We start from the raw sequence: 72,089 nt of genomic DNA, 5'->3' as shown, positions 1-72,089 counted from the left end.
TAAAACCCATATTACCCAATTCGATTTATATCGTATACTTATCAAAACCAATCGAAACCGCAGTACGGTTATTGTGGAAAAGTGATTGTACGACCTTTACGGAGGACTAAAGTGGTGAGCTTGCGACAATCAAAATTTGATCGGGACCGGATATAGCGCTCTGAAAATACGAATTCCGAGGGACTACGATACTATGTAACAATAACATAAACCGTATAGTGGCGCGATAAACGAATACGAGAATAGAAGCAAAAAGAAGATCTGGGTGCAATCCACTATACGTAATCATCCGATCTGTTTCAGATCAATACTGTCAAAATTCTAACGATACATTGGTCGTGAAGAAACGGTTGGATGGGTTCTTACCTTGAAACGTGAATCCGTTGTAATGCGCAGAGTACATGTTTGGCGAAAATATTGTTACGATGTTAAAGGCACTGCAGGGTGCGTCGTCGCAGGTCGGCGAACAGCCAGGTTACATTACTGCACCATTCGCCTAACACATCATCATCATCATCATCATCATCATATAATCGTCGAGCGCACGCGCCACCGCGGGGCTATTGTTCCGGCCCCGCGCGGGAAACGGTGTCCAGCAAACGTTGACGGTGTTCCGCGCGTGCACACACCTCGACCGCGTCCGCGACACTACGACCGTCGTGCGCGATAACCGTTAGCAGCGCGGGTTCAAACAAACGAAATTTGCAAAAAAAAATTAAAATCGACGACGACGACGAAGCAGTAGTTGCGACGACGGTGGCGATGTAATAACGCATAATACCGTGTGGATAATTATCGCGATGGTACGTACGCGCAAACGGCCATGTTTTCGTACTAGGTTCCGTTCGCAAGGGGCACCTAGGGGACCCCTCGCGCAAAAGGCCGCGGCGAGCTATTGGCTGCCGGTCGCGGAATGGGTGTCAACCCACGTGGTCCCCTCGCGCGCGCGCGCGCGCGGACAACGCTCGTACGCGCGCGCCCACCGCCCGAACAATACGGACGCGCCGGCAAACGATGTACGTTCACAATTACGTGCCTTTTGTGACTCTTTCCCTCCGCTCTTCTCGTCACCGCACGCGCACAGTTCCTCTGTCGGCTTAGGCGTGATCGTTTGAAAAAAAAAAAAATAAAATAAATATATATATATTAAAATAAAACATTCAATAATTACCTCCTCGACTCGTAAACGCACGCGCATCATTTACAACGACCCGGCACGGCGGTACCCGGGTTTAGCATTTCTAATGGGTTCGAGTTCAAAGAACGCACCGCGCGCACATTGTCTACACCACCGCCGCCGTCCGTGTTCGTTATGGAAATTCGTCTCGAAGCGTTGGCGGCAGCGCGCAGCTTACACACGCGCACGGATACGGCCGTGACGTCACACGTCGTCGCCGGTTGTCGTAAAAACAATGGGAGAAATCAAACGAACCTGCGACACCGGTCGCACGGGACTCGAGACCGACGGACGGACATCAATAAACGGGCACGTACCCGCGCGGCTGGCCCACAATACCCGATCGATAAATGTGATGCGCGTACGCGTGCACACCAATATATCTCACCCGTGTGCCCGTCGTCCGCGACGATTACCGACCCGAAGGCCGTTCGGGTAACAAAAACGCGTCGTAAATAAGAGACGCGCTCGATAACCACCTCAAATCCGTTTCGTTATTAACGGCTGTGCGTATCACGCGCGGTCCGTGCAACGGTAGGGATGTGCGGTGGTGGTGACATATCGAATCCTGATATATGTGTACCCCGGGCAGCGGACGTCATAATCGAAAAGCCAAAGTGTACCCGGGCCACCCTGTGCGAATCGAATAAAAAATAATGAAAAAAAAAAAAAACCAAATACAAACCAAGTCGATTTCGGGATTGTTCCGCGTTGCACGCGGTTCCGGATTTAACGCGCGGCATTACTATTATTGAAAAATACGGATACGACCACGTGTCGAACGTTCGTGTGTTATTATTGCAGTCATCGTGCGTTCATTTCACGTTTACGACGTTAAAACAAACTGTTGTACTCGGATGTGTATCACAGTATATTGAGTCGTTCAAAACTATAAATGTACCATATTTTTATACGTAATATAATAAATTATGTTCCGAAATAGTTATTTTAAACCGTGTATTATACCGGTCGATTCGAATAACAATATCGTTGAAATCTAATCGATCGTTGATTATATTAGTGTACACTCATTGTACACGTTCGTACCTCGCGGTTTGAATATAAAATATAGCCATTGTCGTACGCGTATATTGCAAAATTCACATCGCTTTATCCACTATGAAAGACCATCTGCTTAGGCGCATGCCTTATATAAGGACTTGGGCGGAATCATCGACGGTTATACAGCATATTAAATGCACAAGTATGTATACGTATACATGTGGTCTTTGCTTTCGTCGGTGAGTAGACAACATTTAACGTCGTGCACGTGCACGTCTTTGAGAGAAGACGAAATGGTCAAGGCGGTCATTGTTGTCGACACTTCGACAGCTATTTAATGCTATACTAATAATGAACAACAATAAATACGAGTACTAATTTGATTACCATGGGAGAGAACGAAATAAAATTTAATAAACGATCCGTCGTAAAATTGCGAGCGATTGCACGTCACTATAAGCTTGTGTAATACTATTCTATCTTTATACGACTTGTGTAAATCATAAACATCGGGAAATTCTATTTCTCGGAAGAAGTTAAAAACTATCCGGCAGAACTTTCATTCCATGAAGTTGTCCTTGCAGCGAGCTTCGATAGATTGAGTGCGAGAATAGCAAATAATTGTTAAAAGTTGGCATGTGTATTTCCGAAATCCGTAAACCCGAATCACGGGCAGTTATCGTTGATTTAAAAAAAAAATAATTTCACGCAGCCTCGAAAAATTGTCGCAGATTGTGCAGCCCGATCTCGAACCATTCCTTACGGTTAGCAATTAATTGCCGACAACTCGTGAACCCTGGACGCATTAATTTTCGACTACACCAAAGTAATACTTAAGAAAACCACGCGCATAAAAGTGACCGTAAGATATTAATATTATTACAGTCGCTAACCGATTACAGCGGCAATTATTCGATTTCTCAGTGAAATGTGCGTGAAATATGCGTCTATACCTATTACAACATTACCGTCGGTAATTAATCTTGGTCCGATCGAGCAATGCGAGCGATACTGACGTACGGCAGACGAATAACAATTGTAGTACAATCCATACGGGTTTTTTATGTATAAAGTTTTGGCAACGTATGGCATTTACGCGATGATTAATGGAGTCGGGGACGAATTTCTCGTCCGGGGCGACCGTGATTGAAAATTCGAGACCCTTGTTCGTACAAATGATAAACACGCGTTTACAACGCACAACTGTACGAATCGAACACGGAATCGCCGTACGGGCGGTGCGGTGAACGCGGTATACGTGCAGGTAACGCCGACGCCGTACGGCTGCAAAGGGAAATCGGATAGAAGAAAAACCGAGGAGGAGAAGAGCGCGAAGTGAAATATTGTAATAAAAAGAAAGAAGAAGAAAAAAGCCGTCGTCGTCGTCGTTGTCGTCGTCGTCACGGTGCGTCCGCGGTGACGGCGGATTTCGCGCGGTGTCGGGGGGTCGCGTGTCTCGGACGCGCAGCTGTACCCCAGGTCACGGACGTTAAGGGTTTAACTTAACACGCCGTTGTAGGAGGTCCGAATTCGATATGGACACATTGCACGCGATGCATAAGGCCGAAAACGCGTTTTGTGCGCCGTTCATTATTACGGTAATGTTCGTACGCGTACCACCGCGTATTGTAACGTGTATACGTGTGCGATATACATTATCATTCGTCTCGCGGGGTAGGTGCGCGCTGTATCTGCGATTTTCTTTCATTCTTTTTCTCTTTTTTTCCCCTTTTTTTTTTTTTTTTTTCTCGCCCGAAACGCAATTGCTACGACGCTGACGTGTTTATTATTTACGCGCGGCCGGAATGCCAAAACACGCCGGGGGCACGTGCAACTGCAGTGTACGCAATGCGCTGCTGCTACGACCAAAAATATCTCCGACAAAATCTAATTATCCGTTATTTTTTTTTTTTTTCTTATAATTTTCTGTTTTTTTTTTCTTCGTCAAACAGCTCGTGCGCGATCAAAAAAAAAAAAAAACAATAATTTATACTCGCGGTGTTGTACTATCAATCATAACAGCCGCCCGCAGTAAATCCCGCAGCGCAGCGTAAACGACTGCGATCGCGTACGATAAAATAATAATATAACACTCACCGCGCGTACCGATATTATGCAAATCGTGTGTAAAAAAATACACTATTCGCCGACTAGTGTCAACGAAACGACCACGCTGATATAACGGTGTGCGAATACGCTATGATTGTAAATATTTATTAATTAATCAATTGCCGAGTCAAAGAAACAAATGTAATACTTTATGGATAAACTTAACTTTAACTGGCTGAATTACTCGCCCGGGAGGTATTTTTAATATTATTTGAGATTAGAGCAATTAGGTACTGATATTTAATTTAAAAATTGTTGGTTGAAAAAATGCACAATCTTCTTATCTAAATTATAATGTTTATTGTTATCTATTCGTACTTGTATTTTAATTTATATAACGATGTACGTACAATCTCGATCGGTAGTTATTAAGAATTTTAATTTAAAATCAACACATTTAAAACGCAACTGGTGTAGAGATTTGTTAATAATATATAAAAAAAAATATATAATAATAATAATATAAATATAGATATATGTATAAATTAATATAATCTCAATTAAAAGTGTCATCACTGGTTGGCTGCTTTTATCAAGCTTATTCATGTATTTAATCTAACTTAGTAAATACTTTTATTGTACCCTTAGGTATAAATTGTGTATGTAATAATAATAAATAAAAAAAAAAAAATCAACACATTAATCAAAAAGTAAATTATTTCCTAAGCGACCAAAAAGTGAAAAATGTATTCATCCAGCTCAAAACTTTTTGAACCCTCAAAAATGCGATTTTCAAAAAATTCCTCCCAATCGCACATCTAGATAATGTAAAAGAATCGCTATTTCAAATTTCAAGTTCGTGAGTATTGTCATCGTTGACATCAACGAGTGATCGAGTAGTATTTGAATTTTATGTTTGTGTATTTATATATGTGCGATATGTATTACGATATTACTACCTGGAAGACCGATTCTATAACATTTAACGATTAAGTATGAACTGCGTTGTCGTGTCCCATATATAGGTACACGGTGCACACGGCCGATGTGCTGTACAACAATAAGTGTAACTGCAGCAGCGGCACCGCAAACGTGCACGATGACGCGAACACGACCGAGGACAACGTGTTCGTGAAAAATTACAGGGCCCCGGAGGATTTCGTATATTATTTTACGTACGCGAGGAAATTATAATGATAATAGTAACGCGGCTAAAAGCGCTGCGTTATTATTTTTTTTTCCTACACTTTTAAATAATTGCGTTGAGGATATTTACGTACACATGTATTTACATATTATACGCCGGTCGTAAAACTCGCGCCCGCCGGGCCTCGACACCCGCGGAATATCAATTTAACAACAACGCCGTGCGGTCGTTTCGCGTACAATATCTCGTGTAATGTGTACGCGTAGGAATACCTAAGATATGTATACTCGTATAATATGTGTACACGAACGAGCGCTAAAATAATATGATTGATAAGTGTCATTAAACGCTGGAAAATTAAAAAAAAAAAAAAAAATTAAATTAAAAAAATCAACCGGCACGTGTTTGCAGCCCGATGTACCTGTATATACGTTATTATGTACGATATAGTTGGTTGGCGTAGTGATTTTTTTTTTTTTTACCTCCCAAAAGTAATTCATCAAACGATTTAATGGCTCAGGTGGTTGCGTCATCGACGACCGACAAACCGGAGAGAAGACGCGCTAACAACCTATACACATAGGCACTGAACACGTATCTACGTTGTGCCTACACAGCGCGCGTTCAATTTTATGGTGCATTATAATACCCACTCGGCTCGTACGGTAACGGTTGCGTGAGGTTCGAAACTGGCTTCTGGTCACGCCGGACCGTTCGGTTAAACAAACATTTTTTCCAATAATATCGGTAACGGCGTAAATAGCGTGTGTGCGCGCGTGCGTGTAACACATAGTTTTAATAACATAACTAACTTGTGCGTACGTCTAATAATATACATATTGACACGGTGATTTGTAAGGGAAAAAATAATGTTGGCCGATTAGACGTCACGGTAATATTATTTCGAAGCGACCATTAATACAGTTGGTACGAAACGTATCGAACGAGAAAAAGAAACTAGATTTATTTTCCAAATGTACGTATGGCGCCGCAGAACGAAATACGTTTGGCTTGTGAGCCTCGCGAACCCGAGTCCGCTTCGGGGTACGCGTACAACACCGACACGAATAATTTAAAACCGCTTCGAAAACCGTGCATAATTCGAAAAATCTGTAACCATCAATTGGACAAATAACACTCGTTTTTCAACGGGTTTGATAGTTATGCTGCGAATAATAAAGTGTAATTGTACGTGTTCGGGTCTCGATCGTAGCGCACCATGCGCTGCGTTACTACACTGGCACGCGTTTTATCTATCCGTCGAACGCGATGTTTTCCGTATCGTTTTATATTGCATTCGTCATCGTTAATCTGGAGGGATGCACGTCTTACTGGACCATTCTTAATTCGCAACGTGATTATCGTGTACACAACTAGTTACCGTCAACATAAATACGGTATAATATTTATTGTCCCGTTTCGTTCTGATATAGAACTGTTCAGTTATAATTAGGACCCGGATATAAATACACTTAAAACCGTACAAATATGTTCTAAAAAATAGCCGAAAATGTCCTTAAAAAATGCATTTTACCACAAAAAAAGAACTTAAAAATGAAATATTTTTTTTTTTGTTTTGGGCATTATTCAACACACTATTTAATACATTAAAATCACATTCACACGTAATACGAGCAAAGTCTGCGAAGTAATACGAACAAAAGTTGATTTGTTATTTGACCTAATACTGGTGACGTTTCATAGTCAATAATAAATTAACCCTACAATGCATGATTTTTTATTTATTATTAAAAAAATTGTTTTTGGATAGTACTAAAGCTATAGAATACGTAAAAAATAATTTAAAAAATCTATTTTGATTTCAAGTGTTGAAAAAGTCGAAAAAGTTGGTTGTTGCTGTAGAGCAACATTATGCATTTGTAACTACGAAAAATAAAAACTTTTTTTTTTTTCATTTATTATATTTACAATGTGTCAACATATTACATATTTTTACAAGTTTATTAATACAATTTTGAAATTTTGAAAACTTTAATTTTTCTAAAATGTTGTCTTATTATAATAGATATACCTAAAATTTGTCAAATTTATACACATTTAAATTATTACATAGTTAAATCACTCAATATTATTAGGTAGTATGATATTTTTTAAAGCAAGTTTTTCCTTTTCCAGTACATAATCCAACTTAACATTTTTCACACGCTTGCCATGTATATCCCTTGCAACTTGGCATTTTACGACTCCTCGTTGGTGCATCGATCGGCCAGTGATCAATGCGATCCATGCGTAGATCTTGATTTGGTGGTTTCGAAGCATTCGGCTTCTTGGATTTTTGTATTAGTGCATTCTCTATAGTATTTGATGGCCTTCCTCTAGTAAAAGTTGACTGACCAACTTTGTTCGTCCTTGTACCTTGTTCGTCGCTAGATTCCAAGTCGTCTTCAGAATCAGATGGAGGTTCATTTTCCAGCAATTATACAATTTCTCTATCAAACAAATGTCTTCTACACATAATGAAAAAATGTACGAATTTGTGATGCAAAAAGTAAAATAATAAAACGCGCAAAAAATACGGCACTGAAAAACGTCGAAAAAAATATACGTCCAGTGTAGTGCTAAATGCATAATGTTGCGTATGAGCAACAACCGTTCATTATTGATTTACAAATAAAATATTTGACTTATCTGTATAATCTTGGAAATTATCTAAAGTTTAGATATATATGAACACGGGTATATTTTTATTGTTATCCATAGTCATAAGATAAAAACTGAATCGAAAAATAAAGATTGACAATGTGTATGGAAAAACCTGGATAAACCTACTTAAATATCAAGAAAATAATTTTTCTTTTAATTTTATTTTGAATGGGCTAAATTTGTTTAGTAAATCGAACAAATATGCATTAAAAACCAACAAGATGAACCAAAAATACTAAAAATGCTCTAAAAACGAAAAAACATCGAAATATGCAAAAAAATGGAAAATAAAATTTGTAGATTTGAAGCCCTCGTTACATGAAACGAATTATGTTCTTAGAGAACATTGTGTATGATCAAAGAAAAAAATATGCACTTTGCATATTATAATCCGGGCCCTAGTTATAAGCAAAGGCGTACTTTGTAGCGTTTCGGGTTCATAATACAGCTGAAATCGCATATGGACTATTTAATTTTAATTTTTGTACAGCAGGATCGCCAGCCAAGGCGCGTAACACTCGACGACGTTTATTAATTTTCTATACCTAAATTAATTAAACCGTACCCAGAAATGCGGTTATGTGGTTCACAGAGGTCGAAGTCCAATTCGGGTTTCCAACGAGCAGCAACTTTTATTCTTCAATAATCGCAACAATCGAATTGAAACAGTGCGATTATAATTTTCTCGAACAGAAAAATAAAAATTTTACTAATAGATATCTTAACACGTCTCTACGATACATTTTTCTGTATTTTTCATATTCACGTGACAAAACCGTCGTCAGACGAAATTCCGATTATCCCTGCGTGTATAATGGTCACGACGTGTATTCACACTTAACGTGCATTACACGCACATACGTTACGTACATATACATATATGTAGATACATGTTTTTAAAAAAAATAATATAATATAATTAGACATAAAGCGTGAGCCTGTACACACGGAACGTAAAACCGACAAACGTCGATCAGCAGCTGACTGCAATATGTACACATAATATTATATTGAATCGTAAAAAAGTCACATCGACTCGATGAGTGGTGATGGTGATTGTGCCGGGGTAGGTCGTACCACCGTCGACGACGATAAATGGCGAGTCTAACAAAAACGCTTTTTCCGCCACTTTGTATTTCATTTTTTCTCTCTCTCTCCTCCTCCACGTCCTCCTCTCGCGGCTGCCGTTACGGGAAAATCGTATTTCTGACGATAGTCCTGCCGGGGCCGCGTGCACGTACACACACACACACACGTATTCTATATATTATTATATATGTATACGAGCATACACAACGGACCAGCAGCACAATAGACTAAAAGCCCAAATTCGTCTCGGTGCCAGCCAGCCGCCGGTGAATTCTCCGGGACAGATGTGTGCGCAGCGCTTCACCGGGGAGGACTGCGGAGACCGGGTTCGGGATATGACGAGGGGGACCTCGATTATAACACCCGGCGGCCATTATTATTATTATTATTATTAGTACTTCTATTTTTTCCACTACAGTATACTATTGCACTATTGGTAATCTCCTGCTCCCTCATTCTCTCTCACTCCCTCTCGCTGGTAAAATAATATATAGTATCATAACGTCGTTTTTGAATTATTTTTATGATCATTTTTATTGCGCGTATTCGGATGAATATATTATTTAACGACAAAAATGCGACGCACGCCGCTGCACGAAACTCGGTCCGCAGAACCCGAGGAACTATATTCCACTGTAATCACCGTGTTCCTTGTATTGTGTTCCGTGTTTAGCTGATACATACATATTATATTAGGCCTATGCAAAAAAAAAAAAAAAAAATTAAGAAAAACAACACGCATTTATAATTACTAATTTATTCCGAGTTACCGATCGTATCGCACTTATCGTGTGGTTAGTAACCATTAGATAACCATCAGTAACATACGATTAAATAATTAGATGTTTTCAACCACCGTGTAAAGCGACCAATCCTAACCGGTGAAAAGAACCGTACGAATCAATTTAAATTTGTACTCCAACGATTGTAAACTCCGCTGAACTGAGTAACTAACTCGCTAAGCACGCGTATACTTACATCAGTGCGTGTACCCGTACGTGCGAAAAAGCATTAAACGTAATGCGATTCGTTATTATGACGATCAAGTACAATTAAATCGCAGACGTAAACGGGCGTTTGATATCGTATGCATCCATAAAAATTGCTGTTCACGACTTTTCTGTTTGAAATGTTTACACACACGTTGCAGAGGGCCGCGACGAAAGCGTTTCAACAGAGTACGTTTTCCGTTTAACAGCGTTCGAATAAAACATAGTCGTAGTATTAAAACAGCATACACGTGATTAAAGACGAAAACAATTTGTAGGTTTCCTTATTAAACATTTCACCGTTTTATGGAAAAATACGATATAACTAGTTGCGATTTATTGTTGTACACGTGACAACCACGAACGGCTCTGACGTTTATGCGATAGTTACGATACAATGTATATATATCGTTGGGTTGTAAACGAAAAAAAAAACGTTTTTATAGAAATAAATTAACCATTAATATTAGGGGAATAGGAAAAAAAAATACACGAGAAATTTACATTTTCGTCGTACATAAAACAAAATTAATGGTTTCTTCTTGAGCTGAGGTAGGAGAGTGATAAAAAAACACGTTGACGCAGTCCATTGCGAAAATGCAAATAAATGGATATCATCAACCTCTCGAACGTAACCTATCGTTAAGATCGGACGTCGCCGCGATCGTTCGCGTCGAACGGAAGAAAACCACCGACGGTTGCGTTCCGTCCGCCGAGGACGCGTTTGATCCCACTATGCAGTATTACATATCCTTTATGTTCCTAGGACATTTCCTTGAGACCAGTAACATCCCGATGTGAGGTACTAGGGCGTTACGACAACATCGCTGGGCCTGTTAATGGCCGTTATTTTTAAACATGCAATAGCGGTCGCAGCTTATCTCAACGCTTAACCGATTTCCACGACGGATCGTCGTCGACGGTGGTGGGAAAGAAAAACTTCGGTTGACAACGCGCGTTTCTCGGCGAAACGACGACGATTACACGTGAACACGGGGTCGAGTGTTCCGTGTGGCGCTTAAGGATGCCACAGGACGAGACAAAAGGACGCGCGCGTCGCATTTCTCACGGGCTCGGTGCGCGTTTCGGGACGGTCGATTTGCAGCCGTGCCATTATTTCGTGTCTAACCGCTTTTTAGACACGGCCGGTAAACGCGTGCGCCGGATCGAAACGCGCGATTTGAACGCGCCACGCGGTGACGGCGGCGCGCGCTTGAAATCTCAATTATCGACGCGACCTGGCCGCAACACCGTAAACGACGGATCAACAACATGTTGTTACATTGGTCCGATTGAAACCCCAACAAACACCCATCGAAGCGTCACGCTTAACGTTACCGCGTTTAATTCGATCTAACCGCTCGCGTTCGCACGTTTCCGGTGTCCAAACGCTCTTGTCGATCATTTATTTCTTTCACATCGTCTGAATGTACAAAAATGAAATACCACTCATACACCTCAATAATGACAATACTTGTGAACTTAACATTTGGAATAAATGTTCCTTTAACACTATGTAGATGTGCGATGAGACACTTTTAAGGGTCCAAACCGTTTTGAAATAGATGAATAAATGTTTTCACTTTTCGGTCGCCTAGGAAATAATTCACTTTCTGTTGCACAAATTCGCGCTGCAATACATACACATATCCGTACACGAAAAGAACATAGACTTTTGACGGTTTCACAAATGTTCAGCATTCACACGTGCATGCGGCCATGTTTATAACCATGGTTATATAAAACAAGAAACAGCCTCCGATCATTTATTCTTCTCAACAACGAACATAATCAACTACGTACACAAGTATATTTTACGTAGCTACGTGTACAACGTGTACAACGTCAATCTTTGATTGCAAAAACATCGCTGTTGCATGTGTTTATTCATTTGTTCAGGATGTTTTGTAGGTACTCGTGTGCGTTCGGTTGTAGTTTATTAGTGCGTTATCGGTCGGTGACGAGACGTATTATTTTCGTCGTTGGGAACATTGATCGGCAAACCCGGTGCGCTTTCAATTATTATTGAGATTTACCCGTGATTTATAACGCATGCACGTCGCATTACGCACGTATACGTATCATTAATATTATTATGTTTTTAAATTTTGTTCTACCCCTTTTCTGCTCGTACGCCGCGTCATTGTCTACCGATAGGAGTACGGAAAAGCACACCCCATTTACCCCTATTTACAGATAATTTATATATATATATATATTATTGTGATGCATATACTGCACAATATGGATGATATGTAAGTATAATAATAAATGGTATACATGCACTGTACAACGGATAGACAGCAGTATGTCGTTTCGCTATAGTTAAAACGGGGTCAACGGGGGAGCCATTTTGTCGGCGTGGCCCGTTGTGGGTCTATGCATAAAATCCGTAGCCAATCCTATGATTAATATTTGTTCGACTAAACAAAGACGCGCTCGCTTACGCGCACACGCGCACCGACACACTTAATGTTACTCACACACGCACGCATATATACATATACTCGTGTATAGAAATCGATGATCATCTATCGTTAATGGAGTCACAAGTATCAACGAATTCGGCGTCGTGGAAAAATAATAATTAAACAGTGGGGGGATGAGCGATTTCGAAACGCCTTTTTAACAAAATGATCGATCGCCCAGTATTACGCATACTGTTATATGTGCGCGTATATACGTTATATTATTGTTATTCCGCAAATTTAATACATACGCGTATCCAGTAATAACGAACCGTGGCCGCGTGTGGGGCCCTCGCGCAGGCAGCAGTAGAATACGTTGTTTGATTTGTAACCGATTTTATTGATTTTAAGAAAATTCACACATCTAGTTATAGCAACTATATGTTACACACACACACACACACATTTATACTGCTAACGACTACATGTGCATACAGGGGACTCGCGGTCGCAACGAGATATCTCATTGGTCGGCAGCCGGTTCGCGACGGACTACCTACGGCCGATGATTATAAATCGTTTATTTTTTGAACACGCATCGTCACAACGATATTCACGGACTATTACCGCGTGTATTTACTCGTGCATTTATTTCCCTGCAACAGAGTAAGTATTCGAGTAAAACGAGATTCTACCTGGCAGAAACGCATAATGATATCGACGCTCGATCAGTACGATACGTCAGGATTCGATGGTACGGAGAAAAAGTAATCATTTTTCTCACTAACATAAGCTTAACACTTTTTACTCTATTCTAAGGATTGGAATGCATTTAATTATTTTCCTCTTACTGTTCACAATCACAGGTCATAAAGACTTAAACGCGCGCTACAAATATTTATATTAAGATACATACGAAAAATATAATGTTCTTACCAATTTCAGTTCAAGTTTTCTAATTTTTTCTGTAAAGCAGTTGTTGTTGAACTACTGATCATTGAAGTAATTTCGTAATGTAGTAAGTGCCATTAAAAATCTGAAAAATATGTAGGTATAAGTAAATTTCGTGATGAAATACGACCATGAAAAGTTGATCATGCAACTACAAATTATGAATTTCTAAAAAAGGTCTACATTAAAATGAATCGATTAATATTTCATCAATGTCGTTTATATTTAACTCCTTAAAAACGCGTAATATTTTCACATTTCCCTGTAAGTAAGTGTTATTTCTTACATATGATTTTTAGATTATTTTGAATCTATACAAGATATTAATTTATGTGTATGCACCACATAAATACAGGGTTTTTTATTCTGTATACATGATTTCAGTTTAAGTATACATCTTTATTTTTTTATTGTTAGATATAGGTAATGATGCATATTTAATCAATTAAAATAATTGATTAGTTATAATCGTTTTATTATTCTGGTATTATCGATATCATTAAATTTTATAGTAAAAATCTTGAAGTAGATTCTTTTTATAATAAATTTGTCGAAATAAAATTATTTTTATTAAAATATTATTTATTAAAATTTACTATGCATGCATTTATAATCAAATAAATTATTCCTTACATATTTTTTTTTTTTTTTTTTTGTATAATAGGTACCTATTATTATTTTTTATAATTATCCTACATTCTCCGAATCATTATTATTATTTTTCAGATTCATTATAATGAATTATAATTCGATAAATGAAAATATCCTAGTTATGTATAATTTACACTCTTAAACCGATATTTTTTAGTGCTTACTCAAATTTAAATATTCATATTATACAACAATTTCTTTTAAAGATTGTTTTTATATTTAATTATAATAATTATCACGATACACGTGACTATTATATTATTATTATGTAGTATTATGTTACTCAACCGATAAAGACACGATACTATAAAATATACAATCGTAACGAAAGGTGGGTCAACACTCGAAGGATGATCAAATTGCATGAACGTCCTACACATGAATATGTCTATGTTGTAATTATTATCATCCCATACAAAATACTACAACATTTTCCCCTTAAGTTAAGCGTTCTAATAAAATACGTTTTCCATTGGCCGTTTATGATAATGTGTAATACGATTATTAGTGAATTATGTATTTTATTTTGTAAAGTCGAATAAATGCAGTAATTCAGCTCTACAGTTCACATATAATTACAAAAATAAAACCCACTAATGAAATGTTTATATTTAAAATAATTTGAAAACGAATTTTTATTTGTTTTATTATTCTTTTAATGTTTTGCACAAAAGCTGACATTGTTTTTTATTTAAAAAGAAAAATGTGTACATTGTAATAAATATAAAATTGTTAAATCGTTTTAAAATTATCAAAGTGGATTATCACCTAACCAGGTAGACCAAAAACTCATACAAATGTCAACTGAAAAAATGTGCAGTGATATATACTTACACCGGATTAAAAAGGTTAGCTAAGAATCGTGGGCGGTACTCTTTTCACCCAAAAATGACCTTTTACTTTTCGCCCAAGAATATTATATAGCTCTCTTCATCCATATTTTTATAACAAACACTTTGGGAAACACTATATCTATATCATATATTTACAATATCTTAATCTTATTTTTCTAATATTTGTAAATTATATTCATTTCTACAATGGTCCACCGTCTAAATATATCTATCTCAGTGTGGACCGCTTATTATTTTATAAAGATAAGATAATAATTGTATACTAGCTGTAATAATATTTAACAATTGGACAACTGCTCCAGTGCAATTTCGTTTTACTTTCAAGTCGAAGTTTTCGAGTGCGTTTTTCGGCAGTAATTTTGTTTTAAATATTGTTGAAGATTTTACTATTTTTGTAAATTTAAGAAAAATCATGGAATTCAAAATCATAGAAAGTAAACGAGGATCTCGTATGACAGTGTATAATAATTTTAAATATAACTTTTGATCGACAAGTAAAAAATACGGCTCTACCGTTAGAGATACGTTACGAGGACTTGTAGTGCTCAGACAAGAATGATTTTTTTCATTCAACAACTGGAAAACATAATCACATATCTTGTGATCTAACAAATATTCATCGCCAAATTAAAAATGTTAGATGTAAACGTAAAGCTGTAGAAGATATGCCTATATAACCGAAAAAAGTAGTATTAAAGGAAATTGCTCATAATGACCAGGAAGCATCAACATTTACTGTAAATGTTTCTAATAGGCTGAGAAAAAAAAAATATATAAAGCTCATAAAAGTATCCTCCCTCCTAATCCCACTAATATTAATTAAGTGCATACACTTATTATTATATGGGAAAAATGATTACTACTAATGGAGAGTCGTTTTTATTAATTTATGATAAAAATAAAAATGTATTGATTTTTTTATGTGAAAATTTATTATTCTTGAGCCAAATCGAAAATATATACGTAGATAGTACTTTTAAATATGTATCAAGATTTTTTAATCAAATGTTCATTTTACATGAATTTAAAAATGGAAATTATATTCCACTAGTATTTTGTTTGCTCATTGATAAATCGGTCAAAACTTATGATTTTGTGTTTACTATAATTGTTCAAAAATGTAATACACTTTTTTTTTATGTTCTCACCAGTAAAATTTACCGTTGATTTTGAATTAGCAATTCATAAAGCTACAGATTATGTCTGGTCAAATACAACAATAATTGGATGCCGATTTCACTTAACTCAATCATGGTGAAGAAATATTCAAAAGTGTGGTTTATCTTCTTTCTATAAAGATGAATCTTCAGAAATTGGTAAATGGAACAGTATACATTTGGTTTGGTATTTTTAAATCCAAATGAATTATCAAATTGTTTTGTTGAAGACCTATTATCTGATTGTCCAGTAAATGATAAATGTACAAACTTCTATGACTATTTAACTGATACTTACATATCTGAAGATTATTTATTTCCAATGAGTATTTGGGCATCTAATACGTCGGAATTAATAATAACAACCAACGCGTGTGAATCTTTTCATTCTTTTTTTAACAAAAGTTTTAATCATTCTCCACCAATAAGTGCCTGGTTAAGTGTTATAAATGAAATTCAAACCAAGGTCTACATAAAATTAAATAGTATTCATTTACAAATGTGTCTCAAAGATAAAAAAATTATAGATCGACAGCAAAAAAATTAGGAAAAAATACAACAATATAAAGCAGGATCAATTAATCGGTATGATTTTATTAAATCAATGTCATTTAACTGTTCTATTTAATACTACAATACTAACAAATAATAATAATAATATTTTGACGATTTATATTTTTGATAAAAACTTACATATATTATATAAAAATTACATTAATGTATAAAAACATATTACATTTTTGGAGAGTTATAGAAACCACCTTCTCGTGTTATTCTCTGGGTAATGCTAAATGGCTTTATAAAACTAATTTATACAAATAAATAATTTAAATATGACAAATGTATTATTGTTAGACATAAATAATTTAAAGTAAGTGTTACCCAAAGTGTGTATTAAAAAAATGTGGTTGAAAAATGCTATATAATATTATTGGGCAAAAAGGGAAAGTAGATTTAAAATATTTGGACGAAAAGCGAAAAGCCATTTTTGGGCGAACAGAGTGTACCCCGAGAATCGTGCAAAATGAAGAATTAAGTTAAACACTATTTTAAGGTAACTGAATGCCGGTTGATAGAAAAAAAAATTATATTTTACAAGCCATAAACACAATATACCCGTTGGCAAAGTTGCTCAACCTTTGTGCACGTTATATACGTTTGTATATAAGTTTGATTCAATGCTGTTATAAAGTTAGATCTTTGTTGTTTTTTTTTCAGTAAAATTTTACTGAAAAACGACAATTTACGCATTAACACATTACACTTGACGAGAAGTACATTTCATGAATGAAAAACGTTTGCAAAAAAACGAATACGCGTACAAAATTTAATTTTCCCCGCGTTAGTCTGTACCTCCTATATGTATCAAATCGTCAAATCGGTCTCGCAGTGCATTTACGTACACCCGGACCGAAGAATGGTTGTGCGACACACATTTTACTCCGTTGCACCACAGTACGCGTACAACGTTCCGTGTCCCGAGCGAAAAAACCAATTACCGAAACATATTATGCTGTCGACATCGAATTGTGACGTCCGACAGCGGTTTTGACAGTTTCGGTGGACCACGCGCGCGCGTAAGGTCAGTGGAACGTGAAATCATCGCCCAACGGGTCCGGGACGTTTTCGCGTGCGTTCAATCGGCCGACGAGCACAATACACGGAGGCGCAAACCCACACATGTCGTTCGCGTCTATTATACGATCATATATCCATACATGTGTGGTGGTCGATCCGTGACAGGGACGACACTTGACACTGACGACGGAGTTCAGCGCAATACGATGGTCGCGAGACGTCAACGCAGCGGGTAGAGATGACCACCGGCAGGGTGTCAAAACAAATTCTGTAACCTCACGAGCACCGTGCGGTGGCGCGTTGGCGATGTGGCCCGTAAACGATGAAGACGTACGCGCTCACAACGTGTTCTACTACGATCGGACGAAGGGCGGTCGACATGGACACGAGCAAACGATGCCGTTAATCAAACGGCGACAATACTCGTAAAATATGACGACAAAACGAGTAGAAATCACAATTAGAGAGAGAGAGAGAGACAGAGAGAAAGCGCTTTCTACAACCGCAAAGTAATATTATTACCGTATCGTCGCAGTGGACCCCAAGACGACGACGACGTGCTGCGGCCGTGAATCACACGCGTGTTTGTACACGTGCACGACCACCGGACGGACGGTTTTTCGGAGAGATTTTTGAAAGGTCTAATATCAACAGTTTAATCCGAAGAACGCACGTTGCGGCCAATACCGGAGGGGGGGGAGGTTCGCGCGCGTCACTTTCTCCGTGCCCCCCGACGGCGACAATACGACAATAACGGCCGGTCGACAACGACGACAATAAGATTCGCGCGGGGGTGGATTTCACTCGCGGAGAAAGCGGCGACGCGGTCCCGGGGTGAAAGTGTTCGGACGCGCCTGCTGGACGTCCATCGACATGCGACCCGATGACCCGTGGACGTCCGCGCTACACCAGGCGTCTACGGGGGGTGCGCAGCGTTAATTTATCGCGAACGGCAATCGTTATGTTCGCACGAGACACGAAATCCGATTGTACGCGCGCAAACGAGCTCGTCTCGCAGTAAAAAAAAATTATAAAAAAAAAAACTAAAAAAACACGATTTTTGCACGCCTCGGACGGGTGGATTGGGCGAGGAAAGCCGTGCGTTTAGACGTCGCGATATCACTTCCGGTGCACGGTGTTCGCCCACACGCCGCTCGAACGCGGTCATTGTGTTCCGTATGCATTTCGTAGTTGTCCACTGTGCGGCCCCGCAAATTGATCCCTACCGTAATTCCGAGCGTCGGGTAAAAAAACCCCCGAAGACGTAACATATAAATATTAGATCGCAACATAATGCGACGGCGGCGGCCAAATGCCGATAAGGTCGAAAAAAACCGCCCCGAGCGTACAATAATATACCAGTAGCCTGTTCCTTTTTTTTAACATTTTTTTTTTTATTGAGTCCTTTTAAAGTCACTACCAGCACACACGCTCGCACTTAGTTCATTGAATTGCGTAAATAAATTCCAGTCCACTTTTGTTCTGCTCGCATTCACGCGAATAGACGACAAGCAGAACCCTTAAAACGACCATAATGCGGTTAAAAAGTGTATTATTATACGCGTACTGAACAACCCACATATGACCGTACGCCCGCTGCGTTCGGGATAAAAATACAATATACATTTATAGCTTTTGAAAAAATTGTCGTTCACAGAGTCGCTTGTGCACTCGTAATAATAGTTATAAATGTTAAGAGAAAAAAAATCACTGCAGGAATTTGAATTTTACCCAAAAACACACGTGCGATGAACTATACAATAATAACACGACCGTCGCAACACGATAATATAACGCAATATGGAGTACAATATGGGTATTATATTTTAAAAGTTATCATTTCATCCGGATACGGAGGAAGACGGAAATCCGAATATTTCTATCAAAAGTAGACTGAATTCCTCGTGTAGTGTTAAAAATGGTTAAACGTTTTCAATAACTACACAATATTATTATAACCTAACCCAACGACGCTCTGCTGTTGTTCTACTTCATTAAATATCATTGTCTAGCCGGTGTATACTCGTTTAACTCTGTAATTATAATAATGCATGATCTATGTGTAATCTAGAAATTCGTTATTAAAAAATGTGAAATAATGAAATATAACTTAATTTAATTTATATTTATGTAACCATTTTTATTTTTTTATTGGCGCTGGTGTTCACACTATTATATTTTTATTTTTTTTTTTTTGAAAACATACAATTTAATTAAGATTGACAGATAAAATAATAACTATAATAATAATAATACATTTTTGTTGTTTTTATTTTTTCTAAAAAAGTTACCAGAGTACCAAAAATACCTATTAACCTGGTTTTTTGTAAGGGAGGGAAGTCCAAAAGACTTAGATGGCTTTAAACTTTCTTTGAACAGCGCTCTGATAATTTTTCTATAAACTACGTAAAAATCGTGTTCCACACATCTAGCAATCTAGTAATCACTCGGTTGCGTGAAAAATATTATAGAACTAACCAATATTTTGGGAAATGATATGAGAGTAAACGAAAGATTAGATTTCGTTACGCCATTTATAATTTATCATTATTTGTTTATCATTATTTAATCAAGAACAACGAGCGAGGCTGAACCTTTCCGTAAGCATATTAATAATAAATTCTACAGCATTCGTCCACATGTATTCCAAGTCATTAATTTATTTTAAAATTGAATGTGTAACGGTATTCATGAATTCTATAAAAAAAAAAAAAAATAAAGAAACAATGTTAATAATCACTATCGAAAATAAATAATACAAACAACCGATCTTATGAAAAATGTACGTACGAAATTTTCATATTCTGAAATGGATCAACTGAAGTATTTGGAATTTATGAGTAATCACTTTCAAGGCGAGCCTTGAAAGTAGACGCGAAAGTAAACCATATATTTCATAATAATTAGTTAGGATTATTTTGAATAATCATATATTTCGTTTTTAAACACAAAACGCACCAAAATTACATTTTTTACCTTACCTGTAGAGTTAATATAATCACTGACAGCCCTAAGTCTGTGTACGAACGAGAAGGAAAATGTACGTGTTTAATTTGTGCGCAATTATGTTATAATGTTGATAAATGTTTACAAACGTGCACCGCCCAAAATTCGGTTCAGTAGTTTTTGAGTTTATTAATCTCAATATATCAAAATATATTTTAATTTGTATATAAATAAACAGATAATTGAATGATTTTAGAAAAAAAGATTATAAAATACTCTTTAGCCAGCCGCACGTCTAGATTTGAGATCACGTTCTGCGTTTGAACTGCATTTGAAAAAACCTTCACAAGTAAAACAGTTTAAATAAAATGGTCAGTTGCGGGCGATAGAACGATAGAAGTCGTTTGAGTTTGAGAGGGTACAACACAACTTATTTTATTAGGTATATTTCGTACCTATTACTTTCAGTGTACGAACAATTGTTAAACAAACGTTAACGTACCAAATGTTCAGGATAAAACAACGAACGAAAAGAAAAAGAAAAATTACGTTTATTTGCCGCTTGATTATCGTTATTATTACAAATACAATAGCTGACGTGTACAGTTACATATAATTATTTCGGATACCATACCGCCGCACGGTTTTCGTTCCCACCGCGGTTTAACATGCACACATTACGTTATTACGTTCGGTAATTCGAATCAAATTCGCGGGTGCGTTTAACTCGTGTGATGTTGTCTCGGGGGAGTGATTTACGGCCGAAAGGGCTTGTCTAGTTGCCTTTTGTACGACGTACGTATGTTTAGTAGTAGTGGTAGTATTAGTGGTAGTAGTATTAGTATTGGTAGTAGTAGTAACGTGGGGCTGTGGTCGTCTATGGCTGTCCAATTAGCCGGTGATGCGCGCGTGGGCGTCTCGGGTTTTCTTTTTCCCCCGAGTGAAGGATTTACGACCGTTTTGACGCGCAACAAATGACGCTTAATTTATAAAAAAAAAAAAAAAATGAAAATCCATACGCGGCCACCATTCGGGGTATTACAATAACAATGAACGGTCAATATCAATTAAACGTGGTATGTCGGAATTTTCAACGGTGATTTATGGAGTCTCGAGATCATTCAGTCTCGCGGCGGCAACCTGGACGCACAACAGCACGCTTCTCTGTCTTTCATTATTATTATTATTTTTCTTATCCTGAGTATCCGGTTGGTGGATTTGTTTAAAACCCTTTCATAATACCCGACAACGTAAACATTATATTGCTTCGACTTCAGGTTCAAACTGAATTTCAGTATTTTCGTACGATTGTTGAAAACAAATAGGTTTATCGGTCAACTACATAATACTTATAACAGACAATTCATGTTTGAAAAAATTGAATTCCCATCGATCGTGAATAATAACTGTTATTATTTATGCAGATGTGTGCAACGGCACGCTCAAAAATGTTCCGTTGAAATTTACCCAACTCGATATACATATATTAAGTAAGTTAAGTCGTGATTAACATTGGTTGAACATCATACGGATTTCTAAAATATCTTCGGCTTTTATTTGATTCACTTCTTTTTTATTAAATGATTACGATTTTGTTCCTTAAAGGTGTACGTTACCTCAATGGCGTAGATGAGGGAGAAGACAATGGGTGGATCGCCCTTCGTTGGAATTTTTTATCGATGATGTCTTAATCACGGTTAAAGCCTATAGCTAATAGAATAATAAAGTATTTGTGCCCGTGATATTTTTAAATCACCCGCCCCTTTGATTTAGCTCCAAATACTGAATTACCTTTACATAACATATTACGTCAAAACAATGCATAACATAGTGAAACGTACGGTGTTCAGATCATACTCGTATCTTATTAAAATGATGTATGTAATAAGATGAGACTGTTTAAAATAGACACCAACTATTATAATTGTTCAACGATACAAATTAAATAAAACTAAGTAAATTTAAGATAACAATACACACTTTTAATTTTTCCCTAAACATTAAAGTACTATTGTAGTTATTTAATTTTTCATTGATTAGACAATAAACCATGATAATCCTACTTTTATTATATAAGTTTGTTATATTTGTTAGAAGAAAACATTTTATGTAGTAGAAATGTTTGTTGTGTCTATTTATCGCTGAAATGAATACATCAATTACTAAAAACCTGTTTCCGACCAAATGCCAATTTGATAGAAAATTTACAATTTACAATAAAATTAATATGTGCGTCCGACCGAGACCAATATGACCAAATTCTGCACTGTTGGAAACGCGATTCAAATTAGAAAAAAATGTTAACTGGTCTTAAATCGCAAGAAAGAACTCGTGGAAAAAAAATTCAAGTATGAAATAATTTAGGTACAATATAATCAATTTACATCGTTATTATTAGAGTTAGTAGAAAAACTGATTATAACGTAGCGGATAAGTTTGAAAATAGTTCACCGATAATTTTTGGACAGTTATTTCCATTTAAATAATTAAGTACCTTAATCACTAATAGTCATTTTAGTTAAAATTATAATAGTCATTCTATTTATATTCTTATTAGTTAAGATTTTTTACTTACATTTAAAGTGTTTTCGAATTTAGGTGATCGAAGTTGTATTGTTCAATATCCACATTGATTTAAACACATGTCATACAATTATTACCAATTTCAGAAGTTAAATATTTGCGCTTCTTCCTTTTGAATGACTTGAGGGTTCTTGATTTCTTTTAATTGATTTTTTTATCAACACCCGTTTTAAATTGTTCGACAATATCTATTGAGATCAAGGTGTCGTATTTTTTAACTTTGATGATCATACAAGATTGGTTGATCGTCATACAAGCTGCGTAAATCTAATTCATTTGACCGATGTCAGAATTAAGTACGGAGTACAACCAATAAACTGATTATATCACTCAAAAAAACATTAGGTAAATTAATATTGAATAAAACAAAAGAAGCCCAAAGCGAAAGGCTAAACGTCAACTGACCAGTTTTCTTAAAATGTCGAAAAATACAAACAATTTCTATACAATAATAGATTCAAATTATTAGTATTATTGGGCACATGGTCCACACCGATAAACCAGCAGCGTAGTCACGTAAGCGAATATGTCGTTAACTATTTTTTTAATCATTTCGTTAATACGTAATTATTAGTACTATTAAAATTGCTAAGACTGAACAATTAGATGGATTGAACCGAACAAAAAAAATAACTCATATAACCTCATAAATTAAGAAAAGAAACGATTACCCGATGTTGTTTTGTAAACTTTTCGATCGAATATTGATTTTTATTTTTTGTTTTTACGAATTCAATACTACGTGCGTGAAATAAAGTTAATCGCGTCATTATACCTATAATCGTTATGATAATCATTATAATCGGCCGAATGTGTGTTCGATTATTATAATACTGTACATTACGGAGCACTCCAACGAAGATATTATTATATTATGCATGACACGAACGAATAAAAATAACATTGCAGCCATTGGTGTACTTGAAATCACTATATGTCGGCGTCGAGTTCCTTTTTTTCCGCACATCCTGTCCAAGCCTACACTACCAACAAAAATCAACAATATAGTTCCCGACATTCGTTCACGTATCCTTCTGCCGTCCACGGGCGCTTTGGCCGTAAAGTATGAAAAAAATTAACAAAAAAGTTATTCGGATTATAGTACTGCGAAATATTAAGAACTTCAAATGCCTGTTACAAAATATTCTCCTTTATTATCTACTTGAGCATATATTTGTGATACAAAGTATGCCGGACTAGGCTTATTTTATTTATTTGTAAAAAAAAATACTCGACCTTTACAGAAAAAACTGCACAAAAAAAAAAGTTTGATAATTTAATCATTGAATCGCACACAAACGACTAATATTAAAAAAAAAAAGTGAATTCGGTTTAATACTTGAAAAATAGATCTATATAATTCTAGTTATTATATATTTAAAATTCGTAATTATTATCGAATGTGCAGATTCAATAAGTTTAGTTAGTCTCGTGAATGCACGAATTGAAAAATGTATTTGATGTGAATAGTACGTGTGTGAAGTTAGCCCCCCAACTATAAAAAATACTTTCCAAAATAATTGTAACCTTATTTTCTTAATTTGTAACTATTTGCAACCAAGTTTTTAGAATTTGTAGCTTCGGCCCTTCCGTGTAATCGTAAATTTCTCAATGAGGGTTAGTTATCTTATAATAAGTTATGAGTGCTAACAATTTATTACATATGTTCATAAATTGAATATGTTATAAAACATATTTTATTTAAGATTTTAGCCTAATCGAATAAAAATAAAAGTAAAATTCTAGTTAATTAAGACATATTTATTCAATCTAGATTTTTTTTTTTATTAAATATAGATTTCTTTTCTTCAACTTACGATATGTTCTAGGCGAATTAATTTAATTGGGTGATATTATAAATTACAATCTTAACTTTATTATAAAGATATCTATTTAGGGAAATCCATCGGGATTCAAAATTGATGAGGTTACAAATTTTAAAAACTTGATTACAAATAGTTACGAATTAAAAAAATAAAGTTACAATTATTTTGGAAAGTATTTTTATAGTGGGGGGGGGGGACAAACTACACACGTATTTAAATCATTATTAACCCTGTCTATCCATTTACCAAGATGTTTGAAATATGCTTTATTTCACATAAGCATTTGCTACTATCTCGATATTCAATATTCAAGTTAAAAAAAAAAAAAAAAAAACTATGAACAGCTAAACGGCTTTTTTTCAGGTTTAGCCGAATGATGTTTTTCCATTTTAATATACATCATAGCATACTTTGAGAAATAAAAATCCTATAAAATTTTTCATAAAATAGTAAAGGAAAATGTTGTTATCAAATTTAAATTGCAATATATGAATGTAGAATATAACGTGACCCACACATATCGAGTATTAAGATATTATCGAAATAATAATGTTAAAAAAAATTGAATTAAAATAAAGTTAGGGGGTTATTATACAGGAACTGTTCAATAATTGTAATCAAACTTATCCGAACGATCCTCAAGTCTTTCAAAGTCGATCCGGTTATTCGGTGGACGGATCAGGCGTTTGGGTACGTTCACCTGCACAGTACTCCGAACCGTTTCGTCTTTCATCGTGTTCAACGGACGTTTCCGAAGCCGTTCGATAGTATCGTTTGCTGTACGAATATTCGGCTCTTGCGACCGTTTCTTGTCCGCCACTCGTAAGGTACTTGCGGCCAGAATACGCTGGATGGAAACGCTTGTTTTCCGGGTCGAACATTTCCGAACGCCGCAAAGGTATAGTCATACCCGACGATTCACTGGACACACTAGCATCATCACCGTTGTCACTTTCGTTTACTTCAGATATTTCTGACGCCGAACGGTAATCTCTCGATTCCTGATTTTCATCGGCGATTGACGATGGTGCCGTTGACGACGCGTTACTCCATTCGTCGAATTCGACAGACGATTCCGAAGCCGTTGGATAGAAATGGTTCCCGTACGAGTATTGGCGCGAAGGTATGGTCATTGCTGATGTTCCGCTGGACACTGATGGGTCACTTTCACATCTGTAAATGTCACAAAAATCTTCGTTTTCTCTCGCTTGTTCGGATGTCGGTAGATAACGTTTGTTTTCGGTGAATATCTGATCGGTTCTCGATTCTGTAGTCTCGACGCCAACGGATGCTTCGAATGAATTGAGACTTTCTTCGCCACGTTTGACTAAGTCTGGTTGATAAAATTCTCCGCGTTTTTCCGATTGTTCGGATGTTGGTAGATAACGATTGTGTTCAGAGGTCGTCGGACAATCGACTCTTGATGGTTCTTCCGCCTCAACGGCAATGCGTAGTTCAGTTGAACTGGGATTATCTTCACTGTGTTCGACTAGGTCATTTAAAGCCGGTTGATGAACGTCCATACGGGTTTTTTTTCGTAATCGTACCGCTCGCACCCTTTTGACGACGGCACGTACTTTTGTGTTGATGGATCGAGCTAATCTTCTGAAAATTTTCATTTTGCAAAATTTTAATCGAAATCGTAAAAGTGCAAATAAATACTCAAGTCACAAAATGTAATGATTTAAAGTTCGCCTTTATTAATCTCTAAGCAACAGTTATAATAGATAATGTCCAAATATTGAAAGGTATTCTAATTTTTTTTGTTTGAAACCAGCTATTTTTTTTCGTATTGCCAAAATTATACTAATAATATTCAAATTTATATGCATCCAATAGAATTTATATTATAAATTAAATTGATGTGATTAACTTTTTAATTTTTCTCGATAAAGTGAAATCACATTATAAATTAAAATTAATAAATACTGATTGGAAAAAAAATTGATTAGGTAACATTACGGGTACTCACGAAATGTGTAAAATTTTATAGTTGTAAGAATCTAGTTTTTAATATAGAAAATCTCGAATTACTCGAGTGTAATGACTAAAACTAGTGTGTTCAAGGTATTTTAATTTTAATTTTAAACATTCATAAAAAATAATTACGTCTATGTGATTAATGCTATTCAAGCGCCACATAATGACATACAATTTTTAAAAAAATAATAAAAATATAAATTACATAGTAAAAAAATAACAGACGCAGTATTATAAATCGAATTGGTATCATATTATAATTGTTTTTATAAAATATAGATTTTTTTTCTTCAACTTACGATATGTTCTAGGTGAATTAATTTAATTGCGTAATATTATAAATTACAATTTTAACTTTTTTATAAAGATATCTTCTTAGGGAAATCCATCGGGATTCAAAATTGATGAGGTTACAAAGTTGTTCTAAAAATTTGGTTACAAATAGTCAGCAATTGAGTTTTATAAGTCACAACTTGTTTTAGAGGATTTCGTTGAATTGGGGGGGGGGGGGGGGGGCTTAAGAGTTGCCCCTCTTGGAAAGGAATCCGGGGTTGAAAAATTCTAAAAATTTTGTTACAAATATTTACAAATTAAGAAAATAAGGTTACAATTATTTTGGAAAGTATTTTTTATAGTTGGGGGCTAAGTTCACACACGTGTGAATAGTGAACTTTTAACGTAATGCCATCGATTTAGTTGCAAGAAATGTCAGAGGAAAACAGCACGATATACGCACCTATTATCCTGTACATATATTTTTACCGGTTTATTTTTTCTGTGAAATAAACATTATATAATGTTATTGCTTTAAACGTATAAGCGAACATTAAAATTTATTTAAAAAAAACTTATTGTTGACATGGCCGCAAAGAAATAATACAATATTATTGTTATTTTATGTTGTAAAATCATAATAACGCAATACTTTGTTCGGACGTTTTTACGACTAAATATAAAAATAACATATTTATTATGCAAACGAATGGACATGTTTAGCGGTATTTTAGAGAATTTTTAAATCAAATCGCGCGTAAGACGTTTATGTGCCATGTATAACGAGGTACCATACGGTCATGTACACGTTGTTTCCAATATATTTTATATGATTAAACCAATCGACATAATATTGTATTATTTGTATCATTTTTGATTCCATCGGCTATCGGAAACGCACCTGTGGAAGTTGCTCTACCGTCATTTAGTATTTAATCCAAGTACTATCACTTCGAAATAAATGCAACATAATACGTATCATTAACACGATTGAATAGTTGAGTGCACAATATTATTAAACTAGCCTTTATTTTTTTTCCCCTTCAAGTTTGTTAATTCGAAGTTAGTTCGTCCGTCAGCGAGACAATCGTACAACTGCGTCTGAAATATCGATCTCGTGTACTGCACTTACTCACGTGCACCGCATTAAAACTCGTAATAATAATCGAATTATGCTCGCGTCGTACATATTATAATATATAGGTACTCGGTCGTCGTTTTTTTAACGCTATTAGCTGATTATATATTATATATATAAACAAGTAAAAAACTATAAAACTTCCAATTTTATTTCACTTTAGGGAACGACGCCGCTGCCGGCGTCAAACCGCATCTCCGTTGATCAATATTAATATTATCGTATTTCGTAGCCAGTTACCTGACCATGGTTAGATTACCAATTTGTTTGGCTGAAAAATGTACTCGTCGCTCACTTTTTTACAGAGACAGCAAACAATATGCGTTACCCACAAACACATATACAATATGTATTACATATGTACTAAGTGATTTTTTAAACATTCATACCAATTTTTAATTCTCTTTTTTTTCGAATCCTGATTTATACGGGAAATGTGTAAATAACGAATGTGTACTTACTGTAATAATATATTACATTTGGTTTTTTTCTTAACTTCTCGAGTCATCCTGTCGTAGTATCAACTTTTGTTTTTCGAATGAGAACACCAACTCTTACGCAAATAATTATTCAGTTAGGTAACTATCCTGGAATTCTTAATGCGACGTAGTCGAAATTCGGTCCAGTGTTTTTTGGAAGTAATTCAAATTTATTTATGTAGAACTTGGTATAATTTTTCATAATCCATAGAAAAAAAAAATATTATCAGTTTATGATAATATGATGTAATTTGTCATTTAATTTTAATTGCTATTCGCTACTGTTTGGAAATAAGTGGGGTCTAAAAAAAATATTTATCAGACAACCGTTATCAGTTATCATAATACGCTAATTATACAAAAGGATAAATAAAATAATTCTTTAATAATGTTCATATACTAATTTAAATTCGAATAATTCTAAAAGTACTACAGTCAAATGTTGACTGTATTGGACTATAATTTCTTGAATAATAATTTGGGTGAAAAATGGATGCTTCTATTTGAAAAACAAAATTCAATATTAATACAAGATAGGTACAGTAGGTATAAGATACAAAATGTATGTATCCTACTGGATATCACGTTTTCATTAATCAGAATTGGAAAAACTTAGTAATAACGTAAGCATTCTCGTATCGTACGTGCAGATACAAACACACAACTTGAATTAACGCATTTGTTTGGAATATATTATTTTCATTAGTTTCCTGTAGCGGTCGAGTCATATGGCCACCACAGGAGACCTTTCACGCACCTTCTGTCTTATAAATGCACAATTAAACATATTATTTATTGCTTACACGATAAATGACAGTATTGGTAATATGATTGTTGTACAGTTGTTTCCTTATGTTCTAAAATGTTATTCTAATCTATTTCCCAGCGCGAAATGAGTATATTCTGTTTTTATTACGCGTCTCGTGATTTTCGTGACGTGCATTTATTGCTATTGGTACTGGTTAATGATACATAGCAGCATAGAAAACGCACGAAAGACAGTCTTAAAAAAAACACTTTGCATATCACGTACGTTTTATGCCATTGAAAATACGCGACATTTTCATGCACACGCGCACGCGCACAAAGTATACGACGCATATACGGTCTTTATAATAATACGATAATATTATATTATACACCATAATAAATTACTTACACGTAACAATGTGTACAGGCACTGGGCTGTGCGTTGTCGGGTGTTGCCCCGTCGATTTACGATGGCCACAAATCGCGCACGTTACGAGCGCGATTCGACCGTGTTTGACTTGTGGTCGGGAGTAAAATAATAATAATAACAACAACAACGATAATAATGATAATAAATAAATATCACCGGTAATGGGAGCGCGTGCGTTTGTCGGATTGATTTGTGCTAAACGACCGGCGGTGGGCGGGACGGAAAGCGAGAGAGGGTACCGCGCGCGCGTGCGCGTTCGTCGCTCGTAAAAAAAAAAAAAATGAGAAGAAAAAAAATTCTCGATCTTCGCAATACGCGGTGGAAGTGTCGACCGCCGATTCTTCGGCTTTGTTTATGCGTCGGAAAGCGACAAAAAAAAAAAAAAAAAAAACAATAAATTTATACGTATAAAAAAAAAAAAAGAGAATTATAAAACCACGACGGATTTTACGATCGTAATAATTGCGCGTTTTGGAACGGTTTATTAACAAGACGACAAAATATATTTAGGAATCGTAAAACTACGTGTTTATTGCGGTCGGGTGTCCGTAGCGGTTCGCGTGGTATCGCGTTCCGCACACGAGTGTGTAGGGTGACCTGCGTGCGTGTTGCGTACACCGAACATCGAAAAACGGTTTTCGCGTTAACGACCGAAGGTTAGGACGCGACTTTCCGTAAACCATTCGTAAAACGAGTCTTGGCGCGTGTGCAAATCTTCGATAATTTATCGTCCGCCACCCCCCCCCCCCCCCCCCCTACCTACCAAACCATCCAATATCGTTGTAGTGTACACGTGAACAGCGTGCGTAGGGTTTTAAGATTTCGTGAAATTTATTTCCTTGAAATATTTCCTTTTCGATGAAGAATAAAAAATAAAAATATCGTATCTAAAACTTAATAGTTTCATTAACTTGCAAGCCAACGTTCTTATAATCTGGTTTATTGTATGAAACATAGAAAATATTTACCTACCATGTTTACATACAATGCGGAAAATATTTTACAAATCCATGATGTACACAGTTAAAATGTATAATCTCTTCAACAATATGCATATCAAAATCTACTGCAAAAATCCGTCACACAATGACGGACAGTACTTGCTATAGCAGTTATATGAAACTGTTGTGTGGGGTGGCGTTACTTCAATAGCAGTACTTAATATGAAACATTTTAAATCGTGGTAGCAATACCAGCAACAGCAGTAGTACTTTCAACGGTATCAAATTGTAGAGGACACTAAACTGCCCGATTGCATCGCTTTAGATATTGGTACCCTGACATATATATCAGGGGAAAAACTGTAAGCGTCCGTCAATCCCTTTGATCAGTAATTACTTAGTAGGTCGAACGGTAATTAATTTTGCAAAACTTATGTTTTATGGCAACTTTGCTGGTACGGTCTAATCGGGCGAAGTTGACCGCAAAAGAGAGAGGATACCGAATAACAACGAAGTCTTCTGCGGTGTGGTCGTGCGATGCGAACACTAGAGTACAATTTGCGTAGTTTCAAGTTTCACGATTATTTCATTATTTCCTGCGTCTGCTTACGTTGAAATGATCGGCAGGACCTACACAACGATCACGGGCTAGGGAAATCGCTCGAGAAATACGTACGCGTCCGTCAGTCGTGAAATTTATCGTTCGGAGGTCAACAGCGCCATGCTAAGATTTGTACGAAAACGGCGTAATACAATACCGAGATCCGTCCCGCGTAGATGTACACACGCCGGGGCGTGCGAGAATAAATCAGCGAAATCCACATACGTGTCGGAATCGTCTACAATATTGTTATGTACGTCGTGCGACGATCGCGTAGTACATTATTATTGTACATCTATACGTTATATCAATATACGGTCACGACGAAGAGCGCAAGACGTCCTTTTCGCTCTGTCGCGTAACACACACGCGCACGCACACGTGTGACACGTACAATATGTAAACCGTACGATAATAATATAATTTCATAATGTACACACACGTTGCGACTGACCTAACCTATCCGCTGTATGTGCCCTGCACAGGTATCTGCGGCGTATACACGTACCGTACCGGGCCCTGACAGCGGGACGGCAATCGTACCTATATACATCCGTTTCGCGTGTACACACGAATAATAACGCGCACATGTACATAACTGTGTGTGTGTGTGTGTGTGTGTGTGTGTGTGTGTGTTTGTGCACCGCAGGGGCGAATCGGTAACATTTTTCGCGTCCGGAAAATATAAATCGAATCGATTCAAAATAACATTTTAATTGATAAACGCAAAAAGAAGTTAAACGTATGAATAAAGTAGCTCGCCGCACGAAGATCGCGGTCCGACGAGAAATTTGCCGATTTCCCGACATGTCAATCCACCCGTGTAGTTTACGCGTTTTATACGATGTGGTTGGAGGTTATGATTTGGATTAAAAAATTATTGTTAAGTTTAGGCGATAGTGATTTGGTTGAGTGAAATGATTTTTACCAGCGTAAAAACCTAGTGACTATGATGCTCAAATGACGACTCAAATATTGTTTTTGACAATCATTCTTTCCGCCAGACAAAGTACACGAAGGAGATTTAATGCAGGAAATGGACTTACTGAACTGTTATCAATTTCACCATCCGAAAATGTATGTATACAATTTACCTACTACTACTTGATATTCAGTGTTTCTTCCTTCTCATCAATATTTAACTATCCGATGTATCTAACGTTCGACGAAAGGAAATCACAGAATAAAGAAAGTCTGTACAAGAAACTTGAGATACATAAAAGTAGAGGTGATATTGGCCATTTACAATATACATCGAATGCCTAGGTATTAAATATCAGGCCAATAGGTAAATTTAAAATTTATTAATTTTATTTAATTCCATTTATTATTTGTTATATATATTATGAGTTTTTATTACACTATTTTTACCAATATATTTAAAAAAATAAGTTTCACAATGAATTATTAATTATGTTATATTGTATATGACTTTTACGTTAAAATATTACCATACTATTATCTTTTTAAAGTCCGAGAGTACGTCATTAATTATGTATATTTCGTGTGACATAATTTGGCTATAAATCCGTTCATAAAAAAAAAAAAAACACGTTTCGGGTCGATTCACCGAAAACCGACGACGTACCGCGTTTGCGCCGTCGGTCGTTCTTTTACGATGTTTTCATCTCATCGACGTAGCACATAGACCTACAGCGGTTGAATTCGATATAGTAAACGGACATGTTTGAGATATTCGTACACTGTCATCCGATCGCACTCGGGGCACAACGTAGCCATTAGGTTAACGTCGTCGCGTTACATTGCACATCGCATGCGCTCGCGCACAACACCGACGATAGTAATAATAAGCGCATTGAAAACCACCACGCCGCGGGTATTAGGTGGTATTATTATTGTTATTATTATCATCTGACGGCTACGGGACGTGTCACACACCGTCCGCGTTGTGGGCACTGCGCGCGCGGAGACGTCGAAAACGTTGTCCAAACAATGCACCCGTCTCCCTTCGCCCCGTACCCACGTACATAATGGAGTTAATTATGTGCGAAGACGAGGGGTGAGAGAGACAGAGAGACAGAGAGAAGAAATAATGGAACAACGTCCACCCGAATCACGGTCGAGTCTGACATGGTCACAACGGTAGGCCCACCCGTACCCCCCACGCAACACGCGCGTTGCAGTGTCGCGTCGCGTCGTAACGTTTTACCGGGTAATATCTGTTGCGAATATTTATTATTCCGACGTCGGACTGTTATTATCACGATACGCACAAACACGACAAGATCGCGACATCCAATCAGTCGGCAACAATAGCGTTACACGCGCACAACAATAAGTATTGTATTGACATCATCTCGTCGCATACCGACCCCCGACGGTTGAAAACGTCCCTGGAACACGGGTCTTCCGGCGAACACCTATGAGATGTGCAGTGATCGGAATATTTCTAATGCTAGAACTCGTCTTAAACTATGAATACTACATTACAGTCATAGCACGAATCCGGCTCGCGTATTTTCGGTGCCCAAAAAAACTTATGAGCGGACGTGATGCACTAAAGTTTGCCCTGAGCGTAACCATGCTAAACCGCGATCGAGTCCGTGGATCTACGAAATGATCATTTATTTTCGATGGTATATTGCGCACCGTAAGCTCGTGCTAGATAATCTTTTTAGAAAAACCTAAACACTACAACATCACTCGTAATGTTTTCCTCTTCGGAAAAAAAAAAAAAACAATAACAACGAACGATTTTGTCCCGTGGAAAACGAATTTTCACGCTTAAACATTATCGGTGTACCACGTTCTATCGGACACCGCGTTGATCTGGAGCGCACATAGTACGGACGTGATGGTTTCACCGCTGCCCACCCCCCCCCATGGTAATTTTCCAACAAAGTCTGAAAAAAAAGTTCAGAGACCGACGCACGCGCTCGCCGCCGCCTATAAACACAATGGTTTATTACGGTTTCGGTCTTTTGACAGCCGACCGTCGTATACATTTATATACAAACGCGTGTCGCGTACGTGGTCGACATTATGACCGTGTCCGCAGTCTGAGCACGAGTCGTCGTCCCGGTCGTCGGACGCACGCGAAAGACCTACCACCAGACGACGTACGCGTTCATTCCGCCGATTGTTTATTATTTATTTTCGTACTTAATATTTTATTTTCTCTCCGTGTTTGTGCGCGCGTGTGTGTGTGTATGTGCGTGTATTTGAACGACGAACTCGCGTACGTCCGCAAAACGTTATTTCGCTCGAGTCCAGTGCCTCGCAAAGTACCTACTCGATGCTTTACGCGTGCTATGCATAAATATTTATTAGTAATATACGACACGATACGTGTATCGAAACGGGTTTTGTTGCAGCTCCGCGCGGGGTGACTTTTGTTTCGCGGCCGGTCGCACCTCCGACGCACACCACCAATATTATTGTATCGTAATAAATATAAGAAACGAAAAAACAAAAAAAAACGTACACGCTCCGCATTTACAATCGCAACGCGCTCGCCGTAGACGACTACTTGACAGGTGCACTCGCAATGCAATCGTTACACGTCTATGTAACGAGTATTTACCGATGAACGTACAATACACGTTTACTGAACCGCAACCGTAGTGGGCATATCGATCCTAGTACGTGTGGTACAAGTATAAACATGTCGTAAGCTGTTTAAAAAAAATTGGTGTTAAAATGTGACAGGGACTACATCAACTTATTTGATTGTTATCCTCGTTACTCGCTGTCGGATCATTTTCAGGCTTAATTCGGACAGAAATTAATGTATATGAATAATGCAAAACGATAGGTGTATGACCTTTTGAAAATAATCATAAATCACTTAAATCGTTATTATAAAAAAATCAACCGGGACCGATATAGGTATAATACGCAGTGGGTGGATTATAAATATTCGCGGCAATGAACCTGAAATCGCACGAACCGGCGGCTAACGATAGGTTTCAAAAACTGGTCCTTTTGTAAGTACATAATACAGTTTCGGCGGATGATTGAAATCTAACGATCTCGTTTCTACGTGGTACGAATCTATAGATTATGTAGAAAATATTTTGCCTATCTACACAAATGGTGGTTGGTGTGTTTGAGATTGACAGACTCAAAAACAACTAAAACCATTTGTACGCGGTTTTTCATGCAACATGGACTGTATCGTCAAAAACAAGTTAGAAACTGTCAAAACCGTAGAAACCCTACTATACCGTACTCATTACTTGTTTTAAGTATTTTGGTACCTTGATAACATTGATGAAAAAATAGAAAAATTATTACTGTAGTAGTTATGCAAACATAGTTTCTAGATTACATACGGATTATTTATTTTATATTTACATATGTAAATAAATATATAACGAAATATGACAATAGGAAAGTATTCCGACGGATGCTAATAAATTAAATTGTTCTATTTAATTTTAATTGATAATTTATGATCATAATGCTATTCGAGAATATTAACATAAATGAAAAATTTTTATTTTGTTTCTAAAATGTATTTACCTCTCGTTAAAATCTCTACGGATGGAGCATAGCGAGTGCAAACCATATGTTTTAGGGAACTAAAAATATAATAAACTACAAACATACGCTATAATACCTATTAATTTATAAGAATTTAGTTTTTTCCTAGATATTCAATTTTCCAAACAAAGTAAAAATTACACATAAAATATACATGTGGTATTAACCATATGTGTGTGTACGAGCGCACAGCTGTTTAGAGGAGATTAATTATTCATTATTGCACTGCTAGCTAGAGCATTATCACTTATATCTATATTTTTGTTGTTGTTATTTGCGTACATTTGATAGTCATAACTGTAAGCAGTTGGCTACGAGGTTTTACTGTAAAATACAGAACACACGCGGCGTCCGATGTAATAATTTATGAACGATGATCAATGTAATAACGAATAATCGTATTATCAGTATTTTGTTCCGCATCCGGGGTATGATCGTAACGATATCGGATGACGAAAATCTCAACGACAAACCTATAATCTATATACTTAATGGGTTTAGTTTTCTGTCGACGTACCACAATAATATAATGTAGCGAATTAGGGTCAACGACGTCTTGTAGTCTTATTGAACGAAGAGACCAGATAACCTTTTGCAGCTTCTTTGCTCTCCGCGAAATATGATCTTATTCGATTTCCCGAAAAAAAAAAAATTGTTTCAATATTGAATTATTGAAAAAATCGAAAGGCCAATATATTTAATATATATTTAACGTTTCTCCACGACGGTTCATAAATGAAATATAATGTTCTAAATTGTTACCGTATTATTAATTTATATGACCTATGTATTGTATCGAAATAAAAAATCCATAACAGTTCCTTATCCCATAAAATCAAGTTTATAATCCAACTCTTGAAGCGTATTATACATACTATATGTATACTAACTTAACGACCGATCCTTAGACCGCTGTTGTTTGCAGTTTATTTTTGTAAGGACATTGTGGAACGTGAGAAGTGAAATCGATAAACGTTTTCTTATTGCGTCTAAATGACCACCGAGTTTTGTAAGAAAAACATATATTGAACAGACGGTTCACAACAGGATCTGTGTCGACAACGGCTGCAGTTATAGCTGTCTGACGCCATACATTATGGCTTTATAATATCGATATAGGAAATGGTCAATTTAGTTGTGCGAAATTTCAACAAAAAAAAAAAAAAAAAAAAAATAAAGGTCATCTTTACGTAATAGTTTATTATATCACATTTGAAATGATTTGAAAAAAAACCCAAATTAGACTGCACATTTTTTTCTTTACTCTTGCAATGGAATACAAGAAATAAGTCAATTTTAATTTATATTCAGGTTAAATGTATATTTAAAACGATATCCATCCGGTTGTGTTAAAACCGTTAAACAATCATCCTATTGCCAGTAGTTGCGAGTACAATAATTATGTCAACGGATAGATATTATGATAATTATTTCGAAACTGTGCAATTTATAAGTCCTTTATCGTTACAATATTTAAGAGAACCAATATTACAGTCAAATCGTAATTTTGTAAATACGTACTATACAAGTGTGTACGGACATAATAATATAAATAGACATCTGCAGGCCGAGAGGTATAGACTTTTCGTTTACCTGTTTGATCCTTTATCGTACCTATACAACATACCTGCGTTAGGCACATCGCGTCCAGTTTTCATACGTCACGAACCTGCAGCGCACACGCATTCTCTTTCATTGTGTAACACGTGTATTTTGGCCGCATATTATAGTATATTTTATAGGCGTTTACAAATTAAATTTTTGGACCACGTCGTACAATGGTATTTGAAATAAAAAAATATCTGTCAAATATTTTATACAAACACACACCGGCGTGGGTGCTGCTTGGGTTGTGCACAACACGAGTGGGAAATAAAAAGTTATACCCATGTATATTATACTCGTGTAGCCTAAATGAGACGTCCGCGCTGCGTACGATCCGTTATTATTATATTATGCGTGAACGCAAAGAAAAAAAATCATAAACGATGGCGTTATTATACTTACATTATTATGTGCGTATACAACAATCGCTGTGATCGGACGGAACTGCACGTAATGCACGGTGTATACGTATATGTATACCACGTAGCACGCGTAGAAAATCGAAAAGGTCAGTTGGAAAGAAAACGATGACTTCGCCACACGTCCAGTGAAATCTGCGACGCAGCGGAGCACGATCGCCGCGCCGAGGATCGAATCTGTAATAATACGCACGCGGTGTACATCGACCAGTGAATGGGACTCGGCGGAAACCGCTTGAAATACGCAGAAATCCCACGAGGAGCACACGTCGTGCGCCCTAAACCGATTGAGATGCGCACCCGAAGGGATTAACCGCGCGGCTACATCCCTGTGGGATGATTAACGAATAAATATATACGTGTAATATGCTCGTAGGTAGGATACGGATGAGAATGAGAATCTCTTGGTGACACCTGTAGCACGCGGGAGTAGTAGGTGTACAATACGAACGACGGTGGTGCACGAAAATCGTCGATGAATACATAAAGCCGAATAAACTTTATACTATCCCGGTGGCGTATTTTCGAACCCTAGCTAAGCTGGGGCACTAGTGCTGTATCCGGTTAGGCTCCGTAGTGTGCGTCTTCACTACGTTCCCTAACTGATTTAGGACTCTCTATTAAATATTCGTGTAAAATGAATATTTTTGTACATATATAAAATAAATAAATAAATATAAATTATATTTATAGTATTTTTTTTCATAAACAACAAAATTTCTAGTTATGAATCAAAAATAAATTAATAATTTACTATTTATTAAATAACTTTATTTTATTAATTACTATGGATTACATATGTAGGTACTTACATGGACATTAGAATTTAATCCTTTCTTCATATAAGTATCCCTTAAAGTTTTTTTCGTCTTCTTTCAAATAAGAATATCAATATTATCTGTACAATATTTGCTGCGTACTCGTGTTGCATTGCATTTTATATGTATACATTTATTCTTCACGGAATGTTGACGGACATATTCCTTATGGTATTCAATTTTTTTATAATTTGGATGAGTTTTGTATACAGTTCAATTTGTTTTCGTGTGTTCAGAATATTTACGAACCCAATTGTCACAAATATCATTGTACGAATTATCATCGTCTAGATAAATTTTCGTTTTTTAAAACTACTTTATAGTTTTCATTGCTAGATAATTCAATATTTTCAATAAAAACACTTTCATCGATTGCATTAAAAACTGATTTGATATATTCCATTTTAAATATCACAAACTATAATTTCCAACAGTGTAAATTGTAAATGAGTTACAACATTTGGAATATAGCATGGCACACTGAACAGCCTTTGATTAAAAAAGATAATTGTACAAACACTTAAAGATAGCTTGGATGGGAAAAGTTTATCGATAAGACCGACAGTATACCTACCTACTTTTTATGTTGGAAATTAATATCATTAAAGTCTAAAAATACTAAAAGAAATCTACTTAGCAATATTGACGATAGTAAATCGCATTGTTATAAAAATATCCCCTCTTTTTTTTTTAATTGAGTTACTCAATATGGAATATAAATGTATTAGTTGAATTATTTATTATACTTCTTTGTTTTTATATTAGCATTATACTATTAAAGTTTAAAAATACTATATTAGGTAAGTAAAAAAAAAAAAATATTGTAAATATAATAAATATAGTTAAAAAAATATTCATTGTACACGAATACTTAATAATGTGCCCTAAATCAGTTAGGTAATTAAGTGAAGACGCGATTAAGTTATGATGGTTTTTTTAAATTTTATATTTTACATTCTCGTAACACGCTTAAAAATTAAAATATTGGAAAGACCGACCAAAAAAAAAACACAGATAATGCTCTTCCCTTAAAGTTTGATTATAGGTTAGTTTACTCTAATATTAAAGCTAACTCCACTACATTTGAATCACTGAACGCAAATTTGCTATGTTGTACGTACGTCTGGCGGAGACAACACATGCGGGTGTGACGTCCTTTTAAGCTAAATGTATACAAGACATAAGACTGACCAATAAAGAAGGTCTTCTGCGGTGGTCGTGCGACTCGATCACCATAGGAAACATATGCATTTTATTAAGTATTAACTTAATTCGAGTTGTGTATTTGTGTCTATGCGTACGATTTGATCGGTGTACACGAAAAATATTAAACACCACGCATTTGCTCGTTCAGGACGTAGGTAGTCTCGAAGACGTTCTATTAACGCGCACTGAAATTTATAATTGCCCGTGAAGTTATTGCATTTGCATACTTTTTGTCGATGCTTATTACGTTTATTGCTAAACGAGTTTAAAATGTGTTTCGTTTATGTATTGATTTAAATATAGAAAAATGCAATTTTATGTGAATAATGCAAACAAAAGTATTCGTGTTTAATTTTTTTTATTAAATTTATATTTTTTCAAGAAAACAAAAAGTGCAACATATTTAAAATACTTGAATGCAAGTATGGATTATCAACTTGGTGGATTTTTCAACGCGAGAACTTCGTAGTCCCATTAATCATACACTATAATTTATTATAGAAATTCGTATAAAAGGCAAAAACCTATCGCGTATTATAGTCCGGTTTTTTGACGACTTGTGGTGATGTTATTAGCAATTATGGTAAAATGAAAGCAGTACGTTCCAGTGGTGTATTTACGGAGGGGGATATGAGAGGGATAGGTTCTCGTTGAGATTTTTATTTCCTATTTATAATAGGAACCATGATCATTATCATGACAGCCAAAATAAAAGAAATACGTTAGTAAGAATTTGATATTTGACCGCTCGTTAAAGCACTTCCCTAATGAACGCGTATGTAACGTAATTCTTAGCAAATCCATAAGGACAACCTAAATAATCAAGATTTTTCTATTGAACATTACAACTGTGTCACACAGTATTTTTACGATACATTAATTTTTATATAACTCAACTGACTGAACAATATTTGAATGTAATAAATGATCAATACAACTCTCTGAAAATAAAATATATGATTACATACCTCATCACTTTTATGTATTTATTATTTTTAAACAATAATAATTATGGTTAAAAAATCAAAAAAAAAAAAGAAGATTTTAAAAAGCTAGTTGAGTTTTATTTACCTATAATTAATACACTGCTAATTACTACATTGAACAAGTGGTGACATAAAAAAATACGGATAACATAACTCTTTTCTTAGAATTAAACACTAGATACTTGTGATAAAGAATTTTATCACACTTTTCACAAGTTTCTCAAAATATTCTGCACATTGCCAGTGTCTACTGCAATTTCGGAATGATAATTTTTTTTTTAAAAAAGGATTAAGCCATGTCTTGGGAATAATACAACAGAAATAAATATTTTATTGTTCTTTAATATTTATTTTTATTGAATTACGCAAAAGTAATAGATATGTACATTTTGTTATTTGAGTAAACTAAATGTGTTAGCTTTATTATTGTGTCATTGTAACACTTAAGTTTCATCAGATGAGGCAATCAAAAAGAGAAAATTAGATTTTGTATAACAGTGAATATAAAATGAAAAAATATGAAGTATAAAATATCAAATTAAAAATGTGTTAATAAAATAAAAAATTTAGTAAACATTTTTTTCCCCCAGATATTATGCCATATTATTAATTTGAAAAATGAATGTAATCAATTTGTTTATGTAATGATAATAATTCATACATTTTTGAGAAATGTGGTGATGGGTAAGGGAACTAAGCCCTCTTCAATTTAATGAAATATTATCCAACACATATCTTCCCTCCCTCGCATTAACATAATCTAAATACGCCACTGGTACATTCGTTCCGGTAAAATATGATTCTTATTTTGTTTGTCTATCGATGGCAATGACTGCATGACGTCGAACAGATAATATATATATATACTCGTATATATTAACGAGTCGATCAAAATAATGTAAATGCATATTTCCACTTCGGGCGAATGTTTACACACCGACGACACGCAGAAAAGCCGCGAAGCAACACGCCTCTTTATCATTGCAAAACGAAAAAAACATATTACGCGAACGACAATAAACTGTCGTGCAGTTAATTGTTGAATAAATTGTAAAACGGTCTGACAATAGAATTATGCAACTAGAATGCAAAATCACGATTGATATATGTATTTTATAATGTGCAACGCGAAACGCGCGTATAATGTAATCATTAGGAGTGATGCAGCGATGGGTTGGGTTAGCGAGGGAAACTTTTACGATGGTAATATATTTATGCATACATAATGGCATCGCGTTTAATTTCAAAATGACTTGCTAGTTTGTCCGATCAAATTATAATAATTACTATTGCACTATCGATTGCAGTGGGCGTTATTTAATATCTCATATTGTTATAAAGACCAACTAACTGGTGCGTCAGTTTTCCATTCCATTGGTTTGAATATTATGTATTTGAAACATTTGAAGTATTCAAGATCGAAACTTATGCTCAAGATTTCATTCATTCGTTAAAAATATATATTTTTATTGCGTTTGAATAATAAAGTATTTTTTTGTTTTCCAATCCCACCGATATCGACTATTATATAATACGGAGAAATGATCACGCGTACAACAGCTACAATGATAATAATGCGACTACAGAACAATACGGAAACACGATTTGTAATGATCGGTAACTAATTATTTGAAAGAAAATTCACGATTTTTTCGCCACGACGAATAACTTTCTCTATGCCAGACGTTTACGGTAGGCACTTAAAACGTAATTTCGTTATTGTTGATTTCTCGACGGTCTACGAAAGCGTAAAAGTATGTGAAAAAAACAATATTTTCAATGATATTTAGATACACTAATAGCAGTAAATAGAACAGGTCATGTTTAGTGGAATAGACAATTTTCAATCAAATTATAAAAATGTACTTGTTCACTCACCTCTTAAAGATTAGGTTTTAAACGATCTTCGATATGGGTAGTTTTTCGAAGTCTACCATGCATTTTTATCGTGAAAAGAGAAATTAAAATCAAATGCAAAGTATTTCATGTTTCTTTGGCAAATCAATCAGAACAATAACAACGAATTTTAATCGTAATTTATCATTATATTACCCACTGCCATATAATTTTCACGTGATTCTTATGTATCTTTCGGAAACATTACATAGGATTATTATTTTTAAAAACGAAACCAGTGGAATTTCGAGCGTGCCTGTATCGAAAAATCAAACACTCGGATATGCTCTTGATATTTACGGTCGTAAATGACGCAACGCTTTGAATAATGTACTGTGTTTGATAAGAAGTATTATTTGCAATCAGTAACTTCATTAGCAATATACCATCATACTTATCGTTTAACAGGATGTACTGATACGGGATGGTTATTTATGAATAATACCGATAAAATTATGTGCTTGTATTTGCTGAAGTCGGGTATGTGTTTTGAAATAGTAAAACCTTTGCTCTGCACTCTTTCAAACTCCATTTTATAAAATTTGTATTACATAGTTTCTCGCTTTTATCGATCCAACCCAAGTACGGCCTTCAGTCTGTTATGACCGATTCTTCCCACGTGGTACATTTATCTGATTTTCGGTAAAAAAATGCATCATTATAAACGGCATACTCTAAATGGTAGTGTGCTTCGCGTTTACCGTTTTCAAAACACTTTGGCTGTTAGAACAAATCATTTATTTACTTGCGTCGTACAACTTTTACAACGCGATTGTTTTCTAAGCTATTATTACTATTGCGTGATGAAATACATAATATAATATAATCCATAAGCATAATGTTACGAAATTAAATACAATATAATTTTAAAAACAACGAAAAGGACCAATTTAAATGTTAAAATATTAATTATTTATCGACGGGCATTTTCTATTCCAGCGTATTTTTTTTAGTTTAAAATTTACAAAAGTTATTCATCAGTACACTTATCTTTTTCATATAAATCATATTAATATTTGGAATCAAAAACACGTATAAGTTACATGTAGCGATTGGCTGGAATTCAACACAACATTAAAGACAATGCATATTTTCGTGTAGTTATACTGCAGGTAACCCATAACAGTTACTATACATCGGGTATTATCAATAGTTATTGTTCTAATTTATCCGACTTATTTTTGATTTCAACACAAAATCTCCATCGAACGAAAATAAAAATTATTAAAGAATATTTACATTATTACAACGTGACAACATTTCAGAATCATCTATATAATAAAATAAGCATATATGTACATTAAACATTTCATCCAGCCATCGGGCATCAATCTATAAACACAAGTTTGTTTTTAAAACCTTCGAAATTATTACGGTATAATATTATAGCAATTTTTAAACCATTTACGGTTGACCAGAATTAATATTTTAAACTGTGGATGCCTACTAAAAAATATTATTATTTCGGATGTTCCTCACATGTGAGTAATAAATACTGTTACACGGAAAATATGAATGAGCTAACGTAACATGTATTCAATGTTATTATGATGACGACTACTGTATGCTTCCTTAGGTACCTAAAAAAAATCTATGGTAGCCGCATTGAGAATATATTACAAACGAATGGATGTTTGTATATTTAAGTTTAATAGAACCAAAAACTAATATACGATTTGTACACGGTTTTATGCAAAATGATCAGCGATTAATGAAAAAAGTTGAACTCGTCGTTAAAATCCTTCAATAGCCCCACTACACCGACCTCAAAAACCGGGTTTAAGGTTTATTTTTAGTATTTTAGTAATATGGATGAAATAAAAATAAAAAAAAACAGTTATTAATTAAAATTAAAATCTTAATTTTCAACGTCAAATATTATAAGGTTTTATTTTTTTTAGCTAAAAAAATATGGTATTGCGATAACTAACATATATTCTATATATATTTCAACCGTTTGATTTAAGCTTGAAAAACAATATAGGTACTAAAAATTGTGTTTTGAATCGAACAAAAATTAATAAAAATCCATCCGCTCCAGTAAGGGTCTCACTACGAGTTAGTATTCACTTAAATGGGCCTCGTTACTATCGTCAAGTTTAGCTCAAAAGACCTTAAGTTTTGACAAACCAAAGTTAGTTTACTTTGTCCAATTTTGTTTTTGAAAAAAAAAATTAAACTCAACAGAAAATGTTGTCAAATCTTTCGAGCTAAATTTGACGGCAGTAGCGAGGACCTTTAACACAACAATCTACAATGGAAAAGCATTTGCAACGATCAATTTATACGTATGCAATAGTGTCTTGGAAAAAGCTTTGTTAAAAATGTAGTTTATATGAAGGTTACGTGTTCGTGACGTACATAATATACAATAGAGTCGCAATCAATACATTTTATTGTCTTCGGGTACACGTAAAGTTTTCAATTTTCGACCTTCGAGCTCAGACTCATGGCTATGTTTTACATAATATTAGTTTACACGCCGAGTACGACTGCCGGAACGATTCCAGAAGTCCTTGTACGAGGTAGACACCACCCACTCACCTATACCACCCTTCGGCTCTACTGTGGAATTGATGTGTGGACGACCGAAAACACATTATTGGAAAAAAAATTAAAATATATTAGTCGTGGAAAAAATGACTTATTATATTTTAATCTGTGTTATGTACTCGTATAACGACGTTGTTAACAACAACTTTTGTCGCGTGCCACTAAAATATTATCTTCGTCGTTGGTACATTTTATAATACTATACGTGGTCCATGCGTCCATTTAGACAAGGGTGGCAGACCCTAAATAGTTGAGAAAAACGCGAAGGAGAAAAAAATAACGAAGAAGAAGAGTACATAATTTCTTGCTTTTTAATTAAATTCTATAGAATTTGAAATGTTATACAAATATTTAAATAAATCAATTATACAGTAATGATTAATATTTTATGAAATTAAAATTAAATAAAAATGTTTATATACAATAATAATGTTTTTTCTTTTTTTTTAATATATTATTCTATTTTATTTCTCTATATTATATTTATATTTGTAAATAAATGTTTAATTAGTAGGTTAGGTTTATAATAAAATATGATTATGTATCTAGATGTTCGGTCCTGTTACATATCAACCATAAGGCGTAGTTGGTAACACTACCTCGTGTCCTGGCGTGGACGAGTTGGCAACGCGTATAGTGATCGTATACGTTTTCTCCTTCTTCGCCGCCAACACAGGAGTGTAAAAACACAATCTAAACTGCGTTTTTATTTTATTCACTCTTTTTCGTGGGTCTGTGTGTTTTGTGGTTGTATTCCGGATGTACGTGCGCCTTCGTCGCCATTTTTCTATCGCCTTCGTTTTTTGAACAAGTAATACGTGCGCCTTCGTCGCCGTTAGTGAAGTGCGCCTTCGTCGCCCTTTTTGGTTTATAATACGGCGCCTCCGTCGTCGTATACTCAATACGTGCGCCTTCGTCGCCGTTAGTTTAAATGCGCCTTCGTCGTCTTTTTGTATTATAATACGACGCCTTCGTCGTCGTATACGCAATACGTGCGCCTTCGTCGCCGTACAAGTGATACATACGCCTTCGTCGTGTTAATAAGTGAACTACACTTGGTGAAACTTAGTTTTAGTGTGGACGTGGATAATTTCGGATACCAGTCATCGTGGCGCCGTTTGGAGACAGGTCAACCTTTTAATTATCTTATGAAACCAAATATATTTGTCCTGTGCGCCCATTGGGGACATTTATTTTATATTTATTTTATACATTATACGTTGCTTCTCCCCCCTTTGCCTTTAGTTAATAAGCTTATTCAATGTTTATTTAATTTAATATAATAAGATTTTGTATTTGATAAACCAATAGCTGATCATTTTATTATATCCCTCCTCCTTCATCCTTTAATTTTCCATCTATACGTGTGGCAATCGACCGGATTCTGCCGTGGCGATAAGCTCTCGTAATATACACCTGCGAGAATTTCGCGCGCACACTAGAAAAAGTATCTAGTATCTAGAAAAAAAAAATCATACTAATACATTATAGCGTGACGTTACCAATTACCAATAAATTAATATTCCTAGTGAATGAAAAAATGTAATTTTGAATATTTATTTATATATTTATCATATTTTTTATTTATTATGCAACGTAATTTTTATTGGCGTATCGTGGATCTGCCCGGTTGTCCAGGGAATTAGTAAGGGCCCGGTCACACGGGCTGATAGACCATGACGATGGATATGATATTGTAGAGAACGTAATCGAAACGTGCCCTGTGCTTAATTTAAATTATTTATATGTAAATTAAAACCATAGCATAAGTCTAAGCATATGTGACAAGAAATATAAATTTTATAGTATTTTTTTTGTAATTGAAAAATTATTTTTTCGAAAAAAAAATTATGTACCGAGTCCAAAATTATTAAAAAAGTAATCCATGAATTCGGGTATTAGGAAAAAAATGAAAACATGAGCGGGATTTCCTCATACATATCGCAAAATTACCGCGTTTTGAAAATTCTACATTTTCGAATTGCATAATAAAAAGTTTATAATACATACATGGAATATCATTTTTTTTTTTTCAACTGAAAGGATCAGTTTCAGAACTAGGAACAAAGATAATACCTCTATTTCATCATTTCACCATTAGGGGTGGCACCAGCTTATTTATTCCCAGTGACCGTTTATCATATGATCGTATATCAATTTCTAATTACGTCCAAAGAACGACGATCATATTCAGCGCGCCTCCCCTATCACGCTGTTGAAACAGGTACGGGATGCCGAGCGTCTGACTCTCGCCCCGCGATGTATGAACAACCGTCTTCGATTGGCTGAACCGTGGGGTTGCACATCAAAACGGTACGGTGAACACGACATTGTAACTGGACCGTATTGCATGCGACTTTAGGACCGCAATAGATTTTCTACGGCAAAACGATATCAGTTGTAACGAAAAATCGACAGGAGCAGTGACGTAATCAAATAGTCCTGCCCCCCGCTTCTTATCGGTGGTATTTACATGTACACACTAAACTAGTATACAACTATTTGATGTTTGAGTGTTTTAAAAACTCGACGCTAACTAAATGTTGACGAATAACTGGTATTTTTCTGTGGTCCATAAGCATATTACTTCTACCACGATTACTATTATGTTTCTGGTGGTTATATGTGACGACTCTCGTTCAACACTATAATTTTATAACCGCTCCAGTTTTCGCTGCGACGTTAACGCAGTCATGTTGATTTATTACCGTTATAAATTGTATTTTAATAAAAATTATTGAAACTATTTTAAAACGCATTTACGCATAATCGTTGGTGGGATTGGAAAAGGTAAACTCTCAAATCCTCTCTCAACCTAGGTAACGCGCTTGAAAAAGTGTTTAGCCCGTCCCGTTTAAAAATCCTTACCGCGCCCTGGACCAGGAGCAGGCGATAAAGATCAAACAAGTGGAACGCGTCGGTATCGCGCATTTTGAAAAGTGTACGGGGCGGGGTGCGCACAGAGGACGAAGGGCTTCACTTCTGTGGCGGTGGTGGTGACGTGGTGTAGGTCCGCGTCGAACGTGATGTCCACGAATCGAACGGCCGATGGCATTGTTGTAATGTTGTCATGTGCTCGTGAAATTTATTTTTTTTCTTTATTAATATATACACAATCTATATACAATCGGCACAATAAGAACTATTGACGGGAAGAAATTGAAAATATTCAATAAAGAAGCCGCCCACTGATGACACTTTCGTCTTTGTCTTTTAATCATTTTATTTTATACCATACATATTATTATTTTTTTCCTAGGGATTAAGGGTGTAGTAGGTCTCTGCACCGTTTTCGCTTAAGGCGAGCTCGTGGAATTAATGAATTTATCGGAGCGATTCGGTGCGGCCAGTTACCGCGTGGGCGTGGATCGCTTTCATCGCGGCGCGGCGGCACAGTTATTATTACAAGTTACGACGGCGGCGACCGGTTAAGGCGGGCGCTGTAATCAACACGCACAAGCCGCGCGTCACAATAATATTATAATATTTTAATACAGGTACGCGCATGTGTGTGTGTGTGCGTGCGCACGTATATTTATATAGTATATACGTGTATGTACTCGCACGTTTAATCCGTACGAGTGTGCGAGCATGTCGTCCAACTCGTATACAGGGTGATATTTTTAGACGTGCTTGTCTTACGCTTGAGTTACGCCAACTGTATTTGCAGACGCGTCTGATCAACGGGAATTTCTACAACACGTCGAATCGTGAAATAATTTTAATGTTGATATTTTTGTGTTCCGCGTTGCCGTTATAATTACTATTATTCGCGTAATCGTCCAAGCTGTGAAGACGAGACGAGAGGACATTTCATCAGCGTTACAATTATTTTACACTTCTCGTACACGATTTTCCTAATCCTACGAGTTACGTAAAAAATACCAGACAATCTAACGGAACGTGATCGAAACAAAATTTGACGTTACCGCAGGACATTGTGAGGTGCGAAAAGTCCATGCGCTGGAAATTAATGTAGTCTCGTTGAGAGTACGCGTCATGATCCGAAGAAGTGCACGGTTTTAGCGCGAAAAACGAATGGTTAAAAAAAAAATCACACCCTGTACACATGAACGCACGCGGTTTATAGGAGTGTTAAGTAAGACCTGTGTGCTCCTCTGTATTTTAATACGACGTTTCGGTCGTCGTGTGCGCACTACCTATACACGTGTACGATACGACGCGCGTCCGCCGATATTATTTCTCCCTGTAATCATCGAAAATCGCCGCCTTTCTACATAACGTTTCCGTCGAGCCGCTCCGGGCCACGCGTTTCCCATGCCACCACGCGATCGAGAACGCGAGCACGCGTGGCACTCGTGTGTAACCCGAGCGACGTGTGTTTTTCTACATTTTTTTTTCTCGTCCTTACGTACGATTATTTTACGACGATGATATTTGAAGGGTACAGGAGAAACCTAACGGTAGTAGTCCATTTCTGTAAATTGTTCAGGGAAGCAAAAACTAAGTCATCTTATCTTTCTTCACCATCATGCTTAATATTTTCCATTTGATAAATGTACACTGAAAGATTTTTTTCGCTAAATCGATTTCAACAGTCAATACTACTACTAATTTGCTATCGAATCAAGCCATAAAATCAAAATTGAAAAAAAAAAATGAACTATTATCGTTTTTCCCCTGTACCCTTCATTTTTATTGACGATTTCGTCGAGGTGCATGCGCGTAGAACGCGTGTGTAGTATTCAATATCGTTCGAAGTACACATCCTTCAACGGAATGTGTTACAAGTGCGAAGCGGTACGGATGAGCAGTGGCGTACATACGGGGAGGGTTTCCGGTTTCAAACCCCCCCAGGGCCAAAAAAAAAAGAAAATTGTTTTATTATTGATGACGTGTAATATATTCATAGTTTCATTATTACGCTTTGAACTTGAAATATACAACTATACAAATATTATGATAATTAAATAATTATATTGATAGGTGTTTGAAAGTTTTAACTATGCTGTTTTTATATTCCAATAGCTATTAACTGTAATGTAAAAGTAAACTGTAAATTGGTAAAAAAGTTGTATAAAATAATAACTGTTTATAGCAGTTATTTATCTTATTTATCTGTACAACGAAAAAAAAAGATAATGATTATTTTTGTTAAACCCCCCCCCTCCCCCAGAGCAAGATCGAATGTACGCCACTGCGGATGAGCGATACAACAAGATTATTAACTCTACACGTCGCGCAGCAGCAGTGATTATAATATAATATATTGTGTAACGATAACGAATCGGATACGAAACAAATATGAAAATATCGTTTTTCGTACATACGATTGCGGGCGGACGCGGCGGAACGGTTAATCTTCTGGTAGTGTTTGCCACTCGTACGCGGGTTTTATCAAATTCGAAATCGATTAGTAATGAAAAAAATAAAAATAAATCTTTAATGTTCGTAAATTATTCGAATTAGTACCTACGTTACACGAATTCTCTATCGAATCGACACACACAATTTAGACACCCGCGCGAACACCCGTTTGTTTCTCGTCTCTACTCGAAGGCTCCCCGGATAATATAACAACGACAACGTTTAACATGCACGTGCATATCGCGGAAACCACCACTCGGCAAGAGGTTTCGGTTACCCGTCTCTTATGTGATGTGTTCGACTGCCGCGGTTGTACTCGGACATGACGTTGTACGTCGGATGGACTCGACTCTGGGAAGTGAAATAATTCATATCGTGCGTACGGTCTTGAATATTTTAAATTATACACTACGGTACTACCATCGTATACACACGTAATGCACGTCGGTGGCGCCGTGGAGTTGCTTCGAAGTCGTAGAAACAATGATATCTGATCCGGACGGACATCTTTTTACGAAAACCCGTAGTGAAAAACTATGATGAGACCTATGGAAATGTGACTAACAAGGAGAACCGTCCCGGGGCAATTTACCTAAACGAAAGTGGGTTTTAGCGCCACCGAATGGCGTGTTTACAAGGAAGGGTAGTGCAGACGTTCCGACCGCGCGACGACAAGTACCATCGGTTTTCGTTACATTACGTGTTTGAAAAATCACCACGTGGATAACGCGAGCCGTTTGTACAATATTCAATAACGAAACGCTAATGCGACAACCGAAACCTATTTATTAAATACGATCTACCGCGGCGTGGACCGCAACGCTGTTATACGCGTAGTTCAAACAAAACGTAACTGCCCGTTGATTAATCGATCGCGGCTCGTTACTCGTAACGGTACATAATACATGATTGTTATAATGTTTATTTCGTGTGTTTGCATTGCGGTCGGGGTAGTACGGGTGGGTTCGATGAAATGCGGAGGAAATACTGAAAATTCGACGTGATGTACGCGCGTGCACTGCAATATCTGCACGATATACGCACGCACGCACGCGCCCACACTGTCGGAACATTGGAAGAGGATTTATTTTTCGGTTTTTTTTTTTTTTTTAAATTGACGCGGCACCCTATTGGAATTTATTTTTCTTCTCTTTCATTCGTAAATCCCGTAAACCGCGGCCGTTGTGGGTGTTCGAGTGACACGGCGAACAGTCTGCATTGTGCTCGCGGACGAAAAAAAAAATAAAATAAGAAAGAAATACGTTTTTTAATATACGAAATACAAAGCGGCATGTGGTTTATTTTGTATTTTTTGTCTAACACACCGACCGCATTAACATCGCACGCACAACAAAGGCTACTTACACCACGAACGCTTGTTATTATTATTATTTTTTTCCATTTTTCCATAAACTCATAAATTCATCAACGTGACAACGAACGTTCGCTTACAACAACAATACGTAATACGTATAATATATATACATATGTATTGGTCTGCTCGCGCGCCCGCGCACATACACATATTATGTGCAGTATATTGTTGTTTGTATTATTACCACTCGACGATGGCCGGGACACGCGCAAAGGGTGTTGGCGATGGTGGACCGACTTCGACGAGTCGTTACGGCCGGAATCGATTACGTTTTTGAAAACAATATACGAAATCGACGACGAGAGAACGCACAAACAGAATTATAACAACATATGTGTTATATAAAGGGCGAACTTAGTTATTGTTATTAAGACAATGCGGACGTCAACCCGTTCGAAACGTAAACCGAAAAAAACCGTACCGCGTGCATACGTCCCCATGAGACAGGACGCGTTTCGATTTGAATGCCTGTACGTAGATACACGTGGTTTTCTCATCGATACATACCTTTTACCCGAAGATGGATATACCTGCTAGTTGTTTCGGCAGTTTCCAGTCGAGTCGTGTTGCGCAGGGATTACGATTTTGGTGACAGCCACAAATACATTTATATATAAATAAACTAAATGAACCCACAATGTTTTGTCATATAAATTATTTCTAGAGAATATTTTGCTAGAAAAAAAATAACTAATTTAATATAAGTGTGTAAGGATATGGTATATATGATAAGTGGAAAAGGTATGGAGTGCTGTAAACGGAATATAAAAATGGGAAAACATCAAACATTTATTTTTTTAATAATCTATTAAAATTGATCCTTTAAAATTATATATATATCGCTAATTATGACAATATTAGTAAAAAACAATATCAATCCCTTAATGCAACAGAGTGTACAATATTTTTTGTTATCTCATCTTTCGACAAAACAAACAAACTGGATGGTTCAAGAGCACACCATGTATAATTGTCAGTGTGAAAAACATGATGTGCTCAAATCTTAGCCACAGACAGACATCGTTTGGCCTTGAGACTTATTGATAGTCATTGCAAATGCCAATCCAATTGGAAATTGAAGGCGTTTAAATTGTATTGGTACATCTGTAGGTATAATAAGGATTCGCGGTAATAATATATTTTCGCCACGGAATTTGCCATTTAAAACGATGGCTTCGATAACATTTTTCATTAATTTTTAATAGTTAATCGCGTGCCGTTGCACAACCGTGATGGGTTCAAATTATAAAGCAAAATAACCGGAGATCCAATCTTCAATTGTAAATTATGCGGTGGCTTGCCTGATAAATCCAATGAGTTTAAAAACTCTGTTGGATAATTTACAGCTTCAATAGCATCGCAAACTGTATCAATAGATTTGTATGACACCAAGTCTCCTAGTAACAAATGTTGTATCTTAAGATTCAATTCGTTGACGTCCACATTTTTTGTTGCTAAAATTGCTCTTTCTGCCGGCCACTCATGATTTGTGTTTTTTCTGTGTACATTGGGAAATATCTGGTCAATGAGAGCATCTTGCGAATCAATGATTGTGCAGAAATCGGTTGGTAATAGTATGCATCCCATTTCATCTGTAGTAACTTTCCCATCACCGATATCTAACAATAGTTTTGAGAATCTTTTTTTGATTGAATCGCAAGTATCGTAATTGTTCGCTCTCTATCTTTACATACATGTCGACCATGAATTGCTGACAAAACTTACGACATCGTAGAATAACGTTGTCCTGATCGCGTCTAATAATCAACCGATATGCATAATAATCCTTTAAACTAACATTCTTGTTTGTTTTGGCACCTGTTGCGAAATCTTGTTGTTTAATATTTATGCAATAGGTTAGGGTTAGGTTAGTTTTTTAATAGTTTCATTTAATAATTTATTTTCAATTGCGCAGTTATCGACCGGGTCAAAAATTATTAAATTAAACTGCGATTTATTAAACAATAACACTTTTCCAAATTTTTTTTCGTAAAAACCTTCTCCTGGCAATTACGAACAATTGAAAAAAATTTGAATCCAATCAGCCCAATCGTTCTCAATTGATAAAATGTTATACATTTTTGGCTCCATTTTTATATATATAGACGTATAAAGATAAACGCTTAAGCTACTATGCGATTTATACGCGACTCGATTTTTGTTACGCGCGATTTCTTAGCAAAGTATACGGGGATCTACTGGCTACGCGATTGCGATTGCGACACGTGCACCACCGGCAATGATAATCGCCTAGCAATCGTATCGCGCGAATTTTTTCATTTGACATTTTGATTTACAACAACGGCGTTCGATTTAAAATCCGTTGATTCGGTTAAAAAACACCCATCTTTTTTATGTAATTATCTCATTATCCCGAGTGTTACAAGAAGGATTTGATGAACAAAGCCTGTTACCGCTACAAAGGTCGGTATAATGATATTTTTTACAATATAAGGATGAACCCAATACTTAATTTTATTTATTTATTCATTTTGTATTCTTTTGTACCAATATCACATAACATTAACACCTAGCTCGAAAATTTTTAAACTAGTATCGAAACAATTCATGCGATTGACATTTTACGATCCTTTGAATATTGTTTCGGGTTGGTGGACCTCAAATCGCACAAATCGCTTTAATCTCGCATGTTGCATTTTAATCGCAGTGTGTGGAGGGCCTCAACCTGAGAGTCATGATTTTATCGACTTTGTACACACCTGACGACGGATTTTTAATTTGAAATCGTTCGTACTTTACAAATTTTATAATACTCCAAGTTAAGCATTTATTTATTTATGTTTTTATACTTACATTAACTTTTTATTTATTTATATATTAATTTACGCGTATTATCCGTGTACTAGGTTTTAATTTTAATTTATTTTTTATTACATGTATTTTTTATTTTTATATATTATTAAATATAATTTTTCCTAATTTTCACATTATAAGTAACGATTATTTAAACGTTGTATTTAAAGTAATTACATACTTCTATTATTAAAATGTTTGTGTATTTCAACGAGAATGTTTTGCTGTTGGTATTGCAACAACAATATAATTCGCACGTGTAGACAGTGGATGGTTTCCCTTCATGACAAAGCGTTGTCGTTTTGTTTTCAATCGCGTTAATGCACTTATGTTACGTAACGAGAGATATAGAATAATATTCCGTAGAAAATGTACGTCACAACGTACACGAGGTACTTCACCGGGAACGGCCCTGGAACGCGTCCGACTACCCCTGTGAGTGGTCAGTGAACCTTCCCGAGGCACACGCGTACATCTTTAGTTAGGCGAAAACAATCTCTGGGAAGAGAGAACCGCCGTCTCTCTCCCGGAACCTGCAAGAACGCTACCAGGATGTGAGGGATCACGATAAGATTCGGGTACAACGACCGTACAACGTAATACGGTAATATCTACGTCAGAGGTTGAGAACCTGCGGCTCCTTAATATGCAATCTATGATTCTTTGGAAAATCTATCAATATCGAGACCCGTAAAAGACAGTGGCGGATTAAGCAATTTGCCGCCGTTTCATTTTAAACTTTTTTTTAAAACAAAATACATATAGAAATATATTGTTAATTAAATTATTCTTTATTATTTTAAATTTAATACAATAGTCAAATATTAAATAATTTTCGTTCGACTTTTGAGGTTAGCGAATGTATCAATTAGGTCTTGTAAGTCAATTGTCGACACTAATTCCGACAAAATCCTTAAGTGTGCAATACGAAAAATGATATTATTTGGCCTTTGATTAAAGTGATAATATTTCTAACCTAACCTAACGATGATATTTTATCTATAAGGGTAATGACCCCTAAATAATTATTATTCATTTCTTTAAACTTTTCACCGTATTATAAAAACACAACAGTATTGCGAACGCGATGTCTATAGACATAAGCGTAAAATTGAACAGGGAAATAGAGGATTCAGAAATGAGTGGGAGAAATGAGATACTTTTTCATTTGCTCAAAATATCGTGGGACAGCCAAAATGTCTCATCTGTGACGTAGGCTCATTTCGTAGAAATTATTATAGCTCTTTTTTACGAAAAGCTTGCCGACGCGGAAGATTAAACGATCCGAACACGGGCCGTGTCGTTACGATCGCGTTGGAACCGCAGTCACTGTCGACCCGTCCGGATCGCACGTCGTTTAAATCGGCCGCGGACGGGTAATTTTTCTTTTCGCGTCGGATTCGAAAACGTGTACCAACGCGCGACGTTTGGCTCGTGCAGAAACCTTTTCAACAAACGGTCCATTGTGCACCGCAAGAGTGTATTTATGTGGGTACACCGTACGATATCCGCTCGGTTTCACAAGACTATACGTACCCGGTGGGTACAATGCCGGTATAATAGCGTGCGATGTGCGCGAGCGGTCAGTGCCGCGCGCACAATACGAACCGTTTCGACGACGGGACGAGAACAATAATGAACGCTTGACGAAAATATTACACTATCATGTAACGACGTATCGACGGTTTTATTAATACAATAATAATAACACATAATATCATATTTTACAATAATACGGGTGTAGATGATGTACATTTTTTTTTTCCCCGCAGTTCCATTAGAATACAACACGCGTTTCGTGCTGTGCGCACGTTTCGTGCGGAAACTGTGTGCAACAGGTCGCCGGAACACGTCCAGCGCAACAACACGAGCGCTCGTCGCGGTACGGTTGGAACGTGCGCACGGAATACAATTACGTACAATTAAATTCGGGTGATATTCCTAAAAAAAAACGCTAATAATCATTCGCAACAATGATCGTAATTATAATAATAATAATAATAATAATAATAATAATAGTTTAATACATTTATTACACTTATATATGTACACAATTTATGTCTAACGCAATCGAAAGCGAGTGTAATTCTTTTTTTTTTTTTTCTCCGTAGTATTGCCGCGAAACCACGCGCGAGAAATAGTACAGCAAGAAGAAGAAGAGGAGGAGGAGGAGGAGTAGAAAGATACGCGTTTCCTTAGTACGATGTAGACGTGCCCCGCAGAGGTCGCACCTGTTTCTGCTGCTGCTGCTGCTGCTGCTGCTAATGCACCCTGCCGCACATCGCATCCATTTGAGACAGTTGCCCGAAGTACGGATAACCCGACTTGGCTTCGCTGGCCGAGTGCGGGGCCAAATTGGAACCAGAGCCGTATATGGTGTTGCCTCCGGCGAAGAATCTGTGAAAAATATATCCGAAATTACACGCCTGATATCTAGAACTGTCCGCAGTCCACGTTAAAACGTGTAGAATAAATAATGCACCGCGCGACGTGTCAATGTTTCCGCGCGCGCGCGTTATTAGCGCATACGGTAAAAGGTCACCCCGTCGGCAATCGTTCGCGATCGCATTTATAAGAAACGCTGTAGCGACACCGTCGACGATTCGTTGCGGACCGTATCGCGGGTCGGAAGGATATCGATAATAGTTTCACAAGAACCGTAACAATATTCGTATTAGGTGCACTTGCGCGGACGAAAAACCGTTCGGGTGTTTGTAGAAAACGCGGTTTTTTCTTTCTCCGTCCACCGCGTAACCAAGCCTCGGATAACGACGAGCTGTGCACTGCGGTACATAATGAATGCGAACCGGAGGGCTTCTGAAGAAACGTTTTTTATTTTATATTTTTTTTTTTTTTTCGATTCTAATGAACGTACGCGGTGGTCATTATATACAGCGCGAGCATATATACATATTATATATATATGTACATTTAGTCGATTTGTAAAAGTCACCGGTTACCCGCGAGACTCCGAGCCTTATAGCTGCATGGGTGGTAATGTACGACGGGATCTAATGACAAGTGCTTTTCAACTGACCTATCGAAATGAGGAAAAATAATATTTTATTTCGTTTTTATACATTGTACCGCACGTGTGCCGTGCGATGTGCGCGCGCGTACGAGAACCAGAGGTAAGTAGGAAAAAATTTCATTATCTTGATTTATCGGCTTTAATCCATTTCACATGCTGCGGCCGCCGTAATTTCTCCGGCAAACCATCATATTAATTTCTAGCCATTACTCACACACGCAGTGGCGGTGACGGCGGCGGACGAGACGAATAATAATAACAATAAAAATAAAAACGAAACAAATTACCGGTAATCTAATTAAAAAACCGTTTTATGAAAGTTTGATAACGCAGTAACGGAGGTATAACATAATTTCCTAACACTTTTGTTCAACATTCATCAAAGGTGGGTGTCAACTAGTTAAAAAGTTAATTTTTGTAATTTAACTAGTTTAATTGGCAGTATAAATAACATAGCTCTTCACAGTTGATTTAAAAACGATCTATCAAGTTAAAAATGTTCGAAATTTCTCGTTTATACGTAAATATTAATGTAAAAATTAAATAATCATGTAAAGTAAAATACTCGCTGTTTAAAATACTGTAAATCAGATGTCATAATAGAATTTGTACGTTAGGAGCCCACCTTTGAGTATTGGGTTCATGCCTTGGATATAGAATGTTATGTATAAAGAATTTTAACAATAAAGATAAATAAATACAGTAGTGAGTAACCCCTTGATTGAACAATATCATAGTATTTTTTCAAACACTTCGGTGCCACAGTTGTATACTATGATAAAAAATTCAATAAAATTGTTTATTATAATTTAAGAAATTAGATCTTTCAAAAGAACGAAGTCACTTTTTATATGAACTACATTTTAATTAAAAAAATAGATTAAATAGAGGTAAGCTAATATTTTTTTCCTTATTAACTTTTAACTTATCGATCCTGTGTCCTCTTAACTTAACTTAAGTCAAGTTAATTATTTTCATTAACTTGTCCATCTTTGACTATAATATAGTTATATATTATATACTAATGCAAGAAAATAGTTCCATCATCTAATCATTGGTCGAAATTGATCCAAAAATAATTGTGAGTCAAGTGAATAATGTTGAGTCTACATAGTTAATCTGGTTAATCCTTTAATATTCTATAAAAAATAATAATTTTTAAGTTTATGTACTTTTGTTACATGCAATTTGTCGATGATTTCTAAAACACTTTTCGCGTCATAATTTAAAAGTACGAGCTAACGTTGAAATCAAACAGAAAAAAAAAAAAATAAAGGAATACTCGTAAAAATAATAAACAGATAATAAAACCAGTGAGAGTTTCGTCATCTCTAAGCTTCCCCCACACTTAAGGTTCTTCGGTATAAGGCGTAGTGTGATATATACATCTGTACCAGCTGATGCATACGTCGGACGGATTACTTAAAAAAGCCTACTAACGAGTCGGCATTTACTTAAAAATTATACTGTACGATATGTAGTATTAAGTAAATACTCACGAGTAATTATCCGGGTTCCAGGTGGCAGCGGTGGTGACGTCTTTGTGGGCCTTGTTCCATCCCAGCGAATGATGGTCGTTGACAGCGGCTGCGGCGGCGGATTCTTGCGGCGAATATGAAGCAGCAACGTTGGTCTGGTGGTGCGAGTGGTGATGGTGGTACATGGCGTCGACAGACGTTCCGCCACTAATGCCACTGCCACCGGCTCCATAATTGCAAGTCGTCGTGGGGTAGTACCCTCCGGTGGCATGCCACGTGCCGTGGGAAGTTCCTAGAAGGGAGAAAAGGGGAAACAAATGTAATAAAATATACGAATGAAAATCAAAAGTGTGAAAAATATGCAAAACGGGGAGGGATTTACGGTCAACGGGAACGGTCGGACATAGACTTCCGGCGGGGTGACGGGTAAAATAGGCATCTGGAGCGACCCTCGAGACCCTTGCGCCCTGTGCGACACTCCTTTATTTCCATACGATCCACGTAGATCAATATCATTGCAATCACTCCGCGGTACACGACGCATTATACCATCGTAACCACGAGTGTTTGCGATTGATAATGATCACGCGCGCGATAGATAAACAATATTTCCATCGTAATACTCGCACAGTGTGTACTACACAATACACTAAACGTCGTCGAGATGGAAAACGTTCCGTTCCGTTGTGTGGAATCACGAGGGAAAAAAAAATCGCGCGCACGAATATTATTGCCCGAGTACGTGCCCGGACGGTTTGTATAATTTCCGGCCCCGTTCGCGTTCTGTACGAGAACATGCACATAGTACTGTACAGTATTTCTCTCTCGTACGCGCACTCCTCTCCGTCGCCGTCTTGTTCGCCCGTACACGGTTATTACACTGCGACGCCGCGCGGCGGTACACGTCTCGAAATTACGGTCAAACTTCAAAGAGTATCCATTAAAACATTACCGGTGTGTGTATTAATCGTCGCGTACCGTATAATTTCCGTGATAGCCGCTCGCGTATATTATACACATATGTGAATACGTGTGCTCGGTGTCTACAGTATTATATGTACATACATATATTTGTGTACAAGTGCGCGTGTGTGCACATGGGCGTTCATTAGGTCGTCGAGGGGAGGGGGGTGGGAAAAGGGTTACATGTTTTCTTGTACCTGCGCCGTTGTATTTATTGTGTTAAATTAATTTCCGTTCAGAAATAAGTAATATTATGGTTTGAAAACGTTATAAGAATCGATTAAAAAAAGAAAAAAAAACAATCGCTATAGGATAATATTAAGAAACATTATCATCACGATTGAAATGTTTTGATAGTATTATACTGAACGCCATCTCCCGATTTTATACCACTGATCCGTTTGGCAACGTCAAGCTTTAAATTGTTCGCGACCCAAAATCAGATCACACAAAATGTCGCACACCATGGGCGGTGAGAATTTCCATCTGACGGAGGTCACAGAAAAAGTACAACATAACTGGACGCTCCGAATTGATATTTAAAATTTGACTTTTTGTCTCACTCCTCCCTTGTAGTATTCCAACACACTTCAATACAACCAGGCCCGGCACAAATGTTTAATCACACCTAGGCAAAATTAAGTTTTGCCACCCCTTATTTGTGACAATTAAATCAAATATATATTTTTTTTTTTTTACATAAGCAATACTAAAATATACTTAATTCCGAATTGATTATATTTATTTATGTAAAGTTAACAATTGATTTGTAGTTAAGTGTACCATTTAAATAAAATAAAACAAATCATAGTCTTATTTTTTAACACATATAATTTGAAATAAGTAAGTACTATAGTAGTAGTTGGAGTAGTAGTAGTAAGTCCTATAGAAATCTTAATATTTTTTTTTTTTAATTATTTACAATATAAAAATTGTAAATACTCCCCTAGGCGTGGGCCTATGTCGCCTACCGCTTGAGCCGGGTCTGGGTGCAACGAGCCACAGGGTTGGGGTGGTTTTTTTTTTGACGAGAAAACGGATCGCGTAGGCTTACCTTGGGGCGAGTTGAAGTTGGACGCGGCCGCTGCGGTATGGTGCTCGTGGCCACCGTATTGGCCATGGTTTCCGTGCTGGCCACTCTGAGCCGGCTGAAAGGAGCCGGCCGACAGACTGACGACGGCGGCCGGGTTGAAAGCCGCGGCCGCTGCGTTCATGTGCTGGTGCGTGCCCATCTGCTTCCGGAGGCGTGCCCGACGGTTGCTGAACCACACTTGCACGCGAGCTTCCGTCAGTTTCGTCCTGGAATGAGATCAACGCAACACACGGTTATTCGATGTCTTTGACGTATACGAGTAACGACTACAATACGACGCATCATAGAAGTTTAAAAAAGCCGATTGTTTCCAAAGAAACTTTCGAAAAGCGTGACACGTATCGAAATAAGATCACAAAAGCCTCTACGTTATTCGTGTTAAATTCGCTATTTTTTTTTTGGTGAGCGTTCCCCTCCGAACTAGGAAGCAAAAAACCCACACACCTTTCATCGCGGAAAATTTCACTATAACAATATGTTATTAAATCGACCCCGAGAAGCATTCGATTTATTATACTATACCAGTACCACACATTTTCGTATCAATGCTTAACTATAAATATGTGGTGTCGAATGTACCGCGTGCGAAAAACCGATCAAACGTTTCTATACGTCTCGATCGGAATTAAAACGCTGCGGGAACCAGCTCCTAATCATAGACCGACTTTCTTTCGAACAACGATGTACTAATAGATAATTATACGTTTTTAATCCCAACTCAAACTCCACGTAATGCACCGCGGATATGATGTACACCACGAAGCGTGTTTCTTTCACGACCGAACCGCATCACCGTCGCGCGCGTATCGGCGAATCGTTAGGTTTTATTGCGCGTTCGATTGAATGGATATTGAATTCGAAACTCATTATATCGAGAACGCCGTTATCGATGATAATTTTAAATACCTGTCGCGAAACCGTCTTATTGCGATGTAATTTGCTACAACTCAGTAGTAGCAACGTATATGATAATGATATCGATTTGCAGAACCACGATCAATGATTAACGGTGATTAATTCACGTTTTACGGCGACGTGTTTAATAGACATTTATAAAAAAAATTAAACATTAATAATTATATCACATACCCGTCCAATATTTTGTATTGCATTACGTTGCAATCTTCAAAGCGTTGGACATTTAAAATAGTCGTGCATGCGAATTTACATATATACGTACGTGTACCTTACGTACGAACCACGACACACGGTGTACGCGTGTGATAGAAAGGACATATACTTGTAACTTGTAATTTGTAACGTATCTTTTGAAGATTTAGACGGCCGTTCACATCACTCGGGTAGTCGGTAGAGGGGCAAAGACGATGGAAACGTATTGTAAGTGCACGTAAAAGTCAATAACCGTATACGTAGCTGACCTATTCGTCCCGCGTGTGCACGTGTACAATTTATTATAATGAGTTGGACGGACCGTAGGAAATCGGTAACACAAGAGAAGAGAAAAATATCATGAAAACAAGCTACTACGAGAGGTACACGTTTCTGCGGAATTGTTTAATTTTCACGAAAACCCTGGAAAGACCTCGCACTCACGCCCGTGACCCTTGTGACTTTTCCCTCGAACGTCCTCACCGCGCGTACTCGACCGGCCATGGGATAGAAGCTAGTTCGCTTTCACCTCGCGTCGATAGGCGGCTCACTCGAGTTACGTGCCACCACCGCGTTCGGTACATTTAAAGTTCGTTTGCAAAATATTAATAAATATTAATAACTAACGTTTATTGATATTTTAGTTATCGATCATAACGTCATGTACCTACTTACATCGAGTGCGTAGCAATGCATTTCATAGTAAATATTAATAAGACTACGCGTGCGCGTTCACTTACTTATATAATATAATTACAATAATGTGCTTACTTTTGAGCCAACTCTTCTCGGGTGTACACGTCTGGGTACTGGGACTTGTGGAATGCTCGCTCCAAGTCCTCCAGCTGTTCGCCCGTAAACGTGGTTCTGCTCCGACGCTGTTTGCGTTTCAGGTGGAATCCCGGTTCCGATTCCGTGTCCGAATCGTCGGCGCTGCTCGGACCTTTGGACGGAAAAACAGAACGTGGAATAAATTAAAACGCAATAAAAATGCGTGAAGAACAAACTGAACGTGTTCGTTCTGCGGCTAAACAACGGACAGGAGCAAAGCGATAGACGCGGTGCCATGATCATGGGCTTTGGGATAACGCGCGCATCGTGTTTAACGGTAACCGATTTTGTTATAGTACACGTAAAACATCGCGGTTACCGATCTCCGGAGACTGTATAGCTGCGATCACTGACAGGACACGATATATAGGTATTATACACCGGAACACGGTTTACAAATTATACACGAAATATCGCCATCAATCCTAAAACGACCACATAATATGATCCCGCCGTACTCTCTCTATACACTACCGCTATATGTAGCGTGCGATAGGTTTACTCTTACGGTTATACACACACACACAAACACACGTATATGTTTTCGTGTGTTTACACGCGCGTATAATATACGACTTGGACTCGCGGACGGGTACAGACGTTTGTTGTGTGTGTTTGTGTGTATCCTGCAGTGTAATAGTATGCAAATGCGCGTTGATTGATTTCACGTCTCGTTATTTGTCAGCGTTAACAAATACTGCGCTTTCAATCACGCGCGCGCGGCCGTCGCCAGCAGTGCATATCGTAACAACAATAATAATAATCGTGATTATCGTTACCGATGTACGCATTTCAAACGGTCGCTAGCGCGCGCGATCTCCCGATGGAAATCGTTTAACATCGTCTGAACGCGCTTCGGGCGCGAAACGGTCCCAATACGTTCGTGTACGCGTTCAGTGCGGTACACTCTTGGTAAATATAACAAATAAAAAAATAACGTTTAAAGTAAAAATAACGTATCCTACGCCCGTTCCCGAGCGATTGCGCCCGACGCCGCGCGAGAGTCCGGTTCCGCGTGTTTCCCGTCCGTCCGCAGCTCTTATCTACAGAAACGATTTACGTAATAACCGATGTCGGATATGCGCGCAAACGCATGCACGTACCCGACGTTAAAATATTATGAGCACTAGTAAAAGAAAAAGGGAAAAACACTCGACCACCGGATCTGTTATTAGAGACGATACCGCCTAGTGTTGGGCGGCCCGAAACCTATCGTTTACGTACAATGCGCGTTTATCCTACGCATGTCTACGAGACAGTACGCCGATCAGCTCGGATACTAAATGCGTGCGTGCAAACCGTGCACGCGTGTTTTAAACTATTATAATTTGCAAGGGCCAGGATTTTCATGTTCTAAAAAGATTTTTAGAAAAATTTCCTAAAAAACGGTATGCTAATGACACGGACACTTAAAAAAAAAACTATCGCAAAATGATTCGTTGATTTTTAAATCAATAATATTACGATTTATGAGTATACGTATTTTGACTTAAGTATGACTATCGAAACTGGTTTTAAATAAAAAAAAAATTACTTGAAAAGTCAGAAAACATTACATAAAACGAAAAACAAAGAAATTCAAAAAAAATGTAAAATAGAAATCAGTCATGTTGATTCGTCGGTTGTTGAAACACATTTTAAACTAGATAAGTACCGCCTATGACGTTCCGAAAAAAAATAATATGCAAAAGTCATCAACATCCGGGCCTTAATTATAACGTATTGTTATCGGACGATATAGGACGTCGTGTGACGTGGACTATAGAAGTATACGAGTACCATCTCCTAAACGCGAGAAATTTAAGCGTTTCTGTTGTTTTATTTTTATTTTAATTTACATTTTCAAATCGCGAATCGATTGCGACTTGCGCGTGCGGCACCGCTCCAAAAACAGTTAGTCACAATAATATACCGAAGCGACGTGGGCAACTCCGACGGGTCAAAACAGCGAGCGGAGAAAACAATATTGTACTTTTATTCCGAGAACTCGTACACGTCGTCGCCCACGCGCGGCCGAGATAAGGTCGTCGATATGTGTGTGCGATTAGTTAATTATAAATATTCATAACGCACAAGCGAGCAAATTATTTATTGATACGGATCTACGTGTACGGATAATTTAAATAACTATATCGCGCGCGACAACGACCGGTGACGGTATTAAAAGCAAACCTCGGCACGACAATATCATCGGCTTGCGATATTCTAATGTTATGACGTCGTCTGGTGATTGTACGTCGAATTTAAAGTCTTGACGAGTTGTTAGCAAACCCAATACCAAAGCGATTTTTTCCCAACGTAAATACATTATTTATGAATTAATTCATCCGAATAAATTTCTGTTAATAAGTAACCATGAGCCTCGATTTATAATATGTATCCATCGTTCATAGTACTTTAAACCACAATGATGATCGAAACATAGTTATACTTCTGTAGCACTTGAATGGTATCACTTTTTCCATAGTATCACAAATGATTATGTTATTTTATAATCAAGTTTTTTATTATTACAGCGGACAAACATTATCACTTAAGACGAAATAAATAAATATATAAGTACATAAATCTCTAACAAAGGTATACACTTATAACTACCACGTTTAATTGTAATAGTTGAACGGACTAATAACGTATTACTGACTGGCAGCAGACTGTTAATGAAATAAGAAAAAATCGTTAATTTACATTTATATTTACCTCTGCGAACTAAATATTGTAGAAATCCGGTATAGTTTTCGCAATTCACGAGATCGGACCCAAAGGAAAATATAATTGATTATATTATGATTTAAATGTTAATGAAAATGATATAGTGATAATCGTGCTAACCTACTCGAACTTGTAGAATATCCTACCTACTACCGCGTGCTGCAATACCGACAGCAGAGTACCATATAACATTACGACCTAATCGACTTGACAAAATCACATAACCACTTTATATACGTATTAATATTGTGTCGTCCGAACATTTAATTCATTACGCATAATATTATATCGCTACAATAAAAAGACGATTCAGTAAGTTTTTAATTTAATTTATACTTTAAATCGCGTTCAAAACGTTTCCGTTATATAAATGTTATTAATTTATTCAATCTGCTGCAATTACGATCGTCTTAAGATCGGTTTAAGATGATTGTTCAGCATATATACATATAGCTCAGTGATATCACTAATAAATCGATCTCGACTGTTTTATAACTACAGTGATATGATTACCATCAGCATCGTAAATTATAATCGATGTAAATTCAGGCGGCAATAGTGATTTGTTGACACGTTTTGTAGAAAGAAAAATTCTATTTTTTTTTTCAGAACAGTTTCAAAGTCATGGGTCTAATATAAAATGATTATAATCTAAAGTATAACGCGGATCAAGTTCGATAACAATTTTTTACGATACGCAAAATAAATTGAAATTAGAAATCGTGATTCAATAATAAGATCGTTGTACGAATATAAAAAAAAAGTAATATCCTATTTACGGTATATTTGTGCGTTTGTATAGAAGTGCGTATTTATTTATTTACGACTATAATAGGAGTGCATAAGATGATATTCGCATAATCTTACGGATTTTCTTTTCCCTTATGTAAATAACGAAAAGATTTTTCAGTATAAAACACTGAAGCGTAGGACACGCCGTTTGTTCGTAGTGCGGTAAAAGTAAAATATTTTTTTTTATATCGCTCGGACCTTATGTCCCAGAGAAAATAAATAACAGTATTGTATCGCGTGCGCATTTGAATTACAAACAAAAAAAACACGTACTATGCAGCGGCGCAATCCATTTGGCACTGTGCGTATATATTATTTCTATTTAATACAAACGTATTTGGCGGTGGCGGTGGTGGGTAGCGATTAAACTGGGCTAATAACTCGTGTGCTGGCGAGTTGACATTAAATCCGATGGGAGAGGAAAAAAAGAATTAGGAAGAAAAAAATAAGGTGTGCGGGCCAGCAGCTTTGAAGAAGAAAAATCCATTTTTAAATTACGGCGAATTAAACGGGTTTTACGTGTCGGCAAGCCTTTTACATTAGGGACACCCCGTGGAGACGGGTTCTTCTGAAGCTGCCGATGTCCGTATAAAAAACAAAAATTACGAACGTCACGTTTACCGAAAAACTTGAGTCGTTCGATTCTCATTACATAATTATACAACTGCAGTCGGTGTATTATTATTATTATTATTGTTATTAGACGAATTCGATGTATAACATAATAATATATTAACACCGTATTTGAGAAAAAACTCAAATACACACCGAACATACGAAAACATCTGAATAATATAATTACATACGTATAAATATACATGCACATTTATATACATATGCACACATATAAATATATATATGTACATAAATTCGTATATAGTAGCGGAGGCGGCCGGTGTCTTGTATGGTCGTAAACGGTCGTGTTCGACCACCCCATGATCGTCGAGGTGATAAATTGTCCGGTTGTGGATTTTTTTTTCTTTCTTTTTTTTGTAGAAAAAGTGTTAACCAAAACCCCTGTGGTAGCAAACCCTTGGTGGTCGCCGCCGCGCGGTTCTCACACACTTCACACGGACACGCCTTTCTATTCATATATTACGTCTTTCTACATAATATGCACCAATATATATGTATATATATAATAAACGCTATACATACTACCGTTCCTTCGTCCCCTTTTTTCTCTCCTTTTTTTTTTTTTTTGTGGTCGACCATCGACAATGCTTTATCCTTTCGGCTAACGGTACTCTCATCGGTAGCCACCAAGTAGCCTAAGTATAATCGTATATAACACGTACAAGGCAAGTTAAGAGTTAAGATATAACATAATCGGCGGGGGTGGACATTACGGGAGTTTTTTCCCGTTAAGACCCGTTATTTACATTCGTCATATTCACAGGTACTCGGCGCGTTTGTTTTGTATTCACAGGGTTATAATACTCGTATATATATTTCGTACAAAAAATGTACGCGCATAGAATATTACATAATATATTGTTTGGAACTTACCCAAGATCCCGTCAATAGAATGGTTTTTCAGCTCGTCCCTTCTACCGCCGCGCAATAATCGACTGATGGAACTGATGGATGGAGCTGAGTTTTTATCGCAAATACCATCCTGCTGGGATAATCACAAAAATATACATTTTTAGTACGCCTAAAAACTAGTAATTTTATTAACTACAATGTATTTGGCGTATTATAATAAGTTTCAAATAAAACATTATGAAACTATAAAGTGTAATTTCTGAAGATTTAATAAACTCTTTATATATATATATATATATATTGGTTAGTAAAAATGAATCTTAAAAACATAAATAGTTTATGTTCAATGTACCGAAAATACTTTACACATACTATTTGGTTACCTTTTTAGAGGCCTTGCAATCTACTTATAAGAAGAGTTATTAAAGATATTAATAACAGTATGCATTTTTTAAGTACAATTTACAATGCCGAGTGAAAGCTAGTTAAAGTTGATCCTATTATATTCAAGTTATGAATAGACTTTAATGGGTTTACGAAAGAATTCATATAATAGTCGGGCTATTGTGTCATTTATGTATAAGAATGTTCTATTTAACAATTTTCAAGTCATTTAAAATAAATATTTCATCTATAAAAAGGTAGTTGAAATATTGGACTATCGCTTATCATTAAATTTTACTTTGCATACTTGCTATTTTTTTATCATTTAAATACTTAAACGCCGTAATAATTAAATATATATTATTGATGTAATGACATGATTGCTGGACATTCAACCATATTACATGTAATATGTAATGACACAGATGTATACAAGTTCGGTACACGTTTAATAATTGTCGTTATGACCAAGGCACCAAGTATTTGTAAATTAACGGATTGATATCAAACGAACTTTAAAGTTTGTATTATTTTAATTTAAATTTGAACATTACTTTTATAATAATTTGAATTCCATACAGATAATATTATATTATGTATTAATAAAATAACGTGCAAATAGATTATAAACAGTCTAATTTGTTGACGGAGACTTCAACGACTAACATAACTATCTGTAGAGTAATATTGAAAATAGTTATGGGTATAGAGATCGCAAGTTTCGCGTATAATTCAAAAAATTCGAGGAATAACACGATGGATAATACTTTAAATGCAATGCGGGGTCGTTTTGGAAATCAAAGAACGATGTTTTTGTCGATATTTCGAACACATATATTACACGTACGAGCATATTATAGTAAATATTAATGTAAACGCACCTTGACCAGCTTGTCGCGGATTTCCCAGCTGAACATGGCCGGGTTGGCCTTTTTGTATTCTTCGATGCGTCTCTCCACGTCCGGCGTGGCCACTCTGGGCTTGCTACCACCAATCACGCCTGGCCGGATGCTTCCGGTCTCCTGGTACCGGTTGAGGATCTTGGACACGCAGCCGTGAGACACCCGGAGCTGACGGGATATGACGCAAGGGCGCACCCCGGCCGCGGCCATTTCCACGATCTTCAGACGGATGTGGTTGGGCAACGGGCGTCCGTTGATGAACACGCCGCCGAGCTGGTTCATGCGGCCCTGGCCTAAGGCACACGCAAAAAAGACGAGGAACGGGTCAGTGTTATTATAATTATTGTTGTTAGTGTTTATTGCATACAATGCGAACGCGAGGAAGTCGTTGCAGCGGTGTGCACTCGGACTGTGTACGGGGACGGTACGCACGTCGAATCGGCGCGCGCGCGTAAATATCCACACGAAAATCCAAGCAGGGGACGTGATTAAAAAACAAAAAAAAAAAAAAAAATGTATAAATACCTTGGAACGGGTATCCGGTGAAGTAAGGAGTCATGTTCAACGTGGAGACTGCCATGGCGTAAGGTGTTTTCGGACGTTTGTCTCTCGGCGCGCGTGTGCCTGTGCACGATAGCCGCCCAAGCGATTAACAATGCGGCGGAGGAAAAGAGAAGAAACGCGCGATTTAAAAATCGAAAAAAAGGTCGAAGAAAAATAAAAAAAAAAAAAACTACTGAACACAACTGAGCGCTGCGCGTTTTTATTTCCTGCTCGTCTGAACTGGACAGCACTGCACGAACGCGACGTCGACACGTAACTGCACTGGTTTGGAACACGCGTGGTGACCGCAAAACGTACACTACCGTCACCGGACGACGGCGATCGGATCGCGGTATCGCTCTCCCACACCCTCCTCTCGTCGCCCCGCGCGGAGACGGCCGGCCGAGCGCGCACCGACCCCGCCCGCCGTCCGACGGACGCGGAAACCGGTCGTACCGTGCGTTCCCGTTGGTCCGCCCCGTCGGCACTGGGCGTGTCCGTGTGATATTCCTAAATTCGTTTCCTTCGCTTTTTTTCGTATCCTTTTCACGCACGCGCGCATGTTTACGCGTGCAGACGAATGCAACGTCGTTGTCGCCCCGTCCCCTAGTATCGGCCGTCGTTATCCGCGCACATTTCATTGTTCGTTATTGTAACGCGATCGGGGTGGTTCGCATGATTTTGGCGATTTCCGGTTTTGGCCGTCGCCCGTTTTTTTTCGAATTTTTATTCGATTATGCGCCTTTTTCGGATAATTGATAAGCTTAAATGTACCGCCTAATTTTGACTGCGTTACATCGAGAATCCCCTAAGAAAAAAAAAAAAAAAAATGATGTTCCCGTTTGAAAAGCAAAAGTTGACGGTGCACAGGATAGTATTTAAGAAGTACAGAAAGACTATATATAATGGAAAATACGTTTTCCATAAATCGAAATTAAAAGAAAAAAAACGATTGTTATCTATACAAATATATTGTAAATTGGACTTTTGTCCGTATTAATAATAAATAAATAAATAAAACATAACTCAAGAACAAGAAACTTTCTCAAAGCAGAATACGCGCGTGCTCAAAAAATCTCCACGTGTTCGTAATACACTATAGTATACAGTGGATTGTTTCACGTATATTTAATGCGCGTTAAAATAAATAACTGTATCCTATCTTTAGTGACACTCGACGACAAAAACGCACGTATTTGAAACTTACAATAGTGCGTGCGTTGTTCAGTACATGTACGCTGATTGGGTGTTTTTGGGAAATCGTTTTGTTTTATAGCGGTTATTATGAATTTGATCATTTTATCGCGACCTGTTGATGTTAATTGTTGTTAAATTATAACTCATTACTATCAATCAACACTAATAGCTATTTACATGTATTAGAATAGGTGATAAAATAAAAATATCTAATTAAATTATAAATTATAAATGACTTGCACGATTTATATAGCCATCGACATGTTTTCTAAATATTACGTGTACTTTTATGATGTGCCGATATGAATACTTATTCATTTTCTACGTAATAACGTTTTACTTTTAATCGTAAAAAACAGTAACGATATTGATAAAAATCAAATCGAATTAACAAAA

At 36.6% G+C, this 72,089-nt stretch overlaps 3 protein-coding genes across 5 annotated transcripts in view; all 3 read right to left on the bottom strand.

Moving 5' to 3' along the window:
* The window catches only part of LOC112679684 (protein gooseberry-neuro-like), a 39,352-nt gene extending 37,977 nt beyond the window's left edge, over positions 1–1,375 (bottom strand). The window contains exons 1-2 of one of the 2 annotated variants that reach the window (XM_025549578.1): positions 1,172–1,375; positions 367–1,096 (exon numbers count right to left, since the gene is read on the bottom strand). In XM_025549578.1, the coding sequence (XP_025405363.1) occupies positions 367–403 (37 nt within the window). In that variant the 5' untranslated portion in view covers positions 404–1,096; positions 1,172–1,375. Of the gene's footprint in view, positions 1–366; positions 1,097–1,171 lie in introns of those variants that run through there. The other variant, XM_025549577.1, reaches the window with a different exon arrangement.
* A 24,212-nt stretch (positions 1,376–25,587) lies between these two features.
* LOC112679696 lies at positions 25,588–30,217 on the bottom strand. The gene is made up of 2 exons (XM_025549589.1): positions 30,101–30,217; positions 25,588–26,676 (listed from the first exon to the last, which is right to left on the bottom strand). The coding sequence occupies exon 2, from the start codon at positions 26,592–26,594 to the stop codon at positions 25,734–25,736; it is 861 nt and encodes a 286-aa protein (XP_025405374.1). The 5' UTR covers positions 26,595–26,676; positions 30,101–30,217; the 3' UTR covers positions 25,588–25,733.
* Positions 30,218–57,258: 27,041 nt separating this feature from the next.
* Positions 57,259–70,845, bottom strand: LOC112679682 (protein gooseberry-like). Of its 2 annotated transcripts, none has more exons than XM_025549574.1 (7): positions 70,479–70,845; positions 69,933–70,246; positions 68,689–68,800; positions 63,616–63,787; positions 61,696–61,940; positions 59,700–59,970; positions 57,259–57,566 (listed from the first exon to the last, which is right to left on the bottom strand). In XM_025549574.1, the coding sequence occupies exons 1-7, from the start codon at positions 70,531–70,533 to the stop codon at positions 57,431–57,433; spliced, it is 1,305 nt and encodes a 434-aa protein (XP_025405359.1). In that variant the 5' UTR covers positions 70,534–70,845; the 3' UTR covers positions 57,259–57,430. The 2 variants fall into 2 exon arrangements, with proteins under 2 accessions (XP_025405359.1, XP_025405360.1); XM_025549575.1 differs by having other exon boundaries at positions 68,689–68,797.
* Positions 70,846–72,089: the final 1,244 nt, after the last annotated feature.

The sequence above is a fragment of the Sipha flava genome, unplaced genomic scaffold, assembly GCF_003268045.1.
Source record: "Sipha flava isolate LNK unplaced genomic scaffold, YSA_version1 166_pilon_pilon, whole genome shotgun sequence".
NCBI classification, from domain to species: Eukaryota; Metazoa; Arthropoda; class Insecta; order Hemiptera; family Aphididae; genus Sipha; species Sipha flava.
This window is presented reverse-complemented; position numbering and strand designations above follow the sequence as displayed.

Excerpts from the sequence above, each read along its gene's own strand:
- LOC112679682 (XM_025549574.1), bottom strand. The coding sequence starts at position 70,533 with ATGGCAGTCTCCACGTTGAACATGACTCCTTACTTCACCGGATACCCG. Across the intron at positions 68,801-69,932 it reads TCCGCGACAAGCTGGTCAAG|CAGGATGGTATTTGCGATAA; the intron begins GTGCGTTTACAT and ends TGATTATCCCAG. Across the intron at positions 59,971-61,695 it reads CAACTTCAACTCGCCCCAAG|GAACTTCCCACGGCACGTGG; the intron begins GTAAGCCTACGC and ends TCTCCCTTCTAG.
- LOC112679696 (XM_025549589.1), bottom strand. The coding sequence starts at position 26,594 with ATGGACGTTCATCAACCGGCTTTAAATGACCTAGTCGAACACAGTGAA.